Below are 72,089 nucleotides of genomic sequence, written 5' to 3'. Positions count from 1 at the left end.
ACAGACGCAACTCTGGTATAGTCCCCTTCTACTTATTTCTTCTTCTACTAATCAATCTCTTGAGAAGGAAAAGTAATGGAGTAAGTTCATTTTAACTTAGTGATTTCCCAAAAAACACAACATGTTTATCAGGTTATCCCTAATCGACTTAAAGATAAAGACATTTGTCGAGACTCTGCCCTGTAGTACATTACGCCAAATCTTCCAGTACAGTTCACTAGCGTACATATCACAATTATATCACGCAGACTCCTCAGTAGACACATACCAGTAATTCATCCACACTTCTCTCAATCATATATGTTTACATGAGACCCAACCTTGTACCAGCCTCGTACCCATACTTTAAAAATCAGAATCGCATATCATTCATAATCATATCATTATTCATATTCCTTATCAAATTCAAAATGTGTTCTCCCGCAAGGTCGGGCCGTGATTTGTCAATCCGATTTACAATAAAGTTGCCCTACCGGATGCATCACAAATAAAGCTTCTTTCCACATTTTTCACATATCGCAAGTAGTTTGGTACTGGGCTCGCACATAAGGTGGGTATTAACCATGACAATGGTCATGTACACACAAAAATGACTCGTTAGTACACAACAAATCAGCATATATTTAGCAGAGACAACTTACCTTACACATCTCCATATCATAGAGTTTTAAAACCCAAAGGAAGCAAAAAGGAACTCAGCAGAACCTTCAGGATAGAATCTACTCCATTGGTCCTTTTCCTTGACCATTCAGACCTTTTCTAGCTTCTTGAGCTAAATAAGAAACAATCATAATTATCAAACCATTTATCTACTATAAATTGATATGCAAAGACATAAATTCCCTAGACATCAACCTAAACTTTTCCAGAAATTACCAGTCAGCTGGTACTTATCAATGACGTTTTGACAAGCTCCTGAAAACCTTCCTAGTCTCTTCTTTAAAAGATAACTTAAAAAGAAATTTCTTAAGGACGTAAAAGAGAACACAAAGAGAAGCAAAAGCGAAACATGCTAGCTATAGGCACCCTTTTTTGTAGCACAAAAAACGAAAATAAACTTAGTAGGAAGGTCAGAAATCCCACTATCGTCCTTGAATTTAGAGACTAAGCTTTCCCAATAAGTTCTGAAATCTAATCTTTTACCAAATGCAACTACTACCATTAATCAAATTCGTAAAACATTGCTTGTACACTAAAGCAACCAACTAAACAGGTCATTCAGTTACCTAAAAATATCAAGTTGTCATCTATAGTACTCTAGTTCAATTCCACATAGGTCTCCACTAAATTCTAACGATGTTCATCGAACTATCGTTTCCACATAAAACAATTCTACCACTCTGTGAATTAACAAGTTCACCTAGAACATCTAGGGTTGGCAGATCATGTCATAAAAGAGTTCGTTAATCACTAAAGTTCACCAACCGTAGAGTTTGCCAAATGGAAAATTTTAGCAAGACGCCTCTCACAAGGGGATACTAATAAATTCACGCAACACACAATCCTGGCACTATAACTGATAATTCACTCTATTACAACTCTGTCTTACTCAATTATACTCCAGTAACATAATAGTATGATCTACACTGAGAGGGTTGTTACAAGGGCAATTGTTATACCACCTTTGCAGGTACTTATACATGTCCCCTTTTATACAAGTTTCATATTGGGTGGACCTCCAATATCAAGTTACCCTATGATGGATCACTTAACTAATGGACCTTCGTCATAGACTACCTTCATCAAGAGTGCATAAAATGTTACGCCCATTGATTGTTTAGTCGTCCTAAGATGTCATGTCATTGATCTCGATGGTCACATCGTCGCCCTTGCAAGAAGACATGATGTAACTTTGTCGCTAGTGGGACTCTTACACATGGCACACCATTCAAACATAGAAGCTGTAATAGCCCACTTTTCAGTGGTGTTGGAAATAGTGAGTTCGGGACCACAAGTCTGACAGTGAGTTCGTATAATTAGTATTTAAATTTTTGATTCAATAATAATTTTTATAATGAATTTTGATTTGAGGATTTTAACTAATTGAACTAAAAGTTAGTATAAGTGGTTTGGTTCAAAAGACAAGTGGTTATTGAAAATGAGGTACTAGGACATTGTTTCCTTAATTTAAAGCCTTAAATATTTACAAAGTCGTATTTATATGTTAAGTGAAGTTTGGCCCAGTAATTTTGATGATTTACTACTTAATTAAGGTAAAATGATTAAATTGTAAAAGAGATAAAAAGTTAATTACTATAGATTTAAAATAGTAAAATGACTAAAATGATAGTTAAACCATGGTCAAAAAGTCCAATCGATGGTGGATATGATTAAATCCACTAACTTTTGGCCTATTTTCTCATATAGTCCTAATTAGTTTAGGGTTAAATTGAAAATTAGCTTATTTAGTTAAATTTTAAAATAACTGAAAGACCAGTTGTGCAATTAAACCTTCCTTAGATTGTAATTATACCATGTTCTTATATGATGGACAAATATGGACATGTTTTATTTATTTTATAATTCATAATGTAAAGATTAAAATTGTAATTAGGTAAATAAGTAAATTATAATTAAAATAAAAGTCAAATTAATGTGTTATCTTCTTGATTCTTCTTCCAAAAGGTTGAAACACCATTTTTAGACTTGGGGGAATCTTCAACCAATCTTGCTCTTCAAATTGGTAAGCTGATTTTAACATGTTTCTTGCAATTTTTATATTTTTGATATTGTTGCAACTAGGCCCAGCTAACACGTATCTCTGTTTTCAAAATGGTAAAAGATTAGGTATTGTGCCATTGATTAGTTTTGAATATTCTTGAAGTTTTATGGTATATTATTAAATTTGGTTGTTGAATAGAACTATTTTTGTAAAGTAGTTTTTGATGATTTTAATGTTTAAGGACTAAATTGTCAAAGTGCTAAAATTTTAAGGACTTGATGTGAATTAGCTATAAAAATGGGCTGTAGTGAGGTTATACATGATTCGGCAAGGTTGGGTTTTATCTAAAATTGGTTAAATTGAATGTTTTGGGCTTATAGACTAAATTGTATAAAAATAAAATGTTGGGGGCAATTTTTTTAAAATGTCAAAAAAGGACTTAATTGCATAAAATTATTTAATTTTACTGTTGTAATTAATGAATTGAATGAAATTGTTATTTTAAATCAAGAACGAGTAGAAAATCGAGGAAAAAAAATTACTGAATAGTCCATGTACTTTTATCATTGTTGCAAATTAGCCAGGTAAGTTCATTCGGTTTAATTTTAATAAATTTTTAAAGTTAATATATGAACTTAATTGTATAAATTTGAATTATATCGATGCATGTAATTAAAAATAGAAATAATGAATTGATATGACATTGAACACTGATTGAGATATTCTGAGCCGATGAATGTTTGGTTGTTGAACTAATGGTTGCATAAGGAATATGAGATAGTGAGATATTTACGTATTGTTTTGTGATGGAATTCCCTGAACCAATGAACATAGGATAGAGTACAATCGGTATGCCAAGAGGTTATGATGCGTGCGGTACGGGATTGATCTGAGTAGTGAAGATGATTTCTATTTATTCTCTATTCACTGGATATGATAAGGTCCTACATTTGTTGCGGACTATCGTGTTATATTATAGTGTTACCAAGTGTGTTGGATGGTACTGGATCTTATGAGCATCTGGTGTGTTGGATGGTTAACCGTGTACTCGTATCCGTATATCATTCATCGGGTATTGTTTTAATGATCACTGAATGCTATTGAAATGTGGAAATTAATTTGTACTATTGTTTGAGCATTACTCACCTGTTGTGAGTTGTTATTGATAGAAACTCTATTAAGAACCTTATTGTCAGGAACACTGTTTATAAATTTTATTATTTTAATTATTATGCGTAATTTGATAAGATTTATCGTTCAATCAATGAACTTACTAAGCTTTACGAAAGCTTACTCGTATTAATTGTCTTATTTCTTGTAGATACATTCGTGAATCGGGAGATCGGATCAACACAAAGAAATCACACTATCCGGGGATCGTGAATACACCTTGGCTTATATGGCATGTAATAGGAACATTTGGTCATGATTGTAATGGTTCATAAATACTTTGTAATGAGTATGTGATGTGCTTTGATGTTGTGGTATGAGTAACTAATGTGGTATGCATGTTAGTCTCAAGATAAAGTAAATGGATGAACATGAAATGGTAAATTAGCATGAATTAGATATGGTAGGTGGAATCGAATGCAAAGTATTTTGGGTGTGTAAAGATGCATAATTACTTATGGAGTATAGTTTGATATGCTTATATCCTTGATATATTTATAACTACTTGATGCATGAATGTATGGTACTAACTTAGGTGCAAGTGATATGGTTGTGTGATGTAATAGGGCAAAGGTTATAATGCCATATTTCATAGATAAGTGGAAATTTGGTATGCTTGATGTTTGAATAATAGTCTTTATGGGATATTTGTTAAACTTTAAGTAGGTTTGTATAAAGGGGTCATGAATTAGAAGTAACATGTTAAGTTGGTATGGTTTATAAATGGTTGTCTTGATAATGAAAAGTGTGAACATTGTAATGTGATTGGTATGTGATAATGAATTAGTGTGTTTTGATGAATAAAAATGACATATTTTAGTTGTCCTAAAGTGTACTTATAGACTTGTGAACTTGTAACATAAATTGGTTTAGGTACTTTTGCATTTGGGTAAGATATAAGAATGAATTTGGACATTTTTGGACACACACGGCCTGGGACACGGGCTGTCACACGGCCGTGTGTCGCACACGGTTAAGCACACGGGTGTGCCCCTGCACCACATTGACTGAGTTGAGTTACACCGCTGTGTGAACTCTATTTTGAAAATTTTCAATTTTTCCCTAAACTTTCTATTTTGTTTCAAATTGGTCCTTGATTGTTTCTAAAATAATTTTAAGGCCACATAAGATCAAGTTAAGGCCCATAAATGTATGTATTACTCTGATCTGAATAATTATGAAATTTTGTTGCATTAATTTGGCAACATGTTGCTATCTATTATTGGTTGTTCTAAATTGTATAGTAATATGCCGTAACCCTAGTTCAGTGACGAAATCGGGTTATGGATGTTACAGAAGCATATTCTCTCCCCTAGGGTACTTTCTCCCTTCCTCTCAACCATTTCCTCCACCACTTGATACATGCACGAATGGGATGAAATTTGTTAAAGTCAATTCAACCAAGCTGCCAAATTTCAAGTTTGGAAGATCAGTCGAATTGCGACAAATTTTTGGACGGAATCCAGGCATTTTTGGACTGAAATGTCTGCATAGCGTTTGAAGAGTTATCTCTTAACTTCGAAATGCACTTTGAATCACTCAATTTCGAATCTAGGAACTCAAGTTATGAACATTTTACTAAATACTTGGCAAGCAGAATTTTTGGATGGAATTATTATGGGAAATTACGAGTTTCAGGCTTTAATTCAAGTTTAAATCATATTAGGTTCGAGTTTAAAGCCTAATTTTGATTATATATGAGACCAATACTATATCTATTAGGTTTTATTAGTTTATTATCTATTTATTTCAAATTTTAGGATATTTTTAAGTATTTAAAGTTGTTTAAGAGTTTTATATTTAGTCAACAAGAAAGTTTAGTTCTACTAAAACTACTTCTTGTTTGGATTAATTAGGGTTTTATCATATTTGAGAGTTTTATTTGGATGTAATTCTAGCCTATATAAAAGCCTCTTCATTATTCATTAAAGGCATTATTTCATTTATTAATAAAAATTTTAACTCTTGGAGTTAATTTCTTTCGTGCAAGATTGTTTTCTTGTAATTTTTAGAAGCGTTTTTTCTTGTCAATTTTCTTCAATGAGTCGTGAAAATCCATTATTCATCATTCAATTCACCAAGCATTTTTTCTTTGAGGATTGATTAGAATCATTAATTAAATTTGTTGGGATTTATATCTCAAAGAGTTTAGTTAGACAACTATTTTCTATCCATATCCATCGGTTTATTCGATTCATCTTCCACCTTTTAATTTCCATTTTTTTATCTATGTTTTGATTTTTTATTTTTTTATTCTTGAATTTCTTCTTTTAGTTGTTTTCATTTTATTTGTTTTAATTTGTTTGTTTCTTCTTTCAGGTCAAATCCGAATATTTTTTCGAGTTGAACCCCCTATCACCACTTGTACTCAACAAATATAGACAACTCTTTGCCCCCTTCCAGGGTGAACCGCCACCACTATCCCCATTTACTCCTCCTTATTGATTCCTATTGTCAACAAATATAATGATATTTTGTTTAGAGATTGAACCCGAGATTGGCAAAGATTTAATCAAAAACATTTTACAACTTTATCAATGATTTAATTGTGGAACAAAATTTTTATAAATATATTTTTAAATATTCTGCTTTTCTTTCACTTACATTGTAGATACGACATAATAATAATAATAATAATAATAATAATAATAATAATAATAATATGGGAGGCCACATTTTACTTTTTCTAGCTTTCGTATTGTCCATAAATGTACTAGCATATTAGGTAAGCACAACAACTTTTACCTTGTTTAGATTCGAAGAAAATAATTGAGAATTTTTTGCTATATAATTCACCTTCATTTCTATTGGGAGACCATAATAAAAGTGAATGTAAGTGAAAATATCATTTTACAATTACCCCCTTTTTTTAATAAAAAATCCAAAACTTAAAAACATTTATTGAACTAATGAAATTATTGTATCTATCCTTTTAGGTTTCACTAATATTCAATTTATTAAAATATAAAATAAATTACACCAGTAATCATTCAGTTATTAGTAAATTTTTTTATAATTTTATTTTAAAAGTTACAAAATAGTTATTCAACTATTAATCAATTTCTTTTTCAGTCAACCAAGTAAGAAAAATTACAAAATAGTCATTCAACTATTCAATTGTCTTTTTTGGTCACTCAACTATATTGAATGATGACAAAAAAAGACAAAACTAAATATTAGGTTATCATTTTATAATTTTTCATGGTTGGGTTACCAAAAGAGGTATTTAGTAATACTTGGATGACCAAAAAAAAATTTAGTAATAATTAGATGGCTACTAGTGTAATTTATCATAAAATATATTTTAAAAAATCAAAAAAATCATTTTAATGAGATAAATTCAAACTTTATTGTTAACCCATGGTACAATAATAAATTCCTGAAATAGACCATTCGTAATAGATATCAAAATTTAAGTTTTGCTTAATTGTTGCGGTGTTGACTGCTTCTCTACGTTAAAGTTGTTTAAAAGGTTTCTTGGCATTCTAGGGTAAAATTTTTTTTAAGAACATAAATATTTTAAAAGTATTTTAAAACGAATAATTTATATTTAAAATATGAAATAATTAAATATCCGACTTATTTTTTTCTCAATTGATATCTAAATTTAACCTCAACCTTTGGCATTTGAAATTTTCAAATTAATATTTCTTTTCCAATTAAACACTCGAATTTTGTACCAAGTTAAATATTTATTGAGCCGAGAAGTAAAACATTAAAGTCAAAACTCAAATATCAAAGTTCCAAATTGCAGAAAAGCAACTCAAATACTTATTCGATAAAGAAAGATATATTTCAAAGCCCGAAGAGAGAAGTTTAATGGTAGGGTAAGAGATATTACATAAAAAAATAAAATTTTAGATTTCAAAAGCTAAATTAGGAAGAAGAAAATGTAGGATGTAGATTATAAAATAAAATAAAATATACACATCAAATAAGTGTTCATGCTTTTCTATATCAAACAGACTTACTTAGAAACCTTCACTTAGGGTAACAGAACCATGTTTTAATCAAATCCACTTCTTCCCTTTTACCAGATAATACAACAGTAAAGATGGGAATGCCAATCATTTCCGGACTCTGTAAAGCTTATTTTCAGTTCCTCGTCACACATCGGAATCCATTGTACGTACTCCTAATTAAAGACTAACATCTAGTAAAAGCAGCAGGTTAGATGTATTAAGTACCTTGCCTATATGAGAAAATCGATGCAACAGTAGCCATACTGCAGGAAGGCGTGATTGCGGATTTGCAGTTACAGGGCAATGTAACATCAAATTTCCGTTTCAAATCAGACCAGAAAGAGATCATTCAATCATCTGGCGGTGCTCTGAGAGCCCAAGCCAATGTTTTTCTCAATCTTTGTCTAATGTGTGGAAATGGAGGCTCAATATGATGCCCAGTCTTCCGAATTTTCCATTATTCTACCATGAATCTCACTTTTTTCTGCCATAATAAGATCCACTTCCTGAATGACTATGATGGCGATGACGTGATCCTCCACTCCTGCCGCTAGATCCTTCCCATGAGTTTCCACGGCCATAAGCTCTGCTATTTCCACTTGGCCAATTCAATGTCTGTGTCCCAAGTCCATTATTCTCTTCCTCTACCCTGTCATTATACTCCAAGACCAGCCTCTTAATGTCTTGTTTCTCTTCAAACTCCGCAGCTTCTTTCTGTTTCGTGCTTTGGACTAGCGTACAATCACGGGGAATATACATTTGTTTCGTCTGTTGTTTGTTCCCCCGCTTCACGAGAACTTTCACCTGCACTTCCCGGCTTCCTCCAGCCTCTTCATCCAATGCTTCATCACCACTTTCCCCTCCCACTACCCTTCCATGATGATCTTTGATAGAACCCTCAAATACATTCATTGGTATCATCATGTTTAATGTAGGTCTGCCCCGCAGCTCCAACTTGCGTTGCTCCATGCTCTCCTGTAATTAAAAAATTGAATCAAAATGGATAGCAAGCCAACTATTTCTTGCGACCTCAATTTGAACTGACCAATCACATTAGACAGAAATTTCAAAACCTTAGCATAGCATATATTTCAACAAGTATATTTCAAGTACATCGATATTAAAACTGAATTAGATTTTGATAGAGGAGAATGTAGGAATAGAGCTGATTTCTTGGAAACGCATCGAGGCTTGCCTTTGTATTTTATTATCAACCGTAAGAAACCGGATAATTTCCCTTTTTCCAGAAAAGAAATTATAAATGCAACAACAATAATTAAAAACAAAACAAAAGCTTGCCTGCACTACAGCCCGGAGCTCCTGGTCAAAACTGGCTACTTCTAGAGGATCAGGCTCAGCTACCTTCTGCCTGACATGAACTTCATCATCCTCATCCGAAGCAGGTCCATCATCTTCATCTTCCTCATCAGTATCACATCCATCGTCATGATTCTCTTCATCCAAATCATCTTCATTATGTCCCTCTGGTTCAATGGTTTCACTCCCTGATTCACTGTAACTGTCACCAATTTCCTCGTGAACCCCACCATTTTCCTCAGAGCCATTCAAAATGCTAGGTTGGTCAGTTGAGATTGAATGGGAAGTCGTCCTGCTAGAAGGCTTTTCAGTATCAGAGTGCTTCTCATTAACTGTCTTGTCAGTTGAAGCACTATGTTCATGTTCCTCAAGTTCTACTAAAGCTGCATTAACTTCCTCCATAGACGAATACCGGGTCATGTTGGGACGTAATTCGGCAAATAAGTCCTACATATTTGTCAGTTTGTCAGCTTATCACATTTATGTAGCTCCAAATTACAAATTCTAAAACATAAAATCAATAATTCAACCTTGCTTACCTGCAAATCAAATTCAATGTCCAGTGGTAAGGCACCCTTGCTAAGAATGTACCTCTGGAAATGTACCAAGAACCGATCAAGTTTTCTCTTAGAAGAACCTCGGTCAAAGTAGTGCCCACATGTCTGAAGAAGAGTAATAACCATCCTGATTCGAAAACAATCCTCAGGTGGATCGAGGATATCTTGCTAACAACAGAGACAATCAAATCAGGTTACTAAAAAACATGAATTAAACGACATCTAATGCAAACACTTAATAACCACAAAATAAGAATGTACTGTATTTTACTATTTTACTCTTCAAAGGTAATAAAATAATTTCCGCCAGTTATCTAACAATATACCTTAGATTTTCAGTTAACAAGAAATCTAATTGAAAATTTTCTTGAAATCCAGCCCTCGTTTAAGAGATCATATCTCAAACAATTCCGAAACCTTAACCCTCATAGCTTTTGACCCTAAAATTCCTAAACCCTAACCCACCATAAGTCCCCATATAGGCAGCATCAGTAGATATGTTCTATAACACTAACTCCTCTCTCTGAATGCATTTGTAAAGAAGTTCAAGGAACAAAATCCTAAGAATCTATCAGAGAAAGAGAGAGAGAAGGGGGTGGAGGAGCTTAAACACCTAGAAAGCACATTGCTGAACCTAGCAAGTATGCCATATAACATCAATAAATTAGATATGTAGATACCTCTGCTGTATCATAGCCAAAAACAAGAATCAAATAGAGTGTTTCAAAGATGACGGAAGAATCAACATGCTCATAGTTGTATAGCTCCCCAAGAAAGCGCATATGAGCAATGCGCCTCTGCTGCATCCCATAATCATTTAACTCCAGGCCAAGTCTAATCTCCTCCAAAACCTGAAAGTACAGAATATAACAACTGAACATAAACCCGGGGGGGGGGGGGGGGGGGGATGGGGAATTATAGGTATGTATGCTTCCAGTCTTATCTGCAAGGAAGATTATGCTTGAAAGACTTTGCCATAATCATCAAGGGGAAAGATGATACCAGAACAAAATGCGCACAAATATCTCAGAAAACAAAAGGGAACACTTAATAGAAATAGTAAGTTCTGATGTTAGAAGCTAACTTTTTATAGCATCCCAATATATTTCCATCTTGGTTAATAAGAATCTCAGGTTGAAGTCATCTACACTTTGTCGGGAGAAAAAATTTAATTTCATGAAGGGCTAGTCAAATCCTAAAATATCAAAACCATCTCAAAAGGCAGCATTCTCCAAGCATATTTACCAAACGAGTAAAGGATCTCACAGAGCAATACCTAAATAGAATCATGGGGAGGAAAACAAAAAAACAGTCCAGGCCATGAGAAATCTTTTTTTTTTGCATCCTGCCATCCTAAGGAAAAAAAAAACAAAACAATAGTCTTTCAAGCATAATGCAGGGAAACCTCCTGAAGACCATCATATCATGTTGAGGAGAATTTCTCCTTAGATGAAATCCGAGGCCGATATATTATGGAAAAATAAAAAGTAAAGGTTTTCTACAGTTTAAATAATACATTGAACTTGAAAAATAGAACCTAATTGGCAGATTTTTTTTTGTTCAAATCACTGCCATAGTGTTAACTGTTCACAAAAGGTATACACCAAAAAGAATTTTAATATGTTATGAAGAATGTATTTCACAGAATCATAAGTTACACACCAGCATTTCTCATCATATCAACACAGAATCAAAACAAATTGTGAATGCTAAGGGAATACAAAGTTGACCATACAAATAAAAACACAATGATATACAGTATTGATTCCTTTAAAAACCCAGATAACATAGATATAGGAAAAATAAAAATCAACTCAAGAAGAACTAGTTCTAAATTCAAGAAGCAAACCTCATCAACAACAGCAACAGCAAATTCATCATGATAGCGACTCAAACCAGCAGTGAGAGAAGCAATCAAGTGAATTTGGCCATATTTCCCCTTGTGAACCTTCATGAAGCACTTTAAGAGATATGATTCACATTCAATCCATGGTAATTTACGAAGTTGCCTCAGCACATGCTCAATGGAAGACTTATCAAGATCTGTAAATAGCAATTTCCTAATGTACTGCAAAAAAGTTTGAAATAACTGAGTAAAATGGTTTAACACCAAAACAAGTAGAATATTTGACAGAAAAAGCAAATAATACCTGGTGCAATGGAGGACGGACTTTGGAGATCCGTGCAGATCTTTCAGGTGGTTTGCATAGGTAGTAAGCATTTTCCACAAGTGTGCTGTGCCGAGGATCCAAATTTTTTACATTTTTCAAGCGCATCAAGATCTCCAACATGTTAGCCATTCTTATGGTAGTTTCAGGAGAACGATACAGAAAACGACCGCACGTCTCAAGAAGATTGCAAGCGACATCAATGTTATGATGAGTGAAATCATCTAAACAAGTCTGTTACAAAAAGAATATTAGAATAAAAAAGCATATGAAACAGGTTTGCATCTATGGCATACAAATTATAAGACAATGAAAATGAGAGCAACAAACTGACTGCTCCTCATTTCTATAGTTCTATTCAAAAAGCTCATAAACTCCCATGAGATGGAAGTATCATCACAGGAACAAAAACTGGATAGAATTCAACATTTATCAGTTAGCTGCTTTGCACATACCTTCAGACAACTGAAGACAAGGCCAGGTGATGAAATTTTGAACTTACAAAGTTCTCCAATAAACCTAATATTCCTGATCTTTGTTTCAATGTTCATCTGATCCTGCAGTTAATTTCAATTTTAAGAAATCAGTTACCAGCAAAAAGGAAATGAATGTAGAGATGGAAGACAGTTACAAAGAGAACGAGGGGACTTGTAAGGAAGCAAACCTTTTTATTGATTAGAAAATTGAACTCTTCCTCCAACATCTGCAAGAGCATAGAGGGAACATCCTTCATACAAGTTGACAATGTTGCAACCATGCGTGAGTAGTATGGAAGCAACTCCAAAGAAGTCCTTGGTACATTAAACAAAGCTCTCACAAGTCTTTTCCGATTTGATTTTGAATTCAAATAACAGAACTCCACCTGAAATTTTAAATACAATTCAATAATCTTCTAGACTTGCATAAAACCCCATCGAAAAGTGGCATTCAACAGTAGGACTGAAAACAGAGGTTTAATTACCGTCAGTTGATCAATAAGGTCACGACTCACACAACCTGGGAGTCTTTGCAGTAGAGCATCCAAATTTGTCCCTTCACTACCTTTGAGCTTCTCCTTTTCATTTTCTCCTTTTTTATCTGTATCCTTTTCTTTCTCTTTCTCTTTCTCTTTCTCTTTCCCTTTCTCCTTGTCAGGATCTTTGGTTTTTTCCTTATCCTTTTCTTCTTTATCCTTCCCTTTCTCTACACTCTTCCCTTCTTGCAGAGTGCCAGAGTCTGCAGAAATGTCCACGGCATCTTGTGCAACTGGTGTACTTTGATCAGCTTCAGAAGAGGATTCCTAAAAGGTAAACCAAAAAACAATTTAGATAAACATTAAATAGAGAGGACTATTTAGGGGTCTTAAACCAGCTCTGTCAGAACGCAAACACCAAATCAAACAATCAATAAGTCCAGAAAATTACTCTCTCTGCCCTACCATGCCACCAAAAAAGAAAATAAGTAATAGGTTTCTGGCATAAGATCGGATGCTAAGGATTTAAGAAATGATTCATTCAGCCTTTGTGGTTTGCCAGATCAAAATGCTTCACTTTTCTTATTTTTATTTCTTTAATTTAGCTTTTTTAGCAATTCCATGTCAGAGCAAAGCAGCAGTATCCGATGCTTGAACTCAACCAAAAACTTAATATGTAAAACAGAAAAGGATAATGTATCATTGGCAGTGCAAAACCACAGATGAAAGCACGAAGGAATTGTTGGCTTTGAATTGACCCTAATTGAGCTAACAATAATGTCCAAAATTTTGATCTACTTACAGTTGGTTGCTCTTGTGCCTTTGACGTTTGCTCGCTTGCTTTGGACTCAGACTCTCCCAATAATACTGCTGGGACAAATGCTCTGTGAAGAACATGTACACAATGCTCTTAACAGCAAGCAAATACATCTTTGATTTCCAAAAACACCATCAATGAAGGGCCCTATTAATGAAGTCTCTTTTTAACTAATTGAATAATGGCCACAACATACCTAAGATCAGGTAAGCATTCATAGAAAGCTCTAGTGTCGTCATCATCCCATATAGCTTCAAGGTTTGAAGACTCTTTTCCGGATGTCGATGAAGCATCATCCCAGTAGTAACCCTAGTTGTGTGACTGTCCTCTGGCATGACTGGAGGCTGCATATCAAGTGCTTCAGCTAAACTGCAATACAATAATTTAAAATAATTGAACGATCAATATGAGAGAGAGAGAAAGAGAGAGGCAAAATCAGTTATGTATGATTTTCTTTTGTAAATAATAAAACCTCATATGAAAGTTACTCCTGATGCAAGAGGCATGCTAGACAAGCAAATTTAGTAACACCAACTTCTGTTTTCTTCTTTCTTTTTTTTTTTTTCGGGGACAAGTTAGTCACTGACTTTGGCAAGACCAAAGAGACCCCAATAAAACCGGGGTACAGAGTTCCAACATAATAAAGTGGCTGTTAAGTATTAAAGAATTAACGTTTTATCAAAAAAGTAACAAATAACTCAACTGATTCTTCACTGATCTAAACAAATAGGACAACACTTCATCACAATTCTATTTCACTTCAAACTTTGTACTACTATATCAGTAAATACAAAATTTCACAGAAGAGACCATTGAATTGAGCCCAAAAACAGCATATGTCACAATTCTTGATAGAACTGCTCATCCATCAGAAGGAAGAGAGAGTAGTACCAGGCGGATCTCAATTTCATAAGGGATCTAGTTCCTAAACTCAGTGATGCAAGAGCCGTATCAGGATACATGCAATTACAATTATCTGAGTAGCATTTAATATCCAAAGAAATCATAGAAAAGTCAATTACAGTTTATGCTTTGCCAACAATCACACTCTTGATAACCATTAATCTGATACAGATCTCCAAATTCAGGAATGAGAGCAATCACTCCAACCTCAGGAGCAACAGTCTTACTTTGAAATTACCAGAAATCATCTTTGTTTACCACATGGGGCACTAAACTCAAGAACTGAACTTGAAGCTAACCATACCAGTAGACCTATTCTTTTAGGTTGTCATCACAGATACCAGCTTTTGCACTTCAGAAACAATAGAAATCCCAAACATATTATCCTTAGAATAAGTGATCTCAAACTCTCCACTGAGCATCCAAAGACTAAGTTTCTACCAAATTAAATGTGCAACTTTCCCAACAAACACTTTAAAAGACAAATCTTAGTACATATGTAGTGCACATAACAGCTAGTAGCAGTTAAAAAATTTCGGTTTTGAAATGCGAAGAAGTACAACTGGTTCCACTCAAGCCAATTGGTAGTATTAGAAGAGGCTCAGTCTTCAAAAATTTTCTGTTAACATAGAAAATGGAAAAACTAAATGCTTATGGTATGAATGTCGCAATTCCACAATTATACTGTTATATTTATGCTGATCAGTAGTTATGTAACAGATGTTTGGTCATTAGCACACATCCATTCATCCGCAGAGAGCAAAGATATCAAAATGCAACTCCATCATTACTCAATGCTAATAAAGGCATAAAATTGTCAATCATAACATCATCAATCATGGTTCAGGCATTATACATAAACATCTACGATTATATATAGAATAAATTAAATGATACCATATTCACTACAGAAATGTTGACATCAATTAATTGACCATTAATCTAGTTGCCACTAAATAAAAAGTCCATGAAAATGACATCATAAAGCAACTTACGATGAGACATTGCGGTACAAATGATCATAAGATTTGCGTAGCTTTTCATATGAAGATGCATTTTCTTCACTGAGCTCTCCTTTAGCATTTAGAATCTTGGCGTTCTCATGCTCCATTTGGCAAAGCGACTATAAAAGAAAAACCCCATCAATTACACGACACAAGATATGGCTAAAGATAAGTCCAAATAAGAATCTCATGACTTATCGCCCCTAAAAGATAATATTTTCAATTGCAAAAGCTTACCGCATGCTCAGACTGAAGAAGTTCAGTTACAGCATCATAATATAGATTAAATGCCTTCCTAAAAGTTTTCTTTTGATCCGCTGTGATACCAAGGCCCTTGAAGAACTGTAGCAAATTGCCAACAGAAGCTATGTCAAACCATCAATTGTCATTATCAAAATTAATGCTACAAATAATCTAAAATAAGAAATACAGTCATAATAGCTTTACATATAATAAAATGAGATGAAAATATCAGGCCATCTAAAGAACAAAAATCAACATACCTCTTCTTGAATTTCTTGACCAGAGACTGGAAGTCCTAGAAACACTCGCCCTTGTCGAGCAAAACTAGCAAGAAGAGTCAAATTTGTCTGAGTAGCATCTCGGTCCTTTAAGTGCTCTGTGCTAGTAAGATCCTTAATGATATTGATAAAGATTCCATTGTCCTCTATAACTCCAACAAAGTAAAGTTCCAGAAGAAGTTTCAAAGTGCTACGCTTCTTCATTGCCTTCAAGTTCCTGTCTGCATCTAAATCATCCCCAGATTTTCCGGGAAAGAAGACTTTCAGGAGCCCTTGTATTAGACTTGGTGAGAAATCTTTGTACCTTTGATGAAGCAGAGAGCAGATCTTTGACAGATAGACAATAGTAAGATACCAACAAACTTAAAACGACTAAAAGATTCAGTGTATAATAAAAAGCTAACAAACATACAGACGCACAATGTTGCTAATAAGTATATTCTCATCAGTGCAGAGAACAAATCTGAATAATCCATTAACGCATTTAAAAATTTCAAGCAGGTGACTTCATCAATCATAGCAATGAAAGAGAACTCAATATTAAAAAACCAGCAAACTTAATACACATGCAGATACAGATGTCATAGATATGTGCATCATTAATGATACTAAGGAATGCATGCCTACATCCATAATCACATTTACAAATATTGAGCAAGCAACCTTACCAAAAATGATGAGAATATATATAAGAAGAAACTGGGAAGGTCATGGATAATTTCAAACTAGAAATTCTGTTATACTTAACATAAACTAGGGCAGCTTATTATAAATGTGTATATGTATATGTATATGTATATGTATATGTATATGTATATGTATATGTATATGTATATGTATATGTATATGTATATGTATATGTATATGTATATGTATATGTATATGTATAATTAAAATAGTAAGAGGAACCAGACTAGGATACTTTATAGATCTTTGATTCGTATGGAATAAACAATTTTAATAGTTATATTATTGAATCCTCATTAAAACTTGGGTCTGCTAGCAAAAGCTCAACAATTACCCACGAGGGCATTGGAGGAGGTAAATAATGATTCAAGAAGCTACTACAACCCATTTGGACAAAAAGAGAATAGGTTCTTTTTCTTTCTTATTTAAAATTCTGCTTAATCACCTTGCTTACACAGCTATGATTCATTCAAGTCTTTGGGTTTGGCTCGTGAAACCACGTATCATTTTCAGCTGAAGAGAACATAAGAAACTTCACATTTCAAATCTAAACAAAAAATGCTACTATTAACTTTGCATGTCTGGATAGGAAATAACATAGATCTTTTTAAGACAATGTCCTCATAGCAAATTAACTGAGAAAACAATATGTATAACCATACAATCTAAATAAACATGTATTGAAACATATAATCATACAATTTGTAGACCAAACTCATTCATGAAAGCTACCTGCACTGCAGCTTGTATATCCGAACTCTTAAGTTTGGCATCACAAATAGCAGACACAGCTTCACTAACAAATTTACTTAAATTGACACTACGTAGCTCCTCCATCAATCCTTCCTTCAGCTCTTCATTTATCTGCTTTAATTTTTTAATAACAGCTGTATTGCGCTTAATGCTAGAATCCAAAGTCCTGAGGAAGCCAGAGTCTAGAACCAAGAGAAAAAAAAATATTAACATTTATGTGACAGTTATTTAAGTACCAATATTCATAGAAATTTATTTCATGTTAAAAAGATAGATATTAAATGCTTCCGTGGCTATATAATAAGAAGGGACTCCATAGATAACCAGTATAAAATATATAACAACAACCAATTCAGATGAATTGGATATGGACAAAACTTAAGAAGGGCCAGCTGTCCAGCACTTTAAAGAGCTATCAGGTCCACTTGAGTTAGCACCATAGTAGGAAACATAAAGGAACATTGTTTTAGATGGTTTGGTTATTTGCAATAATAGGCCCATGGCACCGAATAGAAAGTCTGAGTTGATTCAAGTTGAAAGGAGAATAGAACAGGAAAAAACCAAAAATCTCATGGATGAAATGGATGAAAAGGTCAAAAGAAATAAAATTCTAAACAATGATGATAACAATAATTTGATATTTGAATGCTCTAAATCCGAAGACACAATTTCTCTACAAGCTTCAATATCTGAGTTTCTAACATGCAAACCTCAATCCTTCAACAGAATCTGATATGATAAGTTCACAAGCCACTTAAAGCTTATCTCAGGACTGATCTATTTGTTACTAAACATACTATAAGCTATAGTCATTATAGGCCAACTATAAGCATTTACATCTCCTCAAAATATTTCCAGCACTGGCTAAAATCACTATAAAATAAACAAATCAAGTTAAAAAATTTAACCATTTCCATAACCAGCAATAACCATACAAAACCCCCAAAATGTGGTAAAATTTACTAACCAGGCCTTTCAGGATTCAAATTGGTTTGACGAAGAGCCACTTTTCCCTCAATAGATTTCTTAATTTCCTCAAGACGTGCAACGGCTTCCTGCAATTGGAACAAAACATATATGTGTTTCATATCAAAGTAACTTCTTATGAAGAAAAACCACTCCAAGGAAAAGAACAAATGACCGGACAGTAAACCTTTTTCATCCATTCACATGAAATTAACCAGGCCATCAATCTTACCTCATCATCTTGTTTTCCATGGTGTTCACCTCCAGCCCGAGATTCATCCTCTTGGTTATCCATCTCATATACTTATAGCCACAATAATCCCTGTATAAATAAACTGATTTATCAATAATCAAGAAACACACACTAAAATTATGAATAATAAGGAGCTAAACAGAACCTTCAAAAAGTGTTATAACAATAGTTAAAGAAGCAATACTTGAACATAGCATGGAAAAAAAAACAAAAATACCAACTAACAAGATCTTCTAAGTTCTCCAGAGTAATGCATTTTGAGGTAGTACCGATATAAACAACTCTCCTCCATGTTAAATATCACAACCTCAGCTAGCATTAGTACCCCCTAGCTATGTTGCACAAACAAGGTATTCAACCCCATAACACAATTTAGTTTCAATTACTACTTGGTAAATCTGTGTTGCTCTGACTCTTCATTTTACTTGAAATATCTATGTCCAACACCCGTGTCCAAATCATATCCAGACGTTGGCATGCAGATATGATCCTCCAAAGGCATTCAAATACATAAAAACCTTAGGGAAAACTAAAAGAACCAGAAATCCTCTAAAAAGGACCCAAGATACTGAAGCACTAGTCCTCCTTCACCAACAATTAACAGCATGTAAACACGAAGAAAACCAATTCCTAACCATTCAAAATACATGCGCTAAATCATAGAAAGAATACAGAACAAATGCTTTATAATCAGATTTCTAAAACCACAGTTCCCCCTTTTTACCACTTTCCTAATCTCGGACAACTAAAAATGAAATCAAAATTCTTTTCCTTCCTTTCCTTATAACTTCTTTCCAAACAAGAAAGATAAATAAATTGTCAACTGATAACTAAAAACAAAAGAGAAGAAAAGAAAATTCACATAATTACTCCTATAACCTATCTTAAAAGTTCCAAATCTTCTCACTTACAACTTCAGTGGACCAATTAAAAGCATTTCATAGTAATGATGATAATACTAAATCGTTAAAAAAATTCAAATCAAAGGCTCGTAGTTCACTCAAATCATAAACATATGCAAAAATTCAATCTGATTTTTTTTTAAAAAAAAGAGGGTTAAAATTTCCGTGGATCTTAGAGAGATGGAAAGAGGGAAAGTTAGGGTTTGACCTGAAAATTCGGGGAAGAAGCTAAGAATGATAAAAGTAAAGAAAAAAAGAGAGGAAGGGAAGGGAGGTGTGTATGAGGCCTTGGAAGAAATTTTTTCTGGAAACCAACCCGAATTGTTTTTTGAAGAAGAACCGAGAAAATAAAAATAAAAAATAAAGTGAAGCTTTGCTCTTCAAAGCCAAGGGGATCGAAATCGGATATCGGGTCGAACTTGAGTCCGTATTGGAACTTTGTGGGACCCAATTTTAGGGTTTGGGAACCTTTATTTCTTTTTCCTTATAGATTGAGAATGATGCGTTTTTGGTACGTTTTTTTTTAAGGAATACATGCAGCTATTTTATTATATGATTATTGTGTTTAAAATATTTTAAATTTAGACCATTTTATCAATAAAGGATCATTTCCAACTTCATTTATGGAAATAGGCCACTTTTTTCATTATTTACTGAAATGGGTCAAAAATACCAAAATGCATCCACGTAGAAGCGTTTTTGGAGAAAATTCCAGCAAAATGCGTTCCTGAGGGAGCAATTTTGCCATGTCAGCACAAAACGTGCTGACGTGGACGCGCTTTGCTAGAATGTTCCCCTAATAGCTCCTACGTGAACGCGTTTTGGTGTTTTCGGCCTATTCCGGTAAATAATGAAAAAAGTAGCTCATTTCCGTAAATAAAGTTGGAAATGGGCATTTATTGGTAAAATGGTCTTAATTTATATAGATATTAAATTTTTTGAAAAGATTTCTTTGATCGCTCTTTTTGAGATAATATCTAGAACTACCCATAGTCCTTCCCAAACCCATAAATAGGAGGATAATACGCTTCAGCGCACTCGAATCACATCCTCTTGCATTGACAATAATGTCCATGCCAATCGAGATATTAATTCTTAACCTTTAATATTTTTTGTCTATTGAGTTTTAACTTGATTAACATCAATATTATTGTTAGTATAGGAGGATGTGAATTTGAACACGTTAAATTATGTTTATTTTTCTATTGAAGAGTTGGGGAGAGATTTGAGTAATTCGGTATAAAAAAGTTTAATAATTTTAAAAGTATTCAATTTTAAAAAAATTATATAAAAATTTAATATTTTAATAGATATTTTTAATATTTTAAAAATAGCAAAATGATTTAATGAAAAATGAATTATGTTTTGATTTTTTTTTTTAATTTCAGAAGATAATATGTGTTCAAATCCAAGTTTTTTTACAACATCAACAAGGTTAACTGAATTAATGGTCAATAAAAAAAAGTTTAGAATTTAACAAATATCTTTTTATAAACTTTTATATGGTTTTCACTCATTTGAAATAAAACATTTTGATATTATAGAAATGAAAATTTGAATTCATATCTACATCTTTTTTAACACCAATGTTAAATTACTTATTGAATTAGTGTTACGAATCAATTCAACATCGATTACAAAAAATTTTAAAAATCAAAATTAAAAACTATAACTAAATATTATTGTTGGAATGTTTATATCATTTTTATAAAATATTATTTAAACCTTAAACATTTAGTTAAGATAAGCATAACAACGTTAAATAGCCCATATCGTTAATTACCAATTTTGTCACTTTGACCTTCTTTCTTCTTCTTTTTTTTTATCATTTTAGCCCTAAATATTCAAATTTTAATTAATTTTTTAAGACAAAAAAAACTGATTGAATTGTTAAAACTTTAATGGCATTTACAATAAGAGCTTGCATCACTATCCGTTTATAGCCTTTTAACCCTAATATTATAAAATATATATCTTAAATGATATCCCAATCTGATTAATTACGGAAATGATATGAACGCTACAGTGACTGGTGGTGGTGGTGCCTGAGAAGGTGGCAACACCACCCTAATTTTTTGAGCCAATACCCTAATTTTTTGAGCCAATCATTTGACCGTTATGAACTTTAAAAAAAAAATTAGTGGTGGAGGGTAGGCATACGGCAACACCAGTATGAAAATTATATTGGGTTATATACAGGTTAAAGGTTTATTATTTTTTTAGTTAGGTGGACGAGGGGTGGCAGGCGGCACTCTTGGTGGACGTGACTTAACAATCACGGGAAAAAAATTTATGAGTAATTTTCAGTCAATCAACCCAATTTTTGGGCCTTTTCAAGGGTAATTTTTACCCCATATAAGGACCTTGGTCCCATGGCTATTGAAAGAAAAAAAGAAAGAAAGAAAAGAAGAGAAGAAAGATTTAGGTTATTTTACCTTTTATGCTTTAAAGGTATATTTTTAATTAATTTTTTGCAAATACTATTAATTTGTTTGTTTTGTTATTCTAACTATTTGTCTTATTTTGTGACTTTGGAAGGAGAGGGGAGCAGTAGATTAAGGTTTAAAGGTGCACTTTTTTTGTAATTACGTTATTATTTATCTTTTTGTAATTTTTATTATTTGTAATTACTTTATTTATGTTATTTGACTCGTGTTACTCTAACCATGTTATTAATTATGCAGTTTATCTGGATGTCATATTCCTTCTGGACGTTGCGGCTATTATTCCCCCATTTGCTCACATCCACTCACACTTGTGGTGCATTAAAGCACCCCTATTGAATTTCTCAACAGTCGAGTGGTACAACGAGGATCGAGTACTACGACAGTTCAGGTGCATACAATATATTTCGGATATTCCATAGCGTTTGGGGAATGTCCACAAAATTAAAAAAATGAGGGAACAAACAAAGAACTGGACATTAAAGCATCAAGAATTGGGAAACAAGTAAACGATCGGATGGGGTGGAAACCTCGGATGAATTTTGCTTTTGATTTACGGCCCTCAAAGGAGTACCAACGTTGGTACATCGAGAATGGAAAATCATATTTATTTGGTGGGCAATTGATGCTAATCCCTCCATACATGTAACGACTAAGGCACCTCTCCCACTGCCTGTTACACACCTCCTGCACTTGAACAGGAGCTGGCACCCGAACCTAAGCGGTCTTATACAGAATCTGAGGGTAGTTCTTATCATCCGGACTTGGGGTAGGTAATTATTTTTTGGGCTCATCAGGCTACGCAGATCAGTCGGAGATTCCCAGTTCCAGTTTTGATAATTCGAATTCAAGATCACTGATGATGTTTGATATCTTCAGCCCATTACCACTCAATATTCCACCCCTTAGGTAAACCTTTGGGACATACGATTTCTCGAGTATGTTTAGCATACCCCAAGGTTCATCGATGGATGTTATGAATGATGTTCCGAGTGAGTGTAACAATAACCGTCGCGAGCACCCTCAAAGCCAACGTCGGACACCACAACGGTTTATCCTTTGGAGTACACCATCGAACTATCAATTTTAGCATGTGGTGCATTATATTTATTGGATGTGGTTTGTAATTGTAATTTAAAATTTCAAGTTTATATTAATTAAATTATACTAAACTAATCATTTAAATCTTTTGTAATTTTTAATGATTATGAAAAGGAAACATATAATTTTTTTGACTTAATTTTTTTAATATGTTGGATCTGGTGCCCTGAGTGTAGTACTTTCGTCTAAGTACACTTGTAATTTTTTTCAAATAGATTGGTTAATAAAATTATTCATGAATTATATTAATACTTTATATATTATTCTCACATGGTTTTTGCATTTTAAGTAAAATAGAAGCAAATGTTGCTCATTGGTTGTCTAAATATTTAACTAATACTAAGTTGTATTACGTGGTCGGATCATAGTACAGAAAGACAAATTTTATTAGTAGACGAACTTAAACATGTCCTTAGTCTAATAGAAAATGAATAAAATGATTGAAAGACTAACATGTCGTCTATCATGTCCAATTGGAGAAATGTCTTATCTTGGGTATCGAAGTGGATGACTCCCAGAAGATAGAGACATAAATATGACTGACTGGACTGTCAGTACATCGGACAAAACCCAAGCAAAATAGATTCTGAATCTATTTATAGATTTATTTACTTGTGATGTTTATAGTGTGACGTACCTAAATCATGAGTGGATGGCGGACTATGTATGCGTGACTTGTACACTTTGATGTAAGTAAAAGCCTGAGTTCAAATAGATAAGAAACCAAAAGTTGGTGCGTTGGGTGTACGACTTTTGTAGTATGCAGCAACATTCACAATAATGGAATTCATATCCCAAAGAATGGGTAAATGATGTTATTTTATTGGCATTACATGGTTGATGAAAAGTAAATGTGGTCATGGATCGTCCGTCTTTGTGATGGATGACTTGATCACTATTTGATAGTGATTGACTTTTCATGAAGGAAGATATAATGATTACCATAAGATAAAATAGGATCATATTAGGAAAATGAATATTATTCCAAAGAGACTAAGGATATCCTATGAGGGTAACACATTTATGACAATGTCATTGGACGAGCATTAAATAGTTATTTTCGTAATGGTATGTCGTTAGGGAGAACTTAGTTACGATACTATAGTGGAATGACTTCGTGACTAAATGAGTTTTTAATTAATAGGTGAAAAGCCAAAACTTGATCATACATCATTTGAGCCTCAACCACATATGTCCAATCAGTCCCTTCGATAACTCATTAAAACCAGAAATAAATTGCATGTTTGAATAAAGATGAATGGAATGAATAGAAAAAGATAAATGGGAAACATTCAGGAATGATTATAGTTTTCTCCAAAATGGAATCATTTGGAAATGAATGTAGGTTTCCAAAAATAGAAATGAAAATGAAAATGAAAACTTACAAGCCTATATAGGATTAATTAAAAAATTATGGAATAATGAGTTTATGTTTTTTGATTGTTTTGAAGCCTGAAAATGAAAATAAATCATTCGGTCATAGTAAACATGTTGAATTGTAACATATTGAATGAATTTTTAATTTTACCGGAGGTAAAATCGTCAAAATTTTATCAAGATAAATTTAGGATGAGAAGATTATTTAATATGTAGATATTAAATTTTATTTTGAGAAATAGAAAAACTGAATCAAGTTTGATCATATTACAAAGTACCGGGTCAAAAAGATCTAGGAAGTACTCGTTATTGGACCCGATGTAAGAGAGACCTAAAACCCATCATGTAAGGAGGTGGGACGACAAAACCCTAGTATCATTAACTAGGGTTGCCACCCCTTATATCCTAAGCAAACTAGAATATTATTTTTCTAGCGGAAATAAACTTCTACAACTCTACAAGGGTTCTACATTATCTTCCTATAAATAGATGATATCGATAAAGCTATTTACAAATTTTAGAGAGATTGTTATTCTGTCGAAAAATGGAGAGTTTATTCTCAACTTATAAACATATTTTTCAGAATAACAATTTTATTGGTTTCTATTAAAAAAGAGAGAATTTTCATTTTCACCTTAAAAGAATTTTTTTTTCTAGTTCTGTGTTTTGATTCAATTTGTTCGAATCCACATTCGAAGTAGCTCATGGTATGAAAACTGCGGGGAAGATCATTTGGTTTAAAACCGAAAAACATCAAGGATCTATTTATCTAAAAACATATGTACGAATTCGGTTTAGGTTTATTGCTATAAATATAAAAAATCAGGTTGATTTTCAAAATTTTAACTTTCTACTATGCAAGAAACCCGTTTTCAAATCAAACTTTTTCCAACAAAATAAAATTTTGACTTTTTTGAAAACAATATAATGTTTAAGTGGTGTTGAAAGATGTAATATAGTTGTGTTGTTCCTAAAATATAAATATGAAAATTCCATCATAATAAAAATTTAATAAAAGTCTAGATATAGAATACATTAATTTATATTCAACTCAATCGAGTCAATTGTCCAATATGGTAAGTTCGATACGGGCATTTAGCTTGATTATGACTAGTTGTTCTGCACAGACCACAAAGTTTTGGGTTGGTTTTCTCTCTTATGTCCATTTCACCATGGATCCTAGTGACTTGCGGGTGACCTTTTAGCTTCCTATGTAACCCATTGTCTGGGGCAAGCTCGAAAGTCAGCGAAGGCACTCTCCATGTAGACAAATCACGCAAGACAGGGAACTCGTTTCCCCAAATACGCAATGTATGTTCCAGAGTGTACACCTCATCGATATATTGTTCAACATTGATCAAGGTGTGAGCACAAGCTGCAACGATATGCGTACAATGGTAATGAAGTGTTTGGAACTTCCTGCAATCGCACCATCTATTTCAGAGATCAACTCTGTAGGACCTAGGTGGGATACTGGGTCGACGGCCAATGGACTTTATAACTTGGAAAGTCTCTAACTGTCGAGAATATATTTCTACATTCATCGACATCTCTCTCTGATGGTTCGCATCCATTACTTGTTTCAACCTCATTATTGGCATTAAGGTTGCTAGCATATAGAGTGTAGCTGGAAAAATAGATGAAATTGGTAGATGTCGTGTTCTCTTCAAGACAGAGTAAACCATCTTTGCCAGGTTTGTGGTTATATGAGCACATCAAGACCCATCATTGAAACTTTGAGTTCATTGCCAAGACTTTATGGTACCCAACCACTCTCGAAAAGTAGTAGCCGTTTCATAGTGCATATCACCCTCAAGCCTAGTTAATCGTTACCTGAAATGGTGTTGTTCTAGCTCGTACACTGTATATGTATTTTAAAAAGACACATTACATTTTCAAATTAATTTGTGGAAGTATTAAGAACATTTAAAAAATATGTTGAAACCGAAAATTACCCATGTTCACTTCTTGTTTTCGCCAGTCTACATTTTTGTAGTTTCAGTGGAAGTTAGAGGCAATGTGAGGCGATGTGTCAGATGCTATAAATGAATCTCCACGAAACACTAGAATTCCTAATTGCGACAATTAGTCTCTTCGATCTACAAGATATGATGCAAATATTATTGTCTCCAACAACATATGTCCGCAAGTTCATCAAGAAGAATTCTCACGATTCCATGTTCTCCGACTCCACAATGACAAACTCTATCGAGAGCTAGTTCCGATTCCTGTCTTGAGCAATCGCAATAAGTAGGACCTGCATATATTTTCTGTATAGCTAGGTTCCATCAACTTGCATAAGTGGTTTGCAGTGGGGAAAGACTCGCACACATGGATCAAATGTCCAGAACATCTAGTGAAAAATTTTTCTTCTCGATTGTAGTTGATCGTCTGGGCCATAATAAGTTCGTGTCTATAAATCAATGACAGTCTCTGCCACGTACTCCCGCATAGTGACTATCCACCCCTTTAGTTCATTGTATGACGTATCTCAATCTCCGTAAAACTATTTTATGGCCATTTTTTTAGCTATCCATGCTTTCTGGTATGGCACTCGGTATTAGAATCGTTCTTGCATTTCGTAATTAGTACTGAAACAGGAATGGTCGGCATGTCCTTCACCATTGGTATGATGCAGTTGCAGATAGATTTTGCATCAAGTTTGAGGTGATCTTGCGTCATACATGTAGAAGTGCATGTGTAAGGCCCAACAAATCTCCAGATCTCTCACATTTGCGACCTCTGGATAAATGCGGCTCGTACCCATCAATTGCACCCTTATGTTGACCTCCAACACTTTCCAATAGACAATGTCGATTTAGACAGGATGACTTTGTAGTCAATCGACACATCCATGTTATACCGCTTAATGACAAATACATAGTCTTCCTTGGTCACAAAATTTTGGCCCACAAACAACTCCTTACATTCAGGATTTGCGACCAATCGGTGAGCAAATGGTATATTGAGGTACTCTAGAAACTCGGATGCATGCGCCATATCGGGATCTACGACCGACATGTAGACCCCAAGATTATTGCATATGATAATGCCTCGACTTAAGTTCCCAACTGAAGACGCGCTAACATTTCCATCGTCATTGGCGCATTCGTTGTCGATATCATTCGAGATATTGTCTAGATCAAAATCACTATCATCTTCAACCTAGTGATTAGAAGGACCATTTTTATCATATCCTTCATTACCATTTGCACCAGTCTTAATCACCACAAGATGTATTTATAAACGGGGACCCGGGTTAAAGTTCTCAGACGCAAGTGGAGCATTAAGATCGATGTCGAACCCACGTATAGTCGATTGCCTATCAACAGACGCTCTCGGAGCCTCCATACATGAATCTTGAATTCCATGTTCTTCACTTAATGGAGTGAAATTTTCAGCTGACTCCACATTAGCTAACTCAATAAACAACAGAATCGGTTCAGTGTAGCCACTTAATAACTGAATCGATTCAGTGTAGCCACTTAACAACTGAATTGATAAATTTTTTTTTTATCAATTTTTAAAATTTGTTGGATTTCTAAATAAATACCCACTTAATAACTCTACCATTCCCGTAAAAAAATACCTACAAATAAATTAAAATTATACTAAATCTATATTTACCTTTTTCTTCTTTACAACTATTAATCATTTAAGTCCTTTGCTATTTTTAATGATTTAAAAAAAATTATTACAAAATACTCCTATATTTTATTAACCATTAAAATAATTATTTATTCATCATATTTTTAAAAATATTTTTTAGTCGAAACTAGGATATCTACCATTAATAGTAATGACTAATCTCTTCGCCACGAATCCTCTTCGAAGAAGTAAATAACTAATTATAAAATATGCTCCATTCTCCTAAATAAAGATGGAATCCCCCAATCTTATAATTAAAGGGTGAGATAAAGAATCATCATACCATATCTCATGGTTCATTTTTAAAAGTTTTTAATTACTACCAAAATAAAACTGAATCAAATTCAATACAAATTAAATCGAAATCGAATTGATCACAGTAGTTTGAACCGCTTTTCAATTTTCTCTTTTCTTATTCTTAACCATAATTATAAATATATCAAAATTTATACAAATATAAAATACCTTAGACATGATTATAACCCAATAAAATACACTAACATAATAGGGATTAATGAAAGCCGGAACCCACATCTTCAGCAAAACTAACAGATGGACATTAATAATAGATGCAACAAAAGGGCTGAATTTCTTTCCCAACAAAGGGAACTTTTTCATGATATCTTCTCTAATACCATCTAAGGTTTCCTTTGTTTCATCATCTACGACTATCGAATGAAAAACCATAACCTTCAAGCCTGTTACCAGTTTCAGGTTTCATCAACCTCAGCTTCTCCCGGGGTAGAAGCATTCGACAACATTTTCCTTGACCTTGAAATGGAAATTACTAACCTTGTTCCGACCCTTGTTCGAAACTGTCAACTGCAACATGATAAAAACCACATTCAGAGGTAGGACATTTCCTATTTTTATAGGAACTTTTAATAAACAATTGTATTTCCAATTATAACCTTGTTACTCGAAACCATCAACTGAACAGGATAAAAACCATGCGATGAGACCCTAATTCGTTACTTCTAAGTTCTAATATAGTAAATCAATAGTTTAAATGACAGACAAGACATTTCCCATTTTTATAGGAACGTCTATATTCAAGAAACAATGGCATCTCCAATTGTAGTCTATGTTACTCTAAACCGTAAACCACAAAAATAAATACATAATAGAAATGACACAATTATCCAACAATGAAACAGGAATAGCATATTGGTACCTGTCCATGCACATCGGTTGCTAAACCGGTAGCCAAAGGCTCTGCCTTTATCAAAATGTCTGCAAGGTACTCCATTTGTATAAAAAATGTTGGCCTATCTTCACTCGAATAAATATCTTCATGATTGAGTGTGATTAATGAACAGTCCTAACAACAATGATTCAACAAGAGAAAATTTAAAGATAGACAAAATTTATGCTACTTAAATTCAAGTGAGAGTGTCGGATATAAGTATGTGTTTCTGATGAGTATATTCGTGGGGGGGGGGTGGTGGCATTTTTCTATGTATTTGGAGCACCCTTAGAGGGTCAAATCCCCATATCCATTTCAGAATAGGCATTGGACACAAGTATTGAACAAGGATACTTCAAGAAAAATATAAGACAAAATGAGGGAAAACAAGGTATTATCTTACAAACTCAGATGTTAAAGTGCGGCAATAGTGCAAGAAATCCAAGACATAATCTGAAGAGCCATTTGCAGCCACCTCCATAAGAGATAAGTCATCAATGATAATGGAAACGTTTTTCCAACTAATCTCAGGCAAAGCTGAAATGGTTTTATGTATTTTCCCATACAATGCAATGAGTCCACCTTCAGGAGTTATTCCTTCATCTCCATCTAATCAAACAAATTGAAAAACTCATCAAGATAAAACAATAAAGAAGACCATAAACAGAAATCACAAACATAAAAAGATAAATTAATGCAGTCCGTGAACTACTGAACTATGATCGAATATGTAATTCAATCCATGTATCATAGAACTGAGTGATTTAATCTTTATACACTTAACATTAGCGCAAACAAGTAAAATTAATAACAACGTTAATGGAAAACCATCTATTGCAGTCTTGAAATCCTAAAATCTGACAGTGCAAACATGTAGACAAATAAAGCAACAAAAGAATTTCTTATATCGAAGACATATGTTCTGTCAAATTTCAGCTCATATACTTTGTCCAAATTCAGAATCAACATCAGCATTTAAATGATTTCTCATTTAAACAAAGAATATTCATGCAGAAAGTTATGCAAGAATCATTTTACCAGATTTTTTTTCTCACCTGGACACTGCAACTTAAGCATGTCAAAGAAAAAGAATCTACTGTTATCCCTTTGTGATACCAAGTTGCATCCCTATTTCAACAAATGGACAACAAAACCAAATAATATTAACAACATTTCCAAGAAAAAACCCACTGCATGATAACCAAGAAAACATGGTTTTCATCCCTCACTTCGTATCCTCTCTGAAAAATTGGACCCGGGAACTTATACCTTGTGTCAAACAGAAACCGTAATATAATTAATTCAAGACTAATGCATTTAAGTGCTAATGCAAATCTTATGAACTCATAGAAAAGGTAAACAGTTTCCGAAGGATACGATCGTAATGAGAGAAAATTAAGTAAAGCTTCAATGGAGGAAGATACTTACCAGTTTCCGAAGGATACGATCGTAATGAGAGAAAGGCTGAGAGAAAGCGATGAAGATGGTAACATTAGAGGAATTTGGAGAAAGAGAGCGTTTAAGTAGATGGTGAAGAACGAACGACCCACTGGTCTCGACTTGGTCTTCTATTGCCACTACTTGACCCCTTAGAGGCCATGGCTCGATGACCTGGTCTAGCCCTAAGGCTTCATCCAGTAGGTTCGAAGATCTCTGGTTCATGATTTTTTGGGAAATTTGATATGTTTTTTAGAGAGACGTTAGGGGTTTAGGGTTTTTTTTAAGAATTGCAAAAAAGACAATTTTGGGCTAATAATATTTGGGCCTTGATGAAGTTTTAAATTGGGCTTCAAATTTTTTTAGTATTTATTAAATTTATTTTAATAAAATAAAATTGAATTTTATAATTGATTAATTTAATTAGATAAGAAAATTTTAGGCATAATGACTTTTTTGACCCTCCAGTTTACAAAAGAAGTCATTTTAACTCTCCACTTAATTTTTCATCTCTTTTGGCCCTTGAATGGAAAAATTAACATTTGTTAATTTTGTTGATGTGACATATACGTGAATTGCCATGTGAGTAACATGTCAAGATATAATTAATTTTTAAAATTTTAAAAATATTTAAAAAAATATTTTTATAGATTTTAAATAATTTTAATGAGTTTTAACTTTTTTTAAAATTATAAAATTTTTGATTTTTTAAAATTTAAAAAATTAATTAAATACTGACATGTCATCCATGTGGTAATCCAAATGTATGCCATAAAAAAATAATTTTTTTCATCAATTTTGGAATGATTTGACAAAACTACAAGTTTAATTGTTAAAAAAGACAAAAAAAATTAAATAAAGAACTAAATTAACTTTTTTTTTATAAAATTGAAGGATCAAATAAATTATTATACCAAAATTTTATTAAAAAAATCAATTAGATTTGATGGACCAATAATATTAATTCAAAAATTTTGCTTAAATTTGATTTAATTCAAAAACCAATTAATATTTAGAAAAGAAAAAATAATTTTATATTAATATTGATATATTTTTATTAATTTAAAATAAAAATGTTGATTTAGATGAATATTGTTATTAAATTTTAATAAGATTATTATTAAAATAAATTAATAATAAATAATTTAATCGTATTTTAATATAATTATTATTAAATATAATTTAATAAAAATAATATATAATTTAATAAATTTTTAATATAATTATTTTTATATTAAATTATATTAAAATATTTAGAATATTTTATTTTAAATTATATTTTGAAATAAAATATTTTATTTTAAAATATATTAAAATATTTCAAATATTTTATTTTTATATTTTCTAAATCCAAATTTTAAAGGACTAATCTGGAATTTTTTTTTGGTTATTCAATGTTGCATGAAATAACCATTTTTTGATAGCTATTACGGGAAGACAAGTAATAGGAAAATAATAGTCATTCCATTGAATGAGTATTACATTCAACCAAATAAAGAAATGGTTTATCATTGAATGAATAAGGGAGGAATGCTATTCCATTCCCCCAACCAAATGTGGAGTTAATCCGAATTGATAGTAAATAAAATATGGATATTTCAAGAAAATGAAAAGAGAAATTAGGGGCAAAAAGTGAATAAATTCTCAAAGGAAAATGGAAAAATACCACAGACATTAAATGAATTTTATATCTTTCTTTCAATTATATGATATGTCAAAGTCCCCAAGATTTATAACTTGAATGGATTCTCTAAATGCATTCTCTAAAACAATTCTATCAAATCATTTATGGATATCTTCTTAATACAAAATGAGAGGAATGGGTTGAGTAAAAACGATAGAGAGGTCTACGACCTGTTTCGGTGGCTAGTATTTGCTATTTCCCGAGACTCCGGCACTGCCACGGATCGAAACCAGGGGTCTACACGACGAGCCGTTGCTTATCAGATGGAAATCCAGAAACAAAACGATGACCGTTATATCGTCGTGAAAATGTCTCCGCACGCCACGGTCAATCTTTTTCAAGTCTGAGTATCTCATTTCTCTCTTCTTTGCAGCTTCACGAAGCGCAGCTTTTATGAGTCTCCTTGCGATACCCTGCATGGATGTCTCGTATAAGTTTATCCATAGGCAACTTGATCATCAATATAAAGATCAGTTCTTTACAAACTCGGTATATAACTCATGTTTGTGAAGGAAAACAAACAAAAACAAAAACTTTTAAAAATCAAGGATTAGAAGGACAAGAAACCATTTCCGGGTTGCATGAGATAAACTCATAGTTGGCATTTAAGGAAGACAACACTACTCAACCATTATAGTTGGAAAAATACTCAAACCCGTCAGATTTCAATCTGATCCAACCCATTGCCATCCCGAACTGATCACCTTTCCTTCATTTATCACGTATTGGGAACTAAGCAAAAGGAACCCAGGAAGGGTTGGCTAGTTTTGATAGCATGAAAGTTGTTCTCAGTTGTAAGGCATTATATGCATAGAAAGATTAAATCTATATTGCTCCGATTTTTCATTTTTGTGAAGCACCGATGTCTAGCACCCATGTCCGATGCCTATCCGGACATGAGATTGAGGATATGTCCCTGACCCTCCAAAAACCTCAAAATACATTAAAAAAAAAAACATGACAATTTAAACATACCGTGCATGACACATATTCATACCCGACACAAACACCCGAAAAAGAAAATCACAAAAAGAGAACTTACATTGCGTGGACATGTGCTTACAATGTTAACAGCCTCTTGATTGCTAAGGTGTTCCCATAGACCATCCGACGCGAATATAAGAAACTGATCTTCAGGACGCAGTTTCTGTACTGATATTGCTGGCTCGGCTTGTAGGATCGGCTTCTCGAACGAATTTGGAACTCTAAACTTCGGTAATAGAGGCTCTCTGTTGAATTCTGGCTTCTTTAGATATGCATCACCAATAGACCTAGAAATCTATCACATAAAAAAAGTTGGGTCAATGGAACAATCAATTTGCACATACTTCTTGTGTAGATCACTATGCTATTTCGACTTAAGTATCATACCTGATACCGATGTTTGAAACATATCAAACATGACTACGAGATATGACCCTCCAAAAACATTAAAAAGTAAAACATACATGTGTCCAATACTCACACCTAAGTCCGAGTAACATTGGTAGATCACACTCATTCAAGTAAAAGTTCCTTCGAGTCATAAATCATATTTAGATTTTCAAAATCATGACTAGATCAAATTTTATACATCAAAATAACCCAAGTTGCTATTTAATCTGAAATCATTCCCATGAAGACTACAAAATGATCACTTAAGAAGGTGAAATTCGAACTCTGTAGAAATCCACAACATTGTCGCTAAAATCCATCTACATCCCAAAATAAGTTTTTACGGCAATTATCGATCAAAAGCTAAACTAGTTCTCACGGCAGCACAATTCAATACATACAAGTTTTCATCGAACAATTTCGAATTCCAATATAATCTGTATCAAATATACAAATAAATAATTATCAAATAAAAAGTTTCAAGGTTGTTTCTTGGATGGTAAGGAATTAGATAGGCTTGGGATTGCGATAGGTCGTATGCCTTTATACGAAAGCTGGAATTTGTACAGCAATATGAAGTTTACTAAGAAAATAATATCCCGAAGCCACGAAAAATACCTGTATTATACCCTTCACACGCCATACGTTGTGCCTGAGGACCACAATCTGCGGATCATCGGGATGAAACGATCGCAACTCCTCCCGCACGGACTCGAAGCTTGCATTGTGCTCGGATGACAACTGAACTGCTTTGACCTCTTTAAAGGCTTTCTCCAGTCTTCCTAAAACAACTCGAGAATCTCCGGCATTTGCAATGTAAAGCAATCCACTACAAATTATTCCTACCAAACAACACGAACCAACAGAAGCGATTTGTGGCTTAGTTTCGAACTGCTCCTTGACAAGATTAAGAAAATCTTCTTCGGTAGCTAAAAACGCTTTGCTGATTACATCGGCTGACATTCCGTGATTCTCAGTTGTAAACTCTGCACCATTAAAAGCTGTCAAGTCAGTAAACATATGCGTTAGCTATTAAAAATTGGCAACTAAAGCTCGGGGAGGAAATAACTACGATGTTGTTAAGGGAGGCAGGAAACGAGGATCTGAATAAGTCCGAATTTGACATTTTTCATCGCCTGTAAATCATTGAACCATGAGATATTGATGACGACTTTCGAAACTCGTAAGAACTTTGCAGTTAAGGATCATATAGTTCCAATATCTAAGTTCTAAGTTCCTGAATCTGTATAAGAACCGAACTATCTTCGTTTCTTCCGAAAATTGCTTCTACAACTTTTGAAGGAAATAAACATATAAATGCTTGTTTACTTGTGAAGTTCCGGGTTTCCGGCCTCACTCAAGCATGCATACTTTATCCTCATTAGTCATGTAAGGTACATGATACATCTCTAAATATCTTATAACTAAAAAAATACAAAGTTTCCGGATTCAACTAATGAAAATAAACCGATAAACCACTTGTTAAACAAGAAAATAATAAATTCCAATATGATTCAGCAAAGAGGAGAAAGAATTGCATACTCTTGATATGGCTGAAAAGGTGTTTGTTTATAAACCTAGCGGTTTCCGGACCTCCATGACCATCATAGATTCCAACAAATGTCCCATGGGGACCCGATTTAAACGAGCTGATTGGACCGGATTCGAGTTGGCTGTGATCTTCCAATAGATTGTTTGCTTGAATTACCGCCATCGAAAACTCGCCCGCAACGTGTTCTCCTGAGTCTTCGTACCACAACAATCCGTCAACCCTACCATTACCAACCCCACCTCTACTAGAATTTTCACCCTCGACTGAAGGCTTCCAGCAGGGCGACACGATTCGCCTTAATGTTGTTGATACCATGACTTACATATTCTTAACCGAATATGCGGATTTTAAAAGGAGTCCGACAAAATGTTCTACGTCAAGCTTAGTCGGTTCTTATCTTTGAGGAATGAGATGCTCTCTCCTCCTTATTTACCGAGCAGTATAGGTGCTAGCGACACTTCTTACTATGATTTGATCTTTAACCCTTAGGCAGGCAATAAACATCGTCTAAGTCCCTAATCCGAGTTTGATCTACGGACTGGTCCAGAAAAAACAGATTCCTGGAAGAAGAGAAGGATTCAGGGCCAGCTCCAATTCAACTAAATTTCCAAAAAGCAAAAGTTTTAGAAATCAAACATATATAGATAAATTCAGATAATATTAAATTTCACAGTTGCAATAAACATTATCTAAGTCCCTAATCCGAGTTTATGCGAACTCACGTGTGAATGTTGGATATGAATATGTGTTAATATCTATCCCTTAAAGACATCAAATAAAAGACATGAACTTGACCTAATTAAAAACTCCACATTTCCAATCTTCAAACGATTTAAAATGGATAAAAAATTATGGATTTAAATAAAGACTACAAAATATTTTTTTTTCAGATAATCAATTTCAATAACTATTAGATTTAAATACTTCAAATTCACCTCTCTACATACAATAAAAAAAGGGAATAAAATAGAATCAAAATTACGGGTATTTCTAGAAACTGAAAAAAATGAAGAAAACCATGAAATTTCAGACAAAAACCCATCACCTTAAAAACATCAAACAAAAATAAAGAACTGAAACAAAACACAAGTATCAATAAAAAAAAAGATGAAGCGGAGATTTTCTTCTTACATACCTTATAAAACAATGAAGAATTTCTTATAATCTTTCCAGGTTACAAGCCCTGTTTAGGAACACACCCAAAGACCCTTAATTCGAAAGATTATATAAACAAAAAAAGGGGGGAAATTTGTTTTAAGGAGGTTGAGACAACAAACAAAAACAAAAACAAAAGAGAATTGAAAAGGTTGTAAGAAAGTTTGAAAGGTAGATTTGGAGAGAGATTTGAGAAAGAAAAACAAGAAATGATTTTTTTTTCTTTTTTATGAAAACAAATCTTGAGATTTTTGGAACGATCGGAAACTTTATTTATTTGATTTATATATAATTTTTTTTCAGTTTTTTATTCTTCTAATTTATTGCTTGTAAGGGTTTTGACTTTGACTTTTTAGGTTTCGAGCCTTTAAACAAACCAATATTTTAGGCAACTTTTACTCATTTAGCTTTATCCATTTTTAGCAAAATAAAAACTTCCCTTTAGAGTAAGGTTAAAGAAAAATGGAGTAAATTGGTTAAAGGTTTAATTTTTTTTACTTAATTGGTTTAATCAGTTTAACTTATTAAAATATTTTAAAAAATAGTGTTAAATAAGTATTAAATAATTAAATAAAAATATGTTTTTTTATTTAATGATATTTTTTAATCTAAAACCAAATCAAGCAATAATCTATGGGATTAATCTTTTATTGATTTATTCAAAAATAATTATTCGATACATTGGTAATAAATTTTTTAAAAATTTTATAAATAAATTCTTAATTGATATTTAAAAATAAATAATTAGATATACCTATCATAATTTTTTAACTCACTATTCCCAATATAGAAACCTTCATTAAACACTGATTTCATTTTCATATTTTTATGAATTTATAATTAAAATATATGATTATTTTATATTCATGCTGAAACACTAGTAAATTAAGAATACCAAAAAATTCAAAATGAATAAATAAATAAAAGCACCAAAATTTTATTGCTTGAATCAAAGAATTACTTCTACATTTGTGCACAAAGATGATTACAAATTTTTTAAAAAAAAATCATGGAGTTCCCCACACTCCAAAACTGGAAAAAAAAAATCTCCTTAAAAACACATAAAAAAGTATAAGAATAGGACTCTTCTTTTTGGTTGAAATATTTTTGTCCAACATATACATACATATATGTATAAATCAAATATACTTGTAGCTGACACTCATGTGAAATCAAGTAACATATTGTATGATTATCAAAACTGACCTCTCAGCCAATGGTCATTGTAGAAGGAATTCAGATATAGAATCAACACTGCCAAGAAGATCAAAGCTTTTGTTGTTGTTGTTCAAGGTGCCTTTCAAGATTGTAATTTGGCCTTCCTTTAATAATATATCTTCATCTAAACCTTCAATCTTCTTCTTCAATGCATTAATTTCTGAGTTCAAAACCATGTTCTTCTCAGCATATTGCTTCACCTCTTCCCACATCAAATCTCTCTCTTGAGAAACCTTTGGCAATACCCCTCTCAAGATGGCTAGTTCTTTCATGGATTCTTGTATGTCGTTCCGAAGACGGCTTTCAATCTCGTCTTTCTTTAGCATCTGTTAACATCAAAATGTAGTTAAGGAATCAAACATGTGGCTAATAGAACTCAAGGTTTAACTCAGTTGGTTCGGTGGCATTTAGCAAGTTTGGGGTTCGAACCCTGACATGATTGATTCTTGTAAGTCATTCCAAATACAGCTTTCATTCTCATCTTTCTTTAGCATCTGTTACCATTGAAATGTTATTAAGGAATTGAAAAGATTAGTTAACCATGTCTACAAGTTTTTACAAGGCTGTCATCTTGCTATATTACTTGGATTCGGAAATTAATTTTGGGTAAAGGTAACATAGATATATCTTACTATGTATCGAACACGAGTGACAAAAACAAATACTTCAAGAAAAACGAAGAGTTGGAGCAACATAATCTTTTTGTGAGAAGTAATGCATGGTAACAACAAATAAGTTACTGATAGAGCTTAGGGTTTAGTTCTATTCATACAACTATCCTAACGAGGTGACATTCAACAAGTTTGAGATTCAAATCTCAGTTTTTACAAACTCCTCCCCTATTCATAAAAATATAAATAAATAAATAAACTTAAGTTAAATATATATTCAAACTTCTGAGTATCAGAAACATAAAGATTGAAATGCAGCATAAACATCAAGTAACTGCAAGGGTGCACTCATATCTACCCCTAACATACATGTGGTTTCTATTGAATTTGTATGTACATATACATATATATGAATTTGGAGGTATCAAAATACGAGTATGTCTCACAGACTCACACAAGTATGCTCATTTTTTTTTCTAAGGTTTTTGATATATTTGGAGGATCATATCTCATACTCATATCCAAATACATGTATAATATGTGCATTAGACATAGACATGTTAAGAAAAATAAAAAATATAAGTAACATTGGTGTAAACAATTTGTCATCCTCTCCCTTACCCCATACAACACATATAACCCCCAAAGCAAACCAATTTCGGTAGGTAGTTGCTTTATTCCTGCTATTCACATGCAAAATAAGAAAATACTTTGTGTCAGATACAGGTATGTATCTGACATGGATATACTCAATTTTTTTCAAGTTCTTTTAGTATTTGGAGTATCATACTTTCATACACATCCAAATATGTGTCGCAAATAAATATAAAGCAGAGATACTTTACAAAAAATGAAGAGTCTGGATAACATATTCATAATTCGGATGCGGATATACTTAGTTTTTCTCAAGTTTTTCTAATACTTGAAGTATCATATTTTTTTAAACATCCACATTTGTACAATATAAAAATATCAGACATGGGTACTTTAGAAAAGTCTGGTTACTTTAGAAGTTTACCTGTAGTTCGAGATCCTTCAATCTGTGGGTGAGGAATGAAATGTTGTCCATTGCGTTTTGAACTTCACATCTAAGGATATCATTTCCTCTCACAGCTGCTGAAATCTCAGCCTGCAACTGTTCTACTTCAAGCTCTTTTGAATATAGCTTTTCCCTCAATAAACTTGTTAGCAACCTTTCCGTTTTAATTTCAGTGCTTGTAAGCTCCTAAAAAAGTGTAAAGTGTAACAAAAGCAGTGAATACCAACTTAAAAAAAGAAAAAAAAAGAAAAGATTTTAATGTACACCAGCCTATGTTGCCCTGACACTTTTTTTGCTTGAAGTATCCGGATCCAAAACATATTCGGATATGAGAACAGGGATATGACCCCCCAAACACATGAGAAAGCTTCTATTTTCTACATGCTTGTGTTAGACACTCACACTCGAGTCTGAGAAACATATATACTAGCTTCAACGGTAGATTTCAATAAGCATATACCTCTGAAGATTGCTTGTTGAGTTTGGTTGAGACATCAGGATTCATGGATGTCAGGTGAGAGTTTGAGGCTACTGAACTGGATTTTTCGTGCACCAAAGTTGATATTGTCTCCAGATTTCTTGTTAGGTTTTGAATTCGACGTTTAAAGCCCCATACTTTCATATCGGATTCAATAAGAAATTGGCCATCTAAACCTTGTTGAGTTACTCGAAGCTGAGTGTGACTGGCTTTTCCTTTGATGAACTCAATTAACTTGGAAGATAAGTGGGTGCTTTCATTAAGCATTGAGAGTCCTTGATCCTGCAAGCAGCATATGCGATTTCGGATTTCCTTGTCGAGCTTGAAAGTTAAGGCTCCAATGTCATTTGTGGTTCCATTCAAGCTATTCAATAAATCGATATTCTCATGTCGCAGAGAATCAACTTCCAGCCTACACGACTCCAATTCCCTTCTCAATGCTAATTCTACTCCAGTTAACCTTATTTGCTCCATTTGCAGTTTTTCACCTTGTCTTCATTCTTTTCACCTGATTTCTTCTTATCGATCTCGTCATGATATCCTTGTCGCAACCCTTCGATCGTTTTCTCTTGCTCGCTGCAGGTTCGCAACAATTTGGTAATGGACATTTGCCGTTCCTTGCACTCTTTATCTTTCTCTTTGATACTTCTTCTAATGCAATCTTGATCTTCCGTTTCTGCTCGATAATTCTCTTGCAACTGAGAAAGATTTTTCAGTAGATCTTCATTCGCATTACTCAAGTTTTCCACCTTCATAGACAGTGATTTAAGTTGTTCTGCCGAATAAGTCATAATGCTTCTGTTTCTGGTTTCCTTCTCATTAAAGGTTGAAACCTCTCGCTGAAGTGAAACGTTATGCTCCGCTAGCTCTCAAGCTCGTCCTCAAAGCCTTTGCTATTCTGACTGATACTTCTCAAGCTTAAGCGACCAATCACTCAACCTTCTATCTAACTTCTTTTCCAAACCCAACTTTATCTCATGCTTTTCCTTCTCTATTTTCTTTGTCTGCAACTCAAATTCAGCCCTTACCATTCTCAGTTCCTCCCTTGCACAAGCTCTATCGGCTATTCTAGACCGTAGAAGTTCCCAAACTTCAAGTGTCAGGTTTATTTTCTCCTCCATTAGGTGCCTAACAGTTTGAATAAGTGACGAAACAGCGAACCCACTGTCACGAAGAAAGCTTTCCTGCTCAAGAGCTTCAGAAAGAAACAAGATTTTCTCCTCAGCTTCTTTAGATCTTCTTTGTAATTCCTTATCTGTATCCTCTACTGTTTTAGAAGCGAAGTCCAGGCTCGAGAAATCTGGACATCTATTCAAGCATCCACCATATACATCTTCAGTTGTGATCGGAATACAACAGTCAAATTCTTTCGAACTTGATATTGGGATAGCATGAATCTGTGAAAGCCTCCCAATCACATTCTTTTTTATCATCTGTGGTGACTCATGCTCGAATCCAGTTTCCACTGATTCAGACATGTTTTTCTCTTCTGCACCACCTGTTGGAGATGAAGGGGCTGCATATCGAACCCGGGGCAGAAGCCTTCCACCTCCATTTCCAATATTTTTTTTCGAACGGTCCCTACACTTGCAACGTTCTGGCTGCCGTTCGCCATCGATATAGCAGTCAATAACTTTACTGGACACATTGCTAGAACAAGAAGAAGAGCTTCCAGATGAATCATAGTGCAACCTCAGAGAAACCGAAGAACATGGCTTCTCAAAACCAATAGCTGCCCCTTCACATAGTTTAGTCTTTGATTTCTTCTCCAGATTTTGAGCCATCCACCTAGAAAACCGCAAGAACATGAATGGCATGCATTTAGATCTATACTCCATGAATAAAAAAGCAAATCAAATTCCTTACAGTGTGTGATCATACCGCTGATGTTGATTAACATTAGAAAGCTTGTTTAGATCATCAACAATAAATGTTGCAGATGAAAAAGAACCACTCCTTTGAAGACATGAATCATTACTAAAGCTCAGGCTATCCGATATTTGCTTTTGAGATTTTCCAGACAAATGTTTAGGACTGCAAAAACTGTGTTCGGCCTCGTTGCCACCATGTTGGTCATCAAATCCATTTTCCGAAGTATTTTCCCAGTAAACTTGCTTGTTGGCTGAAAGTGAAAAACCGACATGGATGTCATCATTGCTTGAGAAAGATTTGAAGAAAAATAGCTTCTTCATTTATACATGCAATAATATCATCAAAAGAACTGGTAGTTTTAGCTCATGAAATTTTCGGGAACCTCAAAGTACCTGGAGATTAATATATAACCTGTAAAAGTTAACAATAATATATATATATATAAAAGGACATCAAGACATGTATAAACATCATTAAGCTCACTTGAGACAGTGGGAACAATCTGTAAAGCAAATTCCAGAGAAATATATCTTGGTTAAGAAAATAAGTACATCCAACTCATATTCAAGTTTCTTAAAATGGGTATTGGATACAAGTATATGTTCGGCACGAATATATTCAATCTTTTCAAAGTTCTATATGTATTTGAAACTATCTTCTCTTTATACTAATATCCAACACTCATATTGTTCGATGTATGCACAGACACGAGTATAAGATACGATTCTCCAACAACCTTTCAAATACATGAAATCATTTAGAAAAACTAAACATACTCAGGTAGGACGTATACACACACCAGAATCCAAGTAACATAGATTTGGAGTCCATATTTGATTACAAAACAAAATTAGAAACTAAAGATTTGTTTTAGAGGGGAAAAAACCCTGAAAACAGGACAACAACTTCAACAATTGAAACTAAGGCTTAGTTTGGATGGGCGGTGTGTTTGGCTCTGGTGAGGTTAAAAATAGTGGTGGCGGTGAGATTGGATACTGTAGTAGAGAGATTAGAAACAATGGTGGAGTATGTGTTCGGATTCAAACGCAGCTATATCGGTGAGGTAAAAATAAGAAAGGACTATTAAGAACATCATATTAGAATTGATATATAATAGAAAATTTTAAATTATTTTACTTTTATAAAATTATTAAAATATGTGAATTTATAAATTAATTTAATAAAATATTAAAATATATCTTCCAATATTTTATTATAAATATTTTAATAAACTATATAATCAATTTAAATTATATATAATAAAATAAAATTTTATCTATTTTTTAAAAATAAAGTTGTACTTATTTATTAACTATATTTTTTGTTTATTTTCATACATCTATTCATTTACGTGTAATTTTTATTAATTATATTTCTACCTATTTTTCATATATTTATTAAATTATATAAAATTAAATATTATTAAAATAAAAAAGTATTAAATAAGTATAGTGATTTATTTAAAATAAAAATTATCTAAATTATTTTAAATTTTATTTTAAGATATTAAATAAAAATTAATAAATAATAAATAAAACTACAATCTTTAAAATAAAATGAAACATTAAAAGACAACAATTGACTGAAGGTTAAAATAGGAAGTAAATAAAAATATATATTAAAAATTAAAAATTAGGTGAGAAAGAACTTTCTCTACCGCAGCATAAACCCCCAGTCAAAATATAAGAGTCCAGTGAGATTAGAATGCTTACTGATGCTATGTAATTCAAAGGCAGAAAAATGGTGCGTTTAAGCCAAAATCTCACCGCACTAGGGGCCACCGGTGATCCAAAGGACCCTAAAGGTTTCAATAACCAAATTGTTTTATAATTTCAACAACTATCAGTTGCCTGCAATTTTTTTTAAATATTAAACAAACAAAATTATGTGTATTAAATAAACAGATGTTAGAACAAAGATGAGGTTGAACATATAAAGACCAAAAATTACCCTAAGTCATCATTTTTCAATTCCCTAAATCTATGATAAACTCTTAAAAGGAATATAGAAATGAAATAAATTTCATAAAATTCTAACAACATATAAGGATCCCAAAAAATAGCTGATCATCAAACAAGTAATTCAATTATGAGGGGAAATGAAAAATTGAAGTAAATTAATTCAATACAACATGGTAATGACATCAATCTATTAAAGAAAATTTTGACTTAAAAGGAAATTAGAAGAAAATATTTGAACTTGAGAAACAAAGCATGAGAAATCAATCAGTGAACACTTCATTGTAATGACATCAATCTATTAAAGAAAATTTTGACTTAAAAGGAAATTAGAAGAAAATATTTGAACTTGAGAAACAAAGCATGAGAAATCAATCAGTGAACACTTCATTGTCAACTCTAATTTTCCCAGCAACCAAACAGATCAGTATTAATTATATATGTATGTATGTATATATATATTAACAGAGACGAACTCACTAATCACAAACATTTTCAACTCAGCTTCTCATCACGTCAAACGGTCTACGGAGATTGCGGTAAAATCAAAACCATGAAAAATAAGTAAAATAAAACCCAGATAATGAATTCTTGAATTCAACAAAAAGAAGAACGCTATTATTTAGAAAACTTGAAAAAAAAATATTTGCATTGAATTACTTACCACTAAAGGATAGAAATATTTTCTCGGGAAAATTCAAATTATTCTCAAAGATCGAAAATTAAAAAACAAAAAATCTGTCGAAATGATCAAGAAGAAAGTGAAGCACAGACAGCAGAAAGGAGCGTTTCTTTGTTCTGGGTGGGGTGGGAAATATGGGAAAAGGATGAGGGTATTATCGTCATGCGTAGGAATGTTTTTAAAATACTCTTTTGCGGGAGCGGGGAGGTAATGATTCGGTGAGTTCGTGTATAGAGAAATTTCGGTGGGGTAGGGGATCTCGGTGGAGGGTAAAAGTCAAAACCCCTCATTATATCTTGGATTGCATTTTAGTCCGCTACTGAAAAAATGACAAATTAATCTCTATAGTGACCAAAACAGCACTTTTGTTAAAACTTGGTGTTTGTATAAGGTATAATCATAAATTTAGTTCTCAACTTTATGCATTTATTCAATTTAACCCCTACTTTTTTATTGGAAGCAAATTAAAAATGTTTGAAACTAATAACACTAAAGGGCAAAAAAGGTCTTAATAACAAATTTTAAAAAAAATCAATTAAGTCCTTTTAAATTTTCAAAATTATTTAAAAACAAAAAAATTATAAAAATATAAAAATTTTGTTACAAAATAACAAAATCGGCCCATTAGAATCTAATGATTATAAGATTAAAAAAAAATTGACCCTACTTTTTTAAAATTATAAAGTCAATAGGATTTATTAGGTTACTTGCGCACAAAGTGGGCTTAATCTTTGTTTGATTCAATTCTTTCTTCATCCAAACAACTTGAATGTGATTAATATGCTGCCAACTATCATTTGAAATAAATAAATGAATAAAAATATAAGATTTAATAAATATAATATTGTGCTCGTATATAATCAGAATTAAGTTTTAAAATAAAAATTAATATGATTTAAACTTGAATTAAATCCCGAAATTTGTAATTTTCGATAATAATACTTTCCAGAAATTTTCCTTGTACAGTCTTCACTAAAATGATCATAATTGGAGCTCTCGAATTCGAAATTACCAAACCGGAATTCAATACATCACTAATATAAACTCGTAAATATTAAATATATTTAATATTTACGAACTCAATCGTCGGAGTACGGGGTTCCAAAGTTCTCATACTACTGAAAAATGATTGTTACAGTTTGCCCAATCACTCTAAAGAGACCGTCTAAGTAGTACCCTTCAGATAAACCCAAAAGCCTTATCCACACCACATTAGAATCGATTTCATTTTAGGCCCTCAAGAAGTTTGACGACCATGGTCGGACAGTCAAGTAATGGCCAAAAATTACCTACGGCCCCCCAACCAAAACCCTATTAAAACCGTCCTCATCTTGGAATCAAACTAGAAAAAAGTAATTCTCGAGGTCTATCATTTGAATCGAGTACTTGGGATTCCACAACAAAGAAGCCCTACTCAATAAAGCATTAAATGCTATTCTACTTCCCAACAATTTCACGATGATTGTTCTCGTCATCCTACGTTCAATGTACTCATGGACACGATTTGAGAATGTTATCGATGGAACACCATCCACCATCTTTGTGATCACATCGCTGTCCATGAGTGCAAAATCCTCCTCCATGGACACATTCTGCGCAGGAACCAGTGAAGCCTCCAGTAATGTTGATTTGTACGACACCCTAGGTATGCTCGAACTCTATATATTCTGTCTGTTTTCATCCACCTTCAGGTCATTCGTATCTGGCGGTAAATCCAATCTTATACAGACCTTCTTACTTTCCCGACCGACATTGCTCTTTGAACCCGAAGAATTCGCACCCATTGCAAATTCCACCATAAACATCGTTTCACTTAGCATTTTATAATTTATTTTACTTTTATTTTAATTTTGAAAACATAAACTTTCGATAATATTGTTAATTTATTTATGTTAAATTTAATGTGTTATGAATTAAATTTTGATTTTTAAATTAAACTTTTTAATATTAAAATGTCACATATTCAAATGTGATAGAAGCGTACCAATTAGATTTTAATTTTTAAATTAGAAAAGTAATTAAAGAGACTAAATTTTAAAAATAGAAAGAGAATAGGTAGGGACCTAGGGTTAATTAAACTAAATTTTTCGTATTAGAAATTTGGCATAATAATAAATTTAGCTTTCAACATTTACATAATTTTGTCAACTTGGCTCTTTTTTTTTTAGCTAAATTTGTCCACATGCACTTCATGCTGACATAACACTATTTGTCTTATAAGTCACATCAACATATAATTTAAAAATATAAAAATAAATAAATTCAAAAAAAATTATAAAAAGTTTATAAAATTTCAAAAATATTAACATGAAGTATACGTGAATTGTCATGTAAGGTGTTATGTTTAAAAATGTAACATTTTAGTCAACATTTCCATTAAAAAATCAATCCGATTTTTTTTTCAAAATATTGGTGGTTAAATTTGATTCCTTTTAAAATATGAATGATCAAATTTAGCTTAAAAGATAATAATAACCAAATTCACAAAAGATATAAGCGTGGAAAGTTGCATGTGATGGGATATGGATGAAATTAGTGATAATTATTTCCAACTGATTGTCATGAGTTGAGCCATCTTTGTACCCACCTCTTGATCTTTTACTCATCCTTTACTCATGAGTTGTAATCTTTTACTCATGACAAAAGTAGTAATCTTTTACTCACCTCTTGAAATACCCTTCTTTTACTCATCCATATTTGTACCCACTGATTGTCATGAGTAAAAGATCATCCATATTTGTACCCACCTCTTGAAGTTGTCATGAGTAAAAGATCATCCGGTACTAATCCTTCCAATTGATTGTCATGAGTAAAAGATGGCTCAACTCACTACTATTCACAAAAGAATCAGGGATCTTGCCATAGAAGTTGTTCATCTGCAAATTCAAGAACTCGAGAGACCGTAAATTTCCAAAACAATCAGAAATAGTTCCACTCAAGCTGTTTTCGGACAAGTCCAAAACATCAAGTGAACTTAAATTGCAAATAGAAGAAGGGATGTTTCCTGTCAATTTATTCTTTGAAATGATAATCACTGACAACTCCTTTGAACTTGGAATTTGAGGATTCAAGCAAGTTGAGAGAATTGGTCCTTGAAGCAAGTTGGACCGAAGGTTGAGATATCCCAAATTGTTCCCCGGAAATTGCTCCAAAGCAGTCAAAAAGTTATGAGAAAGGTGTTGTTCTAATAGGGTCGGAAGCGTGTAAATTATTGTACTAAAAAATCACACAAAGTTCAATTCCCAGAGAAGAGAGGTGGATCACATGGATCTCTTAAATACCAAGTCTTTCCTTAGACAGAATATCCCTTCTATAGTAATTTAATAGCACAATTAAATACTACTATTATACCCTCAAATATTGAAAGAAAAATAAGACAAGAAAGAACACAAGAGATTTAACGAGGTTCGGTAAATTATACCTACGTCCTCGGGCACTAACACCAGATGATAACTTTACTATCTCCAAAGTATTACAAACAAATAGAATTCCTTAAGAATTCTCAAATGGGAGAAGAGAGAAAACTAAGAGAGAAAGATTGGTTGGGATGATTAAAATGAGAAATGAGAAGGCCTATTTATATTTGAGGTTCAAGGACCAAACAATAAATAGCCCATTATCTCAAGGACCAAAAAAAAATTATCCCATGCCACTTTTTCAAAGTCAACTTTAGGGTGCTAAACTTGCACCACTTTGTATTGTTTGCCATTAATGTTGTCTCCCATTAATGTTAACAATCTCCACCTTGAAGATTTGATTAGGATAATCACATCTTCACACACTTCCTTCAACTCCCCAAATTCGATAAAGTTATCTTTTGTAGTGCCTACAAATGCACTCTCGAGCGCCATACACCTGAAGGTGCTCAAATTCTCAGGATGTTAATCAAGTTCAAACAATGATTAAAGTTGATTGTTGTTACCACCTTGGTCATCATATCTGCGGGATTATCTGCTGTCGGAATCTTCTGAAGTAGAATTTTTCCTTTTTCAAAGACTTCCCGCACAAAGTGATATCTTACGTCGATATGCTTGGTTCTTGAATGATAGACTTGATTTTTTGCTAAATGAATAGCGCTCTGACTGTCACAATATAAACTTATGTGACTTTGAACAACTCCTAAGTCTTTCAACAATCCATTAAGCCAAATAGCCTCCTTAACAGCTTCTGTAACTGCCATATATTCTGCCTCTGTAGTAGACACAGCTACTGTAGACTGTAAGGTAGACTTCCAACTCACTGGGGCTTTCGCAAGAGTAAACAGATACCCCGTAGTTGAACGACGTTTATCTAAATCACCAGCAAAGTCGGAATCAACATATCCAACTACAAACTGACCAAGTGCTTCATCCTGTTCAAAAATTAAACCAACATCTACAGTTTTTCGAAGATACCGTAGAATCCATTTCACAGCTTGCCAATGTCCTTTTCCAGGATCATGCATATACCTGCTCACAACTCCAACAGCTTGTGAAATGTCAGGCCTCGTACACACCATCTCATACATCAAACTCCCAACTGCATTAGCATATGGGACTTTCGCCATATATTCTCTTTCTTCTTCAGTTTTCGGAGATAATTGAGCACTAAGTTTCAAATGAGAAGCAAGTGGGGTACTTACATGTTTTGTGTTTTCATTTACACCAAAACATTGTAATACCTTTTTCAGATATTGCTTCTGATTTAAACAGAGCTTGCCTCTCAGTCTATCTCTACTTATCTCCATGCCGAGAATCTTCTTGGCCTCACCTAGATCTTTCATCTCGAACTCTTGATTCAACTGAGCCTTCAGCTTATCTATCTCATTTTGGCTCTTCGAAGCGATTAACATATCATCAACATACAAGAGTAGATAAATGAAAGATCCGTCATGCAGCTTCTGCAAATATACACAATTGTCATATTTGCTTCTTGTGTACTTCTGCCTTCTCATAAAACTATCAAATCGCTTGTACCACTGCCTCGGGGATTGCTTCAATCCATATAGCGATTTGTTCAGCTTACAAACCCAATTTCTACCACCAGCATCTGTGTATCCTTCGGGCTGAGTCATATAGATCTCCTCTTCTAACTCACCATGCAAGAAAGCTGTCTTAACATCAAGTTGAGCTAGCTCCAAATTCAACTGTGCTACCAAGGCCAACAAAATTCTAATGGAGGAATGCTTCACAACAGGGAAAATACATCATTGTAGTCAATTCCCTCCTTCTGAGCGTAGCCTTTAGCTACCAATATTGCCTTGTAGCGAATATCCTTCTTGCTAGGAGATCCATCTTTCTTTGCGAATACCCACTTGCATCCGATTGCCCTTTTACCTTTCGGTAATTGCGCCAACTCCCAAGTATTGTTCTTCCGGAGAGACTGCATTTCTTCATCCATGGCGCTTTTCCATTTATCACTTTCTAAGCTTTGCATTGCTTCTTGATAAGTGATAGGAATATCATCAACAACGGGAAGGGCGTAGGCCACCATATCAGTAAATCGAGCAGGTTTACGAATTTCTCTCTGTGGCCTTGCAACTGCAACTGGTTCTGGTGTACTTAGTGGTTCTTGGGTCAGAACCTCTTCAACCTCTAATTCCTCCATTGTGGCTGGAGAATTAGACTTATTAACTGGGCAAATCCCCATCTGCTCAAACTCCACCTGTTTTGGAGTACATTCCACCTGCTGTGGAGTATTGCTCGTCTAAATATCTTTATCTGCTACCTTTTTCAATGTGGCAGATTCATCAAAGGTAACATCTCTGCTACAGATCATTTTCTTTGTGCTTAAGCACCAAAGTCGAAATCCCTTCACTCCAGAAGTGATTCCCATAAAGAGAGCTTTCTTTGCCCTCAGATCTAACTTTGACTCCTTCACATGGTAATATGCAGTGGTTCCAAACACATGTAAGGAATCATAATCTGTAGCCGGTTTTCCAGACCATACCTCTATAGGAATTTTTCTTTCTAATGCAGATGATGGCAAACGATTAACAAGATGGCCAACGTATGTCACAGGCTCAGCCCAAAATTACTTGCCCAACCCAGCATTGGACAACATACATCGAACTTTCTCCAGCAATGTTCGATTCATACGCTCTGCCACTCCATTCTGTTGTGGTGTATCCCTAACTGTGAAGTGTCGAACAATACCATACTCTTGGCACACATCGAAGAACGGATCACTTTTATATTCCCCTCCATTGTCCGTCCTAAGCCGCTTGATTTTCTTGCCAGTCTGGTTTTCGATCATAGTTTTCCATTTAAGAAAAACTCCAAGCACTTCATCTTTAGTTTTCATGGTATACACCCAAACTCTTCTGGAAAAGTCATCAACAAAAGTAACAAAGTAGTGTTTTCCTCCCAACGAAGGTGTTTTGGAAGGCCCCCACACATCTGAGTGAATATATTCCAAAATACCTTTTGTATTATGGATAGCAGTGCCGAATTTCACTCTCTTTTGCTTTCCCAGAACACAGTGCTCACAAAATTTTAATTTGCAAGCCTTTGCACCTTTCAACAATCCTTGCTTTGCCAAAATTTGCAAGGATTTTTCGCTGGCATGTCCCAACTTCATATGCCACAACTGCATTGAGTCCAAGTCTTTGTTACCGGAAGCTGCAGCGACTGCTCCAATAACTGTACTACCTTGGTAGTAATACAAGTTATTTTTCCTGATGCCCTTTAATATCACAAGTGCGCCAGATGTCACTTTCAAAACCCGATCTCTCATAGTAACAACTGAACCATTGGATTCCAAGGCTCCCAATGAGATGAGATTTTTCTTCAAACTGGGCACGTACCGAACATCAGTCAGAACTCTGGTTGATCCATCTTTATTCTTTAATTGGATTGAACCTATCCCAACAGTTTTACAGGCATTGTCATTGCCCATATAAACAACTCCTCCATTTAGTTCTACTAAATCAGAGAACCACTCCCGGTTAGGGGACATATGATAGGTACAACCCGAATCCAATATCCACTCATCTGAATGGAACGATGATGATGATGCAACCAGTGATAGTTCAGAGTCATTAGTATCATGCTTAGCAACACAAGCATCTACAGCAGCTTTTCCCTTATTCTTCAGCTTTGGACAATTTTTCTTCCAATGGCCTTTCTCATGACAAAAAGCACATTCATCTTTCCCGAGTCTGGACTTTGACTTTGATCTCCCCTTTTGAGTTTTCTTCCGAGTGTATGAACGACCTCGGACTACTAAAGCTTCTGTATCTCTGATTGAGTTTTTCTGTTTGTCCTTCTTTCTCTGTTCATAACTGTATAAGGCCGCACAGACTTCGCTCAGAGATATATCACTCCTGCCATGAAGTAGAGTAGTTTCTAGGAACTCAAACTCCTCAGGAAGTGACCCCAACAGCATCAAAGCCAAATCTTCATCTTTGAATGTCTCATCCATATTCAGCAAATCAGTGACTAACTGATTAAATTTGGTGATGTGATCATTCATTGTGGTACTTGGGACGTATGTGAAGTGAAACAGTCTTTTCTTCAAGTGGAGCTTATTTTGACTGTTTTTCTTCAAAAAATTTTCTTCAAGTGCCACCCACAACTTATTTGCAGAAGTCTCTTTTGAAAAAGCATACCTCTGCTCTCGAGAAAGGCATGATCGAATTGTGCCACATGCCAACCGATTGATCGCCTTCCAATCTTTCTCCTGTACATCATCTGGTTTCTCTTCATCAATGGCAATGTCTAGACCCTGCTGAAAAAGGGCATCTAGAACCTCACTTTGCCACATACCAAAATGGCCCGTGCCATCAAAGATCTCCACGGCCAATCTTGCATTTGCAATTGTCGGTCTTGTCCACATGGACAATGTTGAAGCTCCTACACCGACCGTTTTCTCCATAATCTTTCAATATACCTAAGGAAATCTTTTCTGATGTGGAAGATCAGTTCAAACTGCAACCACAGAGCATACTACGATTAACCTTCGACTCTGATACCACTTGTTGTTCCAATAGGGTCGGAAGCGTGTAAATTATTGTACTAAAAAATCACACAAAGTTCAATTCCCAGGGAAGAGAGGTGGATCACATGGATCTCTTAAATACCAAGTCTTTCCTTAGACAGAATATCCCTTCTATAGTAATTTAATAGCACAATTAAATACTACTATTATACCCTCAAATATTGAAAGAAAAATAAGACAAGAAAGAACACAAGAAATTTAACGAGGTTCGGTAAATTATACCTACGTCCTCGGGCACTAACACCAGATGATAACTTTACTATCTCCAAAGTATTACAAACAAATAGAATTCCTTAAGAATTCTCAAATGGGAGAAGAGAGAAAACTAAGAGAGAAAGATTGGTTGGGATGATTGAAATGAGAAATGAGAAGGCCTATTTATAGTTGAGGTTCAAGGACCAAACAATAAATAGCCCATTATCTCAAGGACCAAAAAAAAATTATCCCATGCCACTTTTTCAAAGTCAACTTTAGGGTGCTAAACTTGCACCACTTTGTATTGTTTGCCATTAATGTTGTCTCCCATTAATGTTAACAAAAGGTCCAACGATATCAATCCTTCCCACCCTTCAGCTTCCCATTTGGAAATTCCACCAGAAATCAGGTTATTAGAAAGGTTTAAAAATGTCAACTTCGATGTTCGAAAGAAACTCGAGAACTGCCTTACGCTACAACCAGAGAATATCACAGTTGTAAGCTGGGGGAAAGAAGAGTTCACATCATTGCCGCTTGTGCTTAATGATAATAAACTATTACTTGAAACATCAAGAAATTCGAGACTCGTGAGTTTCGAAAGCATATCTGACTTGATGACACCACTCAAGTTGTTTGATGACAAATCAAGTGAAGTAAGGTTCACAAGATCAAAAATGGAATCTGGTATTGGACCACTCAAGTTGTTCGATGACAAATCAAGTGAAGTAAGGTTCACAAGATAAAAAATGGAACACGGTATTTAACCACTAATGTTATTATAACTCAAATAAACCTCTTGGATGGGACTAGGCTTCTGAATTCGATCGATCGGACCCATTAATTTGTTATAACTGAGGTCCAACTGTAGAAGAGATGGCAGAGTAAACTGCCAAGATGGTACTCCACCACTTATAGAGTTATATGATAACCAAAGTTCCTCTAGAAATTGAAGCTCACTAACATGATTTGGAAAGGGACCTTCCAAGTGATTATATGACAAATCCAATTGGGTAATTTTTGAGAGGTTGAAGATAGTTATTGGAAGTGGACCACTCAAATTGCATGAAGAAAAGCTCAAAGAAGTTAATTTTCTAAGGTTTCCAAAAACATCTGGAATCTGTCCTTCAAGCGAATTTCCTTCTAAACCAACGGAAATTATTTGAGTGAGATTTCCAAATGATGCTGGAATTGACCCCCTAAAACCACATTCGGAAATGTCCAACAACTCAAGACCACTACTCCAGTTTTTGTTAGGGAGATAACCTGCGAGATTCTCATTCCCACTTAAATCTAAAACTTTGAGGTTTGGAAGCTGAAAAGCTTGAGTTGGAAATTCCCCATGCAATTGACACCAACTGAGACTCAAATGTTCTAGTGATGAAGACAAGTTCAGGAAAGAAGTAAGAGCAACATCAGACATATCTACAGTGTCAAGCACAAGGTTTCTTAATTTGGTCAAGTTTCTTGCAAGCATGTCGAAACCTTGGCCATCAAATCTCAAATATGATTCAGTATCATCAAAGAACCCATTATAAGAGATATTAAGATGGGTTAAACTCACAAACTGGCTAAATAACTTTGATGAGATGATGCCATCGAAACCATTATCAGCAAGGTTGAGTCGTTGGAGTCCATGAAAGTGAAACAAGCTGCTAGTGTTCTCAAGAAGAGAGCCTCTGAGGTTGTTGGAGCTCAAGTCAAGCCATTGGAGGTTGTGAAGTTGAAAGAGGCTGTTGCTTGCAAAGAGAGAACCAACAAGGCAACTGTGACTAAGATCCATGCCGATTACATCACCAGTCACGTTGTTGCATTTCACTCCCTCCCATGAACAACAATCAATGCTTTTGTTCCATGACTCTATGTCTATCCTAGGATAAGGATCGTCTCGATAACCACCATCACGATAAAAATCACAATCAACAGAAATGGTGGTTTTAAAATGGAGCAAAGCATCTCTCTGGTGTGGAAGACATAAATGAGAGGATGAAGGAGGAACAGAAGAAGACATACTCCATGAAAGTTGCAACACCACCAAAACCAGGCAAAGGCTTCCCATATTTTTTTCTCCAAAAAAGAAACAAGTACAAAGTTAAGGAACAAATGTATGTCTCGTCTATTGTAACAACAACCAAGTAAGTCATAATTCCAAGTCTATCTCATTTTTAGACGTTTGTTTCAATTCAATAAAGTAGACAATTCAGCCCCACAAAATTAGCCACAAAATTAGCCATTGACTAATCCTTAATATCATTTATGAACTTAGTTAGTACTTCAATTACAATTAATATTAATCATAACTACTTTACTATGGATTTAACTTACTAACAATCTATTGGCTTAATAGCAAAGTATGGGTTGAAGGATAATTTGCCTGAAAGCTTTATGAGAAACAATAGTTCATTTCTTTGGAAAGCGTTGTCGAAGATATGGCCTTTGTTTAGAGACAATCTAATATGGTCGGTGGGGGAAGGGAAATCTATTCGTTGCTGGCTGGATCCTTGGATACCACTGCTTGGACCTTCAATAGATCGAATACATTCGCATTGGAATTCGGAAACGAGTTGCTGACTTGAAGATATGGTAACTTTGGAAGCGAACTGGAATATTGATTTCTTTCGTATATGGGCCCTTGAAACAATTACTAGACGTATTGTGAGTATTCCTCCTCCACATCCTGTTGATGGATTGAATAGGATTTCATGGGCGCCTAATTTTAAAGGGAATTGAAGGAAGATCATTGGAATCCCAAGGATCCGATGTGGAAATCTCCATGGAATTTCAAAGGTCCTTAAAGAGCTCGACTTTTTCTATGGCTCACTTTCAAACAACGCCTTCTCCCTAACATGGAGCCTGTAAGGCGAGGCATTGGTTAGGAAGCATCTTGCCTGGTTTGTGGTCATGTTGAAGAAAGCACTCTGAATGTTCTTAGAGACTGTTTGGAGACAGGTAATTCCTTCAAGATTTGATAGCAGGTTCTTCACTTCCAACATTTCGGATTGGTTAATTTCAAATTTATAGTCTCATAAATTGTTGGATTCCTTAGAAGTTAGTCGGGCAAGCTTAATTGGTCTTATAGCATGGAGAATATGGAAGAACATAAATCTTTTTCTATTCCAAGGTTTAATGTGGGAAGCAGATGAGATTATCAAAGTCTCTACCACGTGGGCTGTTGACACCATTTTTTGGATGAAAACGGGTCGACTTGGGTTTTGAAAAATGAAAACGAAAGTGGGAGTCGCCACCAATCTTTTTTGATGAGGTGTGATCGGGTCACCTTTAAAAGCAGTTGTTTTTAATAAACAATTTAATTTTATTAAAACAATGAGTTTGGTCTACGAAATTCAGAAAACGGGTTCGGGAGTCGGTTACGTACGAGGAAGGATTAGCACCCTCGTAACGCCCAAAATTGGTACCTAGTTAATTAGTTAGTGTCTTAATGTCGAAAATTAAAAACTCGAAAAGAATTTTAAAAATATGATCCCTCCTTATATCGTGTTATTTTAAAAATACTCGAATAAATCAAAATGGAAAATGCCTCCTTATCTCGAAGTAACAAGATGTTACATCCAGTAAGTTAGGACACGACATCTCGTATTTTTGAGAGTAAGCTTGCCTTTCATTTTTTTATTTAAACCTCATTTATTTTAATTTTAAAAGGATATTCGATTACTTAGAATCAACGAGAAAAATCGAAGCTCAGTAAGTTAGGGCACGATTTCTCGAATTTTCTAAATACGGAATATTGCCTTTACTTTCGAAAAATCCTCATATCGAGAAAACCACGTGTCATATCCAATGCGTTAGGACACAACATATTAAAATCCCGATAATGAGTTTTTATTTATGTTTTTTTATTAAAGAGCATTCTCGAGTATTCAGATTCAACAGAAAATTAGAACCCAGCACGTTAGGGCCCAATTCTCTCGAAGATCCCAAGTATCGAGTATTGCCTTTATTTCCAAAATTTTCCTTTTTTACGAATTTGGGTAAAAATTGATGTGACGGAATAACAATTACGATAATGCGAGTAAAAATAATACGAGCAAAAATAACAAAAATAAATATATAAAAAATCAATTATATACAATAACAAGTAAATAAACAAAATAAAAAAAACTAAAACATTTTTTTAAAAATAATAATGGACACATAAATAAATAAATAAACATAAAGTAAAACAATAATAATAAAGAAATGAATAAAATTATAAAAATTTTAAAAATGTATGTATGAATTTTAAAAAATTTAAAATACAAAAAAAACTATGTAGGTATATATATATAATGAAAATATGTATGTCTATACGTATATATATGTGTATGTATAAGAATTATAAAATATGAAAACATAATTACATATATATAAATAACATGCGCATGTGTGTATATATATTACATAAAGACAAAAAAAGATATAAATATGTATATTATAAAAATAAAATAACGTAAGTATGTACATACATTTATAAGTATATGAATTAAAATATGTAAATATATAAGTATATATATGCATGTAGAAAATATGAAATATAAAAAATATATATTTAAAATAAATAAAGAATATGTACATGTATATAAATTATAAAAAGAATATGTATCTGCATATATAATGACTTAAATCAAATAATACAAATAAAAAGAAAGATATTAGGTAAATAATAAATATATATATAACTTAAAATAAATAATAGAGGAACTCCCCTTTTCTAAAAAAAAAAATAATTAAATGAACTAAAGGATGAAATTAAAATCAAATCAAAATCCGGGGGTCCAAACTGTAAATAAATAAAAAGGGATCGCCGATGACTGAAATGAAACGTGCTCAAAATCAAGGGACCAATTGTGAAAATTCCCCTTCCCTTATGCGCATCGTTTTGCGCAGGACTAGGTTGGAATAGGCGCCAAATTATATGGCCAAAATCGGAAATAATAAAAAGGTCAGATTGCACCTCAGCGCCAGATGGAGGGACCAAATGTGAAATTTACCCATTAGGGCAAAGAGGCACAGGTCACCCCCTCAAACGGCGCCGTTTTAGCTTCTATAAACAGCACAAAAAAAAACAAAAAAACAAAAGAAGTCCCCTTCTTTACTTTTAGAAAGAAAAAACAGAGAGCCAAGGGTCTCTCCCTCTCAGCCTTTCCAGATCCGGCCAACAAGGCCATTGCCATGCACCGCCGTGATCGCTTTGGACGGTGGCCGTCGCTGCGCATAGGGGATACTTTGAGCCCCGTTTCAGATCTTGTTCAGAGGCCGAGCTTGCTTGGCCTGAATACCGAGAGAAAGAACCTTTTGGCCCCGCCTTTAGAGCCGATTTCGGCGACGGAGAGGGCTCCGACGACGCGGCCAAGGGCGCCCCAGGTATTTCTTTCCTCCTTTTATTTTCGTTTATCAAAAATAAAAAAACAATAATAAAGAAAATAAAGGTAAAAGAATATAGAAAGATTGAAAATAAAGAGAATCCTTAAAACTTTGTTTCTTTCTTTTTATTTCTCCAGATTTGTCCAAGAGAAGAAGAAGACTACAAGTCTTTCATTTTTGGCTTTATAGCCAATCTAAACAACTTCTTAATTTCTATTTTTTGTCTGTTTGCTGTTTGTTTCTTTTGTTGTTGCGTGTTGCTCGTTTTGCAGGTGTCAGACGCGTTGGTACAGGCGATGGCAGAGGCGTGCGAGTAGGCCGGCGTGCGCTAGAGGCATGGCAGGCGGCGACAGAGGCTAGAGGCAGGCATGCAGCCTAGGGTTTGCTCTTGGCTGAAAATGTTTTAGGTTTTGTGGGCTAGTGTTTATTTTTGTTTTGGGCCATGGACTACATTGGGCTTGTTATTTTCCTTTGTAATTGGACTGTTGTTTATCCTTTTTTAATATTCGGGCCCGGGCATAAATTGGGTCTTACATGGGCGAAACAATTTTGAAGTACGAAGCTTTGAATAGAAGATTCACGAATTCTCTTTCGATAAATTGGATTCATTTGCACACTGATGGAGCTGTTAATTTGAGTACAGGATATGCTTTTACAGGGGGAGTGATACGAAATCATCAAGGGAATTGGATTATGGGATTTAATCACTCTCTGGGTGTAACAGCCCGGTCTAAACCTTAGTCGAACAGTGGTTTTGGGACCACAAATCCGAATTAAAAAAATATTTTAATATTATTTTCTGTGTCTATTATGCGTGAATTTTCTTGTGTGAAATTTTCATGTTTTAATTTTATCGTTTAAGTGTCCGATTAAATGAAAGGATTTAATCGCGTAAAATAAAAATTTAGTGGTTAGTTTTAAAAGGGCTGAATAGTGGTTGTTCTTTTATTAAGGAGGCTTTATGTTGCAATTTAACCATTATTGAAATGATGGACGGTAGTGGGCATGTTAAATAAATAAATTTTAATGGTTTCATTAAGGGTAAAATGGGAAAAAGTTAATTAATATGAAATAAAATAAAATAAAAACATAAAATGGTCAGTATGTTTGTCTTGATGGCCGAATGCATGAAAGAAAATAAGCTATTTTCTTAGTTTGAGGGTTCGGCAACTTGAAGATCAATTTCGGGTATGTTCTTTGTTTGGTTTTTGATGATATTTATGTTTTTGAGATCGTTGCTTCGTGTTCTTCAAAATCCATGCTTTAATTTTTGGAATTTATGATGATTTTGTGAAATATCATTGATGATAGTTTGTGATTTTTGTTGGTTGATAGTAGAAAATAAAATATATGTGATAGATTATAATGTTTGTTTTTGAATTTTTGATGAATTTGATTATTTTGAGTCAAATTGTAAGAAATATTAAATTGAGGGACTAAAATGTGAAATAAATGACATGCAAGGATCTATATAGGGCTAGGGAATATTCGGCCAAACTACATTGTGATTAATTTGAAATATTTTGTGTTTTGTGCAATTTGGACTGAATTGTAAAAATGTTAAATATTTAGGACAAAATGGTAAATCAGCCATTTATGTGTTTTTGAATGAAATTAAATGAAATTATGTTTGAATGAGTTAAATTTGAATGTGTTTAGATCAAGAATTAAAGAAATCAGACTTGGATTGGGGAAAAAATAAAGTCGTCGATTAATCGATTCGTTCCGGTTTATCGCTATCCGACGTAAGTTTATAATCAAATAGTTGTCATAATTCTTGAATAAATATTAATTATCTATGCTGAAATGAAAGTATGCAAAAATATGTATTTATAGTTGAATGTATTATTGTCAGAAAGTAGAAATAGATGTGAATATGATTTATTAATAATTAGCACTAAGTGTGCGAGTATGGGATAACTATAGTTATATAAACGGCACTAAGTGTGCGGAACTAAAATGATGGGGTTGAATAAAAGGGCACTAAGTGTGCAAAATTAAAATGGAGATATTGAATAACGGGCACTAAGGCCACGTTTGGTTCGCTGTATTGGATTAGAGGTGTAATGGAATAGAGGTGTAATAACAAATCAACTGTTTGGTTGAATGTAATGGAATAGAAGCGTAATAGTAATCTTGTGTTTGGTTGAATGGAATAGAGGTGTAATAGCATAATGGAAAAAACTAAAATGACTAGAATACCCTTAACATAAATTTGTTTTGGTAAATGATTATTGTTATTGTTATTTAAATTTTAATAAGATTATTATTATCAATAATAAATAATTTAATCATATTTAAACATAATTATTATTAAATATATTTTAATTAAAATATATAATTTAATAAAATTCTTAATAATTAGCAGAAATTTGTTTTGGTAAATTATTATTGTTATTGTTATTTAAATTGTAATAATATTATTAATATCAATAATAAATAATTTAATCATATTTAAACATAATTATTATTAAATATATTATAATTAAAATATATAATTTAATAAAATTCTTAATAATTAATATTCTTATATGAATTTACTCAAATCATAATATATGATACTGTAAAATATAAATTAACATAATTATTATTAAATATATTATAATTAAAATATATAATTTAATAAAATTCTTAATAATTAATATTTTTATATGAATTTACTCAAATCATAATATATGATACTGTAAAATATAAATTAACATAATTATTATTAAATATATTATAATTAAAATATATAATTTAATAAAATTCTTAATAATTAATATTCTTATATGAATTTACTCAAATCATAATATATGATACTATAAAAGAAAATTTGAAATAATTAATATTAAATATATTTTAATTAAAATATATGATTTAATAAAATTTAAAATAATTATAACTAATAAATTATATTTTATGAATTTGTATAATTTAAAATAATAATTATTACATATAATTTAATAATAATATATAATTTCATAAAATTCTTGATAATAAATTTTCTTATATGAATTTATACAATTTAAAATAATTAATATTAAATATAATTTAATAGTGATATATAATTTCATAAAATTCTTAATAATAAAATGTTCTTATATGAATTTACTAAAATCAATATATAAATTGAGAGTTATATTCTGCATAAACATAATTAACTTATATTAAGAAAATGTTAGATGAAAATGAAATTGTACATCATAATCCATTAACTTATATAGTTTTACAACATCAAAAAGTTTGAACATTGATATTTAATGGTGAGAAAGAAATCTTCTGACCCATTTCAATCGGGCAACAGAAGGTAAACTAAAAAAACGATCATTTGAGTTGGATGATCGGGAATTTTACTCAAAGCATCATACCGCTGATCGTCGGTTAAACCTTCAATTGACCATAAGGCTGAATATAAATTTGAAGCTTTCTCTTCCATCTTTTGATATTCTTCTGACTTCTGCTGAACTACCACCTCGAAGGCAATACCCCTACTGATTTGATCGCCAACGGCCTTGATGTTTTCGGCCAATAAAGTGGCAGCCTCATCAAATGAAGAAGACATATCACGAGCATCAAATTTCTTCTTTCTCTTGTTTGAAGATGAGGAACCCTCTTGGTCTCTATCTCGTTGCGGCTCCGCAGCAGAAACATCCATGTCATCCAAAGGGATGTCAGCTTCGCAGTCATAGAATGAGTTTCTTTCTTCATCCATAGCTGTAGTACGAACATCCTCAGCATTTATTTCTTCAAGAACATCAGCAGCTGTTTGAGCATCTTTCCCAGTTGCTCGATCTCTTGCGTATATGGTAGTAAGCTGGTCGTAGTAAGGGAAAGTACGATATCTGAATTGAGCGGCTTCTCTGTGACTCTAAAAAAATGAGGAAATCATATTAGTCATAAGTTTGGTAAAAATAAGATAATAAAGACTTGAAATAATCTTACATTTAAATAGGACTCCCAAACCGCATCTTCAGCAACAACGAGCTGCCTATGCTCGTCCCAACCAAAACCACTATTGTTTTGGCCATTAAGCATGTCATAGACGATTGACCACTCCCGTTTTAGTAACCTAATCCTTGATTCAATATTAGGTTTCGCCTTCAACATTGCATTTGGTAAAACCGTTTGTAGCATTCTTTCCAACTCGTTCAAATAACCGGCTTTGAACCCGGTATCAGCATTAAATGTTCCAACATTGTGCAGGTCCACCATGCAGGAAACTAATGCTGCATATTCTTCTGGAACCTATTTTCTTTTGCTTCCTCGAGAAGCTTGAGAAGAAGCATTTGATTCTGGAACACCTGACATAATGATCTTAAGAACAAAAAAAAACAAATTATATTAATTACTATTTTAATATCATGATTCAAAAGGTCAACACTTTATAAAATCTAAGGAATTAAGTTCAATATCATGAATCAAAAGCTCGTTCCACAAAAAATTTAAAATTATAACACATGCTGAATTAGAAGAAATTATATTATAATTCAACAAGTTTAGTACAATACAAAAATCAATACAAAAGTTTCACAAAAGTTTCACAAACTAATTTCTAGATGCTTGCCATTCATCGAACATTTGGTTGGCTAGTTCCATCCTCCAAGTAGCCCAAGCATCCGATGGATGAATATTTGTGATATTCGGTTCATCGTCATCCACCACATTATTTGTAGGTAATCCTTCTCCCACCTCCGCTTCAATGGGATCAATACTCATATGGGTTCGAATAAAATTATGGAGCAAACAACATGCAATAATAATTCTATTGTGTGCACCCTTACAGGATAGAACGATGGACTCTTAAGTATTCCTCATCTAAGTTTTAATAAGCGAAAGCATCTTTCAATAACATTACGTGCTGAGGCATGTTTCATATTAAAAAACTCTTGCGGAGAACTTGGCTGATAACCTTGACGCCACTCGTTCAAATGATATCGCTGTCCTCTAAATGGTGCAAGAAATCCCTCACAATTTGTGTATCCAGCATCAACTAGATAATAACAACCTATAAAATAAATTTTCTTTTAAAAATGATTAATTCAGCACACAAAGTTTGATCTTAATGAATAATTCAAAGTCCTCTAACTATACACTTTACCATGAGGAACTTTTAATCCATGTCTTCTACTAACGGCATCTCGAAGAACCCGTCCATCGGCAACTGAACCTTCCCAACCAGGAAGAACATAAACAAATTGCATCTCAGGTGTACAAACACTTAGCATATTTGTTGCTATGTCACCTTTTCGCGTTCGATATCTAGGTTTATCAACTGTTGGAACCCTAATCTTGATGTGGGTTCCATCAAGAGCACCTAAGCAATTCTATATCACATGATATAAAACCTTGAATTAGAATACTAATTTAAATCTAAATCAACTAAATGTTGTTGAAGCTATATATAAAACTCAGTCCAATACCTTAAACCATTTCCACCTTGTGTCAGAAGAATCGGCTGTAATTTGCTCAGGCTTTTTAAATAATACATCTTCTAAGCGTATGACAGCATTTAAAACACTATGAAATGCTCTGCTAACAGTTTCCCCGGACCTTCTAAAGTGATGCTTGATAACTCGATTTTTCAGGTGATGGGAGATGATATGTAAAAACATTGCTACTTGCTCGTCAACAAGCATGAACCTTGTCGACTTCAATCCCCCTATCGATTCTAACATCTCACATAGTTTAAAAAAGGTAGTTCTATTCATCCTAACTTGTTCAATACAGGTCTCGTCACTAGCATATACAAGCCTCTTCACATAATCCCGTTTTGCATAAAAATCTACGGTATAGGACCTAATCCTTGGTCTATGTAGGCTAAGGCTAACGCCCATTCTAAATAAGAACCAAATCGCGATTCTACAGATTTCCAACCATATTGTCACAGCAATACCAATTCTTTTACGCCTCACACTTTGTGCAATTAAAGGCAGACGAGCCATTACTGCAACATTTAGAACACACATAGTTTAAACTCACGAATTTAGAACACACGAAGCAAAAAAATATCTATTAAATGATATCCTTGCAACTTTAATTTCATTTCTTTATCAATCACCCAAAAACCCATTCTAAAGAAAATATATTTATTTACATTTTAAATATATTAAAATTTAATATAATATGTATAATTGACCTAAAATTTGAAGGTTGGTATTTGTTAGATTATAACTGAACTCATTATAATTTAAAATTATAAAGCATGTTCAAAGTTTGAACATTGATTAGTTTGAACATTTCATTTCGTATAAATATATTGATTAGTTAATTAAAGCATGTTCAATGTTTGAACATTGATAGTTTGGACATTTAAATTTATATTTAAATATAATTTCGTATAATGAAATTTAAGATTTAATAAAGGTGAGTATCAAAGTTTGATCATTGAATAAATTTTTTTATTGATGCTTAGTTTAATTAATGTTTTCTAATTTCAAAATAAATAAAATGAAGAATGAAGATTTGGTTTAATAATGAAATTGAAGTTTTAAAACTTTTATAACATTTTAAATGGTAATTTTATTTTGTAAAAATATATATAACTTTTATCTCATTTACATGTTCAAATTAATATTAACAGTATTGTATTTGCAATTATGATTGGAAAAGATTGAAATCTAGTATTGTATTTACATGTACAAATTAATATTATTTAAGCCCATTATTTGTAGGCATAATGCTCTTTAAGATTGAACATAATTAAAGGTTGAACATAATTATTATTATTTGAATAATATCAATTAAAGGTTGAACATAATTATATATTAGTATCAAATTTTTATGTACTCCTTATATGTACTCTTTCACTAATTATATATCAAATTTGTATCACATTGATTTTATGTACGCTTTCACTAATAAGTTATATATTAGTAAAAAGTTGGTGCATTGGTACACCAATAATTTGAATACATACTACATTCTTTAAAAAAAAATGTTACCTATTAGTAAAAACATATAACCTATTTGGGAAACAACAGAAGCTGTAATGACCATAATTATGGAAATTGGTGATAAAAAAGAACAATAATTATGCAGCAATAACCATAACCATACAAACAAAAGTTGTAATGAGCAATACAAACATACAAACAAAACCATATTCATTTGGGAAACAACAGAAGCTGCTACAGCAATACAAACATAACCATACAGGGAAAACATACTAATAAACCATGAATACCAATGGAAAACTAACCTGTAATGAGCAAATCGGGGACGACTGCGATGTAGAAGTGTTGGAACAAAGAACCTGTAACCAATAAAGAGAAATCGATGTTACAAAAATAATCAGTTTATAAAATTGATCATACACTTTACCAAAGCAGCCTCTCTTTTAGTAACCAGTCCTTTAGATTATTAAATATACCAACTTGGCAGCTTTGAATATATATGATTCAAAATCAATATTACAGCAAACATTATGAAAACAAGATAAAAACAAAGGAAATGAGTGATTCCGCAAAATTTATTCAACTAAACAACAAATAAACTGTTAAAGAGTAATCATTGTAATATCAAAAGAATCTCGAAAACAACATACTGAATTTTGATAAACTTAGAACTGCAATATCTCATTTATACCAAAACATCAACCGGATACAAAGTCATCACTTGGCTAAGCAAAGTCAGATTATTAATATTCTCATAATTAAAATTTAACTATATAAGCTGCTAGTCATCATGTTAAATCCATTATTATTAATTTTCAAATAATATCACTAATAATGATTGATGAATTTTTTCGAAACAACCCAGCATAATTTATACATCAGAATAAAAATAAAAATAAAAAGCAGATGATTTCGACAGCCGGCATAGTCTTATAATATATCATAACAGTCCAGAATCTAAACAAGAAGACACGACACATGCTAAGGATGTTAAACACACGAAGGACCAGAAACAAGATAAATCAGATAGAAAGAACTAGGAAAAAAAACAAGAGCTTGTATTAATGGAGGTTTTTTCTTTTGTCTGATATGTATGCAGCTAGTAGTATTTTTAGATGTTATATATATACAGTAAAAAATACTAGCTGATCTCCATGAATACCAATGCAGCTAGTAGTATTTTTAGAGGTTATATATATATGGCATTGAAAACGTGTTGCGAATTGATCTCAACACAAATCAAATCCTTCACATATGGGCAGGGTTTAACCATAATAAAGCCTCCCGAACAGCCGAGACTTGTGCTAAATGTGGTGGCATAGTCAGCTTAAATGTTTTAACAAGTAGTTACTAAATTAAAAAATACAAGTAGAATTGGTTTACATCAAACAAACCAACAATTAGCCATATTTATATTAATAAATAGTACAAAACTAAATTAACATTGTGTTGAGTAGATGCATTTTAATCCCCTTACCAAGAAATATGAAGGAGGTGAAACAAATTAAGAAATGGAACAGAAAGGGTATATCAGTCATGGTATATAAGTCAGGAAACTTTGACCAAATCGACAACTTGCCTGTGACAGAAGCGAATGGTGGGTTCTGGTGCAAAACAAGAGTTTCAACTTTTGTTCTACCAATAATGCTATTTTATAATGGCAACAGATACAAAAAAAATCCTTAACTTTAAGGCAGAATTGTTCTTTATGAAGAAAAAGAAGCAGAAAGTACAAATCCTTGTTTAAAGAAGAATACTAGGAATTGTGCAACTTTTTTCAATCATCTGCATTATTTGATCACACTGTGCAAGCAAAGCATATGTTTCAATCTAAAAAAGCTTTGCAAAGTAAAAAAGAATCCATGCAGATCAGCAAGCAGTGATCTTATCGGCTTTACTGCTTTGCTTTACAAGTGTGAACTACATTCACACCATCAATATGCATCACTTAGCATAAATTTATTTCCCCTCGCTTCCACTCGATCCTTGGGATCAATTAGTATAACAAGCAAAATGGTTATGGAACTAGCACCAAAAAATGAAATAAGCAAAACGAAGAAATAGAATTAGCAGAAAGAAAAAGAGTTAACTCGATATTCAAGCGAGTATTTAGCACCAAAAAGAAAAACGAAGAAATAGAACTAGCAGAAACAAGCAAAGGGAAAATTCTGGGAAAAAACCCAACTCATTCAAAAAATGGCTGAAACTATTATTACGAAAAGAATCATGTAAAATGCTTCAAGAAATTAAAAAGTTTATTCATACCTCAAAAACCAAACGCCGAGACCGAGAGAAGAAACCATGAGGACAGAATCATCAATGAAAGCAGTGGGAAATGGGAGGAGAAATTATGAGGACAGAAGAGGAGAGGGTCGGGTAGGGAGGGAGGGTAAAACAGAGAGTTGGGGAGGGAAGCCGGACGTAATACCTATTACTCGATTTGGGAAGGGATTAGAAAAGTAGGGAATTTGGGGATTAGGTCGGGATTGTATTACGCGCGTAATACCTATTACAGCGAACCAAACGCCGGATTAGGGGCGTAATGTAATAGGCGCGTAATCGGTCAGTAATGGATTACCTAATACACTGAACCAAACACAGTGTAAGTGTGCGATACCGGGAGCAATTTGGTTAGATGAGTAAGAGCACAAATTGTGCAACTTTATTATGGTCTAGAACAATTATTTAGTACATGATAGATCAAGTAGGAAATGGTTGAATAATGCATGATAACAAGGTAGGTTGGTTTCTTCGATTGTGAATAAAAAAAAATGGTATATGAGGTAAATGAAAGTATACTAGTACATGAAGGCCTATATTCGGCCAAATGGTAAATTTAGGTGATATTATAATTGTGAATTATATGCATTTATATATATATGAATATGATTGCATTTTTCGGTTTTGTTATTGAAGTATTAACATTATTGAATTGTCTATTTGATTATGACTTACTAAGCTATGATAGCTTATGGTGTATGTGTGTTTTCTTCAGTTTATAGATTTTGAAAACTAGTTACGGGCTCGGGAATCGTCAGCAAAGTCAATCACACTATCGTCCATTCATCGGTATTTATAAAAGTTAAATATAAAATCTATGGCATGTATAGGCTATATTATCTTTTGAATATATATATTTTTTGAATAAAGTGTGTATATATATAATAAGCCATACGAAAATGGCTTGTTTATTTTGTTATGAATGGTTTCATGTTTTGATTAAATATTATGGTTGATGATATGGCTAAGTTTCGTAAATGGTTGAGATGCTAATTTAATGTTTTTATATTTGGTAATTGAGATTGAAATTTGGATTAACATTTACTATGTGAAAGTTGTATATTGAGTTACTGTGATTATAGGATAGTTGAAATTGGTTATTTGCATAATGAATCTTGTTTATAGAATTGGCCTTACAAATGATCTTTTTGATCAAATGGGGGAATAAATAATACTAATATATATATGTATATATATATATAGGATTTGGTGTTGGTATGTTTGGTATGAAAATGTTGAATATTGTTAAATGTGACATTAGTAAAATAAAATAAAATTATATTCGGCTAAAGTTGAAAAAAAAATTGACCATATGAATAGTAACTTTATTTATTTGATGAACAAGAAGTTATATACAGCTTGATTAATAGTTTTGTGTAATTGAATATTAATATGCGGATATACTATGAAATCATATAAATGCTTATGGAATGTTCGGCCCAATGATTATAAATGTTGGTAATTATAAGGTTGGTATAGGTACATATATTAAAACATAATGATTACATGTAAAATGAGTAAATTTTAAATACATAATTGGTCTTTGTTGTTTATAATAGATTTATTAGTCGAGTAGGCGAAATGTGATATGACCGATAGTGGTGTTTGAAATGTTCTGGATAAACTTTTAATTATTAATTATATGATTACATATATGTTTGATACATGATATGAAATGACTCGAAATAAATTGATATTACATTTTTTTATTAATTATATTTATTTTAGACTAGGTTGTTTCAGTAGGTTGAACATGCATATAACTCTGAGTATTTGAATTTAAGTTTTGGTTCGTTAATACCTCGTAACCCAAATCCGGCGATGTTTTACGGGTTAGGGGTGCTACACTGGGGATGTGTTCGGGTTTTTTACGCTGAATTGTGGCGTATCTTAGATGGGTTGACTCTTTTACAAAACCGTGATTTTAACAAGATTTTCATTCACACTAATAGCCTTGAGGTAGTCCATGCTTTGCAAAGGAGTGTATCCGCTAATTCAAACTCAGCATTGGTTAGACGGATTCAACAGAGGTTACGAAATTTCGAGCATTGGGTGGTTAGACACATTTCAAGGGGGGCCAATATTATCGCAGATCAAATTGCAAAGATGGTAGTTGTTGATATGGAGGCCAATCTTTTCTTTTCTTTTCACCAAAAAAGAATCGAGTTAAATCCCTATCTTATTAATTGTTAAAAGAAGTGAGTGAATATATCGAAATTTTTTAAAATAATTTTTTAGTCAACCATTATTTTCAATACAACAAGTCAGATATATCTCATTTTAAATATTATTAAGAAATTTAAATTTTTTTTGGAAAGAAAAGAAATAGAATAAACACAACATTACCAATTCAACAAAAGTCATAATTATTTCCTTAAAAAAAAGCCCTGGTTGTATGTTAAAGTCTACCCCATTTAATAAGTTTAGTCAAAATTTCTATTAAAAAGCTAAACTGTTGAGGCTTGAATTTATCTCAAAACAAAGAATAATGATTAAATTAACAAAAGATATAAATGTTGAGAACTAAATTTGACATTATGCTTAATTTTTCTTTTACTTGTGTAATTTAAAATTAAAATTCTTTTGATAATACTATTAATTTATTTATGTTAAATTTAATGTGTTATGAATTAAATTTTTATTTTTAAAACTGATCTTTTAATACTAAAATGTCACATATTTAAATGTGACAGAAATTTATTAATAGTGTATCAAATAGACTTTAATTTTCAAATTAGAAAAGTAATTAAAGAGACTAAATTTTAAATATCGAAAGGGTATAGGTAGGGACCGAGGGTTAATTAAGCCAAAATTTTCATATTAGAAATTAGGCATAATGATAAATTTAACTCTCAACGTTTGCATATTTTTTGTCAATTTGACCATTCTTCTTCTTCTTCTTCTTCTTTTTTATATATATATAGCTAAATTTGACAATAAACTTTTTAAAAAGTATCAAGTCACTTCTCTTTAATAAAAATATTGATTAAACAACTTTTTTTAATAAAGTTGGCGTGATAATTTGCATGGCAATTTACATGCACTTCATGTCGATATGACACTATTAGTAGGTGTGAACATTCAGTCGAGTTGAGGCAAATCGAGTAAAAAAATTTCGAGTTAATCGAGTTGACAAATTCTATTTTAGCAACCAAACTCAATTTAAATTTTTTCTGAATCGAGTAAAAAAATTTCGAGTCAAGTCGAGTTAATGAATCATATTATTTATACTCAATGTTACGTTTACATGGATTGATTATTTAACTAGTAGACGAAATACAAGATTATTTAACTACTTAAGTAAGGTCGATGGGTAAACATTTATCAAAACGACGTAGTTTTGCATTTTATTATTTGGATTTTTGGGTAACTCAAATTGTGGAATTTATATTCGAGTTAAACCGAAAAATTTGAAATTTCTTATTCGAGTTGATCCGATTAACTATTTAATTCAAAATTTGAATTCTTTATCGAATTTTTCGAATCAGATCAAATTTTACTCACTCCTAACTATTAAATACATTAAATGATGATAAATAAGTCAAATAATATCTTAAGTAATGTAATGAAACAACAATGTTGACTATAAATTTGCAAAATTAATATCAAGGGAAATTTGGGTATTATAGAAACCAAGTATCTACTCCAATCCTGCAATTACAGAATAGATTAAAATGTTTTTATTTGAATAATGAATTAAATAATAATAATAAAGTAAAGAATCGAAACTTAAAAATAAATTCAGTAAGTGGGAAATTAATTTTATGAATAAAGTTTTAACAAGTGAAAAAATAAGGAAACATAGTAGGGAAAACCTTTTGCTTTTTCAAATTTACTACTTTTATAATAAATATATGAAAAAATATATAAATTTCGATTTTAAAAATTATTGATGGGAGAAATACACTGTTTTTAGAGATGCACGTTTAAAAGAAGTTGATAAGTTCAACCAGCATTTCAATAGAAAAAAAAACTAAAAACCTATCTGTTAAATTGATTGGTGAACCAAGATGTGACAACATTTATTTTAATCTTATATTTTTCTCCTTAACATATAAACAATATATTTTAAAGGTATAAAATACTAAAATATTATATAAGCTTAAAACTCATAATTCAAAACAACTTCTAATAAATTATAGAATATTAAAAATGTAATTATTGGTTCTTCATTTCGGAAACTAGATGGTTAAAATATTTGTTGGAATATTGGATAGAAAAACTAGTTTATACTAGCAAAGACACAAATCCAATATGAAAACAAATTCATTATCAACTATTGCAAGACAAGATAAAAAAAGGCAATTTATATAAATAGACTTCAATAAAAACAAGTGCTTTAATATTCCAGAACACAAAATTATCCATCAAATATATATTAACTCAAAAGTTTCTAACAAACCAACACCTACCCCATTCAAACCACTGCAGCTTAATTTGATTCGCTGCGTCTCGGAGATGCATGATTGTCATCATCTTCTTCTTCATAAATAGGGCTCCGATCATCCTTGGGGAGCGGGCTAGGACTGCGGCTGTTCCCATTTTCCTTTGCGGAGCTCTTATAATCCCCGTCTCCAGCATCAGCTTCACGATCTGGAGTTCTGCTCCTCCCCCTGGGACTCCCACTGTAATCCGAACCATTGGCATGTCTGCGATCCCTTGGGGATGGGCTACGTCTCTCTTGTGGGCTTCTTTCATCACGTGCTGGACTATGCTTCCTCCCTCGAACTGGGGACGGAGAACGCCTGTGGCGCTTAGGACTCCTTGATCTTCTATCGTCACGCTCAAAACTTCTTTCTCGCTTCACAGGTGATCTTGATCTACTGTACAAGGCCCAAAGATTCAACACAGAGGCATAAACAGTTAACCAAACCAAAATAATTCACATATCAGATCCGGAATCCTGGATGTGGAAGGCTAAATACAAACCTGTCACTACGCCCTCGGCTGTAACTGCGGCTTCTGCTTCGACCACGTCGGTCACTGGGTGAACG

At 32.9% G+C, this 72,089-nt stretch overlaps 5 protein-coding genes and 1 pseudogene across 19 annotated transcripts in view; all 6 read right to left on the bottom strand.

Annotated features, from left to right (window-relative positions):
• Positions 1-7,708: 7,708 nt before the first annotated feature.
• On the bottom strand, positions 7,709-19,958 carry LOC107891167 (regulator of nonsense transcripts UPF2-like). The gene is given in 19 exon segments (XM_016815864.2): positions 7,709-8,769; positions 9,094-9,558; positions 9,651-9,836; positions 10,349-10,519; positions 11,518-11,736; positions 11,819-12,070; positions 12,292-12,393; positions 12,501-12,698; positions 12,798-13,115; positions 13,591-13,672; positions 13,802-13,899; positions 13,902-13,974; positions 15,504-15,631; positions 15,750-15,854; positions 16,016-16,360; positions 17,453-17,655; positions 18,441-18,528; positions 18,672-18,761; positions 19,803-19,958. Coding segments are annotated over 18 exon segments (3,597 nt in total). The 5' UTR covers positions 18,735-18,761; positions 19,803-19,958; the 3' UTR covers positions 7,709-8,268.
• An 8,549-nt stretch (positions 19,959-28,507) lies between these two features.
• LOC107891166 (elongator complex protein 6) lies at positions 28,508-31,114 on the bottom strand. Its single transcript, XM_016815863.2, has 5 exons — positions 30,779-31,114; positions 30,406-30,478; positions 29,754-29,959; positions 29,339-29,485; positions 28,508-28,986 (listed from the first exon to the last, which is right to left on the bottom strand). The coding sequence occupies exons 1-5, from the start codon at positions 31,010-31,012 to the stop codon at positions 28,891-28,893; spliced, it is 756 nt and encodes a 251-aa protein (XP_016671352.1). The 5' UTR covers positions 31,013-31,114; the 3' UTR covers positions 28,508-28,890.
• A 1,347-nt stretch (positions 31,115-32,461) lies between these two features.
• On the bottom strand, positions 32,462-36,872 carry LOC107891165 (probable protein phosphatase 2C 38). Of its 8 annotated transcripts, none has more exons than XM_041096030.1 (5): positions 36,533-36,872; positions 35,388-35,957; positions 34,464-34,831; positions 33,514-33,750; positions 32,462-32,884 (listed from the first exon to the last, which is right to left on the bottom strand). In XM_041096030.1, the coding sequence occupies exons 2-5, from the start codon at positions 35,710-35,712 to the stop codon at positions 32,654-32,656; spliced, it is 1,161 nt and encodes a 386-aa protein (XP_040951964.1). In that variant the 5' UTR covers positions 35,713-35,957; positions 36,533-36,872; the 3' UTR covers positions 32,462-32,653. The 8 variants fall into 8 exon arrangements, with proteins under 8 accessions (XP_040951964.1, XP_040951966.1, XP_016671347.1 ...); XM_041096032.1 differs by having other exon boundaries at positions 33,535-33,750; positions 36,533-36,846; XM_016815858.2 differs by having other exon boundaries at positions 34,464-34,846; positions 35,388-35,996; positions 36,533-36,837.
• Positions 36,873-37,531: 659 nt separating this feature from the next.
• LOC107891164 (cytoskeletal protein Sojo-like) lies at positions 37,532-42,157 on the bottom strand (annotated as a pseudogene).
• Positions 42,158-53,342: 11,185 nt separating this feature from the next.
• LOC107892518 (receptor-like protein 9DC1) lies at positions 53,343-54,638 on the bottom strand. The gene has a single exon (XM_016817593.2). The coding sequence runs from the start codon at positions 54,636-54,638 to the stop codon at positions 53,343-53,345; it is 1,296 nt and encodes a 431-aa protein (XP_016673082.2).
• Positions 54,639-71,387: 16,749 nt separating this feature from the next.
• The window catches only part of LOC107891162 (serine/arginine-rich splicing factor RS2Z32), a 4,284-nt gene continuing 3,582 nt past the window's right edge, over positions 71,388-72,089 (bottom strand). For 4 of the 8 annotated variants that reach the window (XM_016815855.2, XM_041096029.1, XM_016815854.2 and 1 more), the window contains exons 6-7: positions 72,025-72,089; positions 71,388-71,915 (exon numbers count right to left, since the gene is read on the bottom strand). The exon at positions 72,025-72,089 is cut by the window's right edge. In XM_016815855.2, coding sequence (XP_016671344.1) covers positions 71,528-71,915; positions 72,025-72,089 — 453 coding nt within the window. In that variant the 3' untranslated portion in view covers positions 71,388-71,527. Of the gene's footprint in view, positions 71,919-72,024 lie in introns of all 8 variants that reach the window. The other 4 variants (XM_016815853.2, XM_041096028.1, XM_016815852.2 and 1 more) reach the window with 1 other exon arrangement.

This window comes from Gossypium hirsutum, chromosome D06 (genome assembly GCF_007990345.1).
Source record: "Gossypium hirsutum isolate 1008001.06 chromosome D06, Gossypium_hirsutum_v2.1, whole genome shotgun sequence".
NCBI lineage: Eukaryota > Viridiplantae > Streptophyta > Magnoliopsida > Malvales > Malvaceae > Gossypium > Gossypium hirsutum.
Note: the sequence above shows the minus strand (reverse complement) of the source record. Positions and strands in the feature narration are given on the sequence as shown.

Coding starts and splice junctions, on each gene's coding strand:
- LOC107891166 (XM_016815863.2), bottom strand. CDS start 31,012: ATGAACCAGAGATCTTCGAACCTACTGGATGAAGCCTTAGGGCTAGAC. Junction 29,960..30,405: donor GCTTAAGTTGCAGTGTCCAG/GTGAGAAAAAAA, acceptor TTGTTTGATTAG/ATGGAGATGAAGGAATAACT. Junction 29,486..29,753: donor GCACTTTAACATCTGAGTTT/GTAAGATAATAC, acceptor CATTGTTGTTAG/GACTGTTCATTAATCACACT.
- LOC107891165 (XM_016815858.2), bottom strand. CDS start 35,712: ATGGTATCAACAACATTAAGGCGAATCGTGTCGCCCTGCTGGAAGCCT. Junction 33,751..34,463: donor GTGTGAAGGGTATAATACAG/GTATTTTTCGTG, acceptor TTTATGTGATAG/ATTTCTAGGTCTATTGGTGA. Junction 32,885..33,513: donor TAAGCACATGTCCACGCAAT/GTAAGTTCTCTT, acceptor ACATCCATGCAG/GGTATCGCAAGGAGACTCAT.
- LOC107892518 (XM_016817593.2), bottom strand. CDS start 54,638: ATGGGAAGCCTTTGCCTGGTTTTGGTGGTGTTGCAACTTTCATGGAGT.